The sequence below is a fragment of the Poecile atricapillus genome, chromosome 6, assembly GCF_030490865.1.
Source record: "Poecile atricapillus isolate bPoeAtr1 chromosome 6, bPoeAtr1.hap1, whole genome shotgun sequence".
Lineage (NCBI taxonomy): Eukaryota > Metazoa > Chordata > Aves > Passeriformes > Paridae > Poecile > Poecile atricapillus.
The window spans coordinates 21544294-21605241 of record NC_081254.1 but is presented as its reverse complement, the minus strand read 5'-3'; the positions used below and the strand labels follow the sequence as shown (position 1 = coordinate 21605241).

Below are 60948 nucleotides of genomic sequence, written 5' to 3'. Positions count from 1 at the left end.
TCATTCCCACTGCTGATGAGGAGTTGTCATAGAGATAATGCCAACCAGACTTGCAGAGGAAGTTCACTGCAATGTTGAGATCCCCAGTGTCTTGACCAGCAGTTTAACACCCTGACCATCTTGTTCAGAAATTTATCTTGCAGTGTTAAGCAGTTCAAATAAAGTCTGCTGCAATTATGTTAGCACTGTGTTTTGGCAAAGGAAATCTTCCAACATGAAGCACAGTTTAATACAGGTAAAATGAAAAATCCCCAAAATATTAAAGAACCATAAAAAAGAGATTTGGGGGGGGGTTCAATTAAAAATTCAACAATAAAGAAAGAGCTGCACTTTTTTTTTGTTCAAGGACAAGTTTTTATCACCCATGTGCATGGTGGGGAAAACCTAGCCCCTTTTTTCTTGTCCTGCTGTAGGCCACATGCCACAGGAAGGGGCTGTACTTGTGTTGGGGAAGATGTGCATACGTGGTGTGCAACTTCCTACCACGGTGTGCAGAAGGTGGGGAAAGATCAGTCTCTCCTAGCTCTCTTGTGCTGCTGTGTGGCACAGAGAAGCTCTAGAAAGGGAAAGGGAAGTATTTTCCAATTAATAATCTACCCTGAAGCTGCCATGTATGCTTGAACTTATCCTGAAGAGCAGCAGAGCAAACACCTCCCTGCCACCCTCCAAGGGCTCTGCTTGCACACTCCTGGCAGCTTTGCACTTGCTCTTCCTAGCGGCACTGAAAGGCAACAAGGGGAAAGACCACGACCAAGCAGCTCTTGTCTGGCAACAAGAAGGGTAAGAAAAGATCCCATTTTATCTTTGTTCTCATGGAAAGCGTCACAGGATGTTTAATGTCCTTTCTGAGCAAAGACCTGCTGTTTTCCAGATCTTGCCCAAAAACACATGCAGTATTCAGCAGGCCACTTAGTTTATCTTTCTTGGATAAACAGAAGGCTGCTGGAATTTGAAACTTGTTCCAAGAGTCTAGGGTCCAAATCTGTGTGAGCCCTTCCCTTGGTCTGGGGTTTTGAACTGAGTTTGAAAATTTAAAGACTACCAAACAGCAGCATGATTCGTAATGGGTGGGAAGGGCTGGTGTGCGTGTCAGAAGACCATCCTTACTCACAAGTTCTGGCGTTATTTCCACTCTTGAATGTTGCCTGACTTTGGAACCGCTTAAAATATCTTATGAAAAGTCTGAGAGCACTGATCCACAAATCCTAGTACTGACTTTGCCTCTTAGATGGGAAGAAAAAAAAAAAAAAATCCCTCTTAACGCGACGAAAGCTCCCGTGGCACTGCTGAGACGCACTTTTTCGTGTTGGTGAAGGTAGCACGAAGGAGGGACTCCGACTCTCTCCGATGGCAGTGTGACGGAGCCGGGCGAGGGGCAGCGCTCGGCCGAGCGCACCGGGCCCCGCCGCAGGGAGGTGTGACCCTTCGGCCAGGTGGGCGACCGGGGCGGCCGGGCAAACTGCGGCGGGGAGCGGGCTGAGCCCAAACCGAGCCGCTCCCCTGCCTGCGGTGCTGGGGGCCGCAGTCACGGCCCCGCCCCGGCCCCGGGCCCGCGGAGCCTCCGCCCCCGCGGGGAGCGCGCACGGGCGGCCGCGTTCCGTGACCCCGCAGGGCGTGAGGGACCGCGTTCCGTGACCCTGCAGGTAGGGTGTGAGGGGCCGCGTTCCGTGAGCCCGCAGGTAGGGTGTGAGGGGCCGCGTTCCGTGACCTTGCAGGTAGGGTGTGAGGGGCCGCGTTCCGTGACCCCGCAGGTAGGGTGTGAGGGGCCGCGTTCCGTGATCCCGCAGGTAGGGTGTGAGGGGCCGCGTTCCGTGACCCCGCAGGTAGGGTGTGAGGGGCCGCGTTCCGTGATCTCGCAGGGCGGTCACGCCGCGTTCCGTGACCCTGCAGGTAGGGTGTGAGGGGGCCCGGGGGCAGCGAGGAGGGAGCGAGCGGCGGCCCGCGGGCGCAGCGCGGCTCCCCGGAGGTGCGGCTGCAGCCCAGCCGCTTTCGTGCCCTGCCTGTGCCGTGGAGACTTAGAACTGCGGAAACACTGAAAAATATATAAAAATTATTTTAAACGCCGGTATTTAATGAAGGAACTGTATATATGTGCATACATATATATGTAAAAGCTGTTGGTCAGGTAAGATGCTAGTCAGGTAGACATCGTTTAAGGGTAAACAGCGTTTCAAGTTGCACGATGGTAAGAGGAAACTCAGGTATCTTTTATTTCTGTTGCATAAGCAGGACAAATGTACCTGTCCAGAGGCAGGTGTGAGAGGCAGTGCTGGATCCGCGGCTGTCACTGGGATGCCCGTGCACGGCTCTGGTTGTGTGTGTGTGTGTTTGTGTGTGTGTGTTTGTGTTTGTGTGTGTGTTTGTGTGTGTTTGTGTTTGTGTGTGTGTGTGTGTTTGTGTGTGTTTGTGTTTGTGTGTGTGTTTGTGTTTGTGTGTGTTTGTGTTTGTGTGTGTCAGCGGCTCCCCGAAGAGCTCTGAAACCCGAGGCTCAGGCTGCTCAATGACGGGCTGCAGAGCTGGCCTGTGGTCTTCTGCAGGGACAGTTTGCAAATCTCAGCGATCCATAGCCTGAACAGCCTTGGTATTTCTTCTGGGATATTAACGTAGTGAATTTCCAGGAGAATTCTCAGTCCCTTGCAGTGTGTGTAGTGCACACCAGGTGTGCAGTAATAGACGGGCTAAGTGGTCTTTTAGGGAATTGTCTGTTCACAGGCTGACTAAATTCAGGGAATCTATTCAATGAAAAAAAGAAGTCAAAAGATACAGTGAGAATTATCCTCATTTTGAACTTTCTGATAATTTGCCACTCATTTATCGACCTGTTCTGTTTAATATCTCTACAGGTAAGTTGTTAATTAGGTATTTGGGATGAATTTGTGTTTGTGTGGTAGCATTCTGACTGAATTGATTTCATTAAGTTAACAAGCTGGTTGGGACAGCTGAGCCTGTTTGTTGGTGTAAGTCCACTCCTACAGTGGCAATGAGGAAACGTTTCCGTTAGTGCTGGGAAATTGGGGGATAACATGAAAGTTAATGAAGTGAAACAGAATTGCATTTTCCTCAGAGTGATTCTATTATGCCTCATTTAGGGGCATGTTATTGCTCACCTCAAATCATCAGCTGTTAGTGTCTTTCTGTATTTTTTGTATTTCTTTTTTAGCGCTACATAGCTCATAATATGTTCTTGTTTTATATTTTTTTCAGTTGCATTGTATTTAGTGTTTACTTTTCTGTTTTTTGCAGCAGTGTAACAGAAGCTGTATTTTAATGGAAGGTTTCTCTGGACTTCCCTCAAGGGTTTCCACATTAATGCCTTTAAAATTCAATCATTAACTTTTGCCTTCACCTGAAGGTAGAAAGTGATGATGAAAAACAATATAGCACCATGTGTAATTTGGTTTTACAAAGCTTTATCAGAATTGATTCAGCTGATATGTAAACAGGGGAAAACTCACTTTCTTCTCGCCCCAGCTTGCACATTCACTTCAGCTTGAAGCTGTGCACGTTTACCTGACAGCTGCAGCACGGGCTCCCGACTGGTTGGATTTGCTGAGCTGGTTCTTGTCTGCAGCTGTGAGGAAGGGGACCAGGCCACCCCCAGGGATCCCTTCCGGATCCATATTCCCAGGCCAAGGTCCAACAGACTGGGCACAGAGGGGGAAGATTTTTCAGATGTTTTGGTGCAAACACAATTGCTTCCTGAGGGAGAGATTTGGCATGTGTTTCCTGAGAGAACCGTGCTTGCGTAAGCAGCCCCTGCCACCCTCTGTGCTGGACTAGCACAACCATTTGTGGGGCTCATGGGGAACTGCACTGGCTTCAAAAGCACCTTTTCCTCTTTTTTATTCATAACTTTTTACCCTGATCTATCTGACTGTGTGGCTGCTGTGTCTGGGCTGAGAAGGTGGCCTGAAAGGAGGGAACACGTGGCAGGGAGCAGGAGGTAAGGGCTGTTTCTGCCGGCATCACTGCTGCTGAAAGAGGTAATTGCTTATCAAACTGTGTTCGGAGGGGATGATGACATGTGGTTATGGCAGTTGCCTGAAAAACGGAGCTGAATGCTCAGATATCTTAATGCAGCTGTGTGCATGTGCAGTTAGTTAGCTGTATACATGAAGATATGATTCTCCGTTTCTCTTGTAACTCTGAGTTTTCACCCAGTGATTTTACTCATGATGTACAGCTACATGTACAACTGAAGGATACATTCCCTATACTATTGTCTCTTGGAGTATGTTCTCTCTTCTGGAAAATAGACCTAGGCATCACAAGAGTATGAGTTTTCTTAATCAGATTATATTTAGCTGGAATAGGTGAATGCCTAAAATTCTAAAAGGGAAGATTAAACCTAAGAAGGTGCCTCTAATCCTAGAGAGCATAATTGTTACATGCATGCGCTTTACTCTGCTTTACATTTACATAAAATGTTAAATATGCTTTTGAATGTAGTGTAGACCTGCTGTTAAATTATGAATAACAGAAGCAATTGGACAAATATCACTGTTTTAATTGATATGGTGAGACTAAGAAGTCAGTTTAATGTAAGACTTCTATAATCTGCTACCATTTATTTTGGTCTGGAAAGCACTGATGCTTTTGTGCATTGTTTTAGCACTTTTTCATTCCTACTTGACGTTTTCATTCCTACTTTAGACACTTTGTTTCTCTGTCATGATCCTATTGTAACCAGTAAGAAAACACAGCACATTGTCCATTTAGCAGGAGTGCATATTTAAAGGATGATGGTACATGTTCTTGCGCATAGAACTGGGAGGAGAAATTATGTGCTGTTAGTGTCTTTATTCAACAGAGAAAAATCACTTTTTCCCCTCCAACCGGAAACAAGAAACTTCATGACATTGGAGAACAATATCTTTACTGTCCTGTGGTGGGTCACAACAGCTGTAGTTTGGATTATCTTTGTAAAGTCTCACATGGATTTTAAAAACACATTAAAAGAAATAAAAATCTTAATTTGATCCATTTTTTTCCTAAGAGGGTTTTCTTTACAGCAGCCTTACTAGAGCAAAATACACATTTTATGAGCTATATTGTTGCCTGTGTTAATTGGCACACATTGATGTGACTGTGAGCAGTAGAACTGCAAGCTACAGCTTGCCTGCAGGAGGTGGGCTCCCAGCCTGCAGGATGGAGACATTTGGAAAGGTGCAGTTTTTAAAAACTGAAGCTGTCCAAGCTAATCACTCTGTTTTTCTTCACTGGAAATGAAGGTGCTTCCTAGGGAGCTTATTGAGCTGATACTTTTGTTTTCCTCTCCGGGAGAGTTGTGTTCTTGCTGTGAAGTGGAAGAGCTGTTGCCAGTAGGGTAATGAGTTGTCAGCTGCTCTGGGCGAAGACCCCCAGGTACAGACTCTCTTTTCCTGGATTGGCTCCTTGTCCCTCAGCAGCTTGTAGGATGCTCTCTGTAACTGCACGCAGGGAAAGCTGCGATCTTCTACATATGAAATCTTTGGTGTTCAGGTCCCTCATCCTCCTGGTTTTGGAAGAAGCATTTTTCAGCACTGGAGGGTGGGTGCTGCTCAGATTACACCTGCCTGGCACGGTCACAGACACGGTGGCAGGAGAGAGGAGCCCACGGAACTCAGGTATAGCCAGGTGGCACTTCTCTGTCCTTGCACTGTAAGATCAAAAACCATCACTTTTGTCTCTGCAACATTTTAAGCTGTGCAGGCCCCTGAGGCAGCAGATAATCTCTTCAGCAGCGAGATGAGCTATTCATTGGTAAGCTTAGCCAGCAATTTGTTGCAGATTTCTTCCCCAGAGCCTGCAGTGGCTGGGGATTGTAGAACTGGCTTGAGGGCATACAGCAATCTATTTTGTTAGTGAGTTGGGATGAATTTAGTCTTCATTAGTAAAACTCTGTCAATTACTTTGCATACAGTACAAATACTACTGAATAGTTGTTTCTCAGCTGCAGTTCAGTGTTCGACAAGTACAAGTTATCCAAGATAATATTGCTGCTTTTACTTGACTTAAAAAAAAAAAAAAGGAACATCATTTTTTGTTCTTGTTTGGTTTATGTGTCGTATTTACTAGTTTTTGCTTTTGATTGATGAGATAATGAAGTAAGAAAGCAGTAAATGAGGAATCTTTAGTGTTTACTTTTAAGCAACATTACCAATTTGCACTGAAAAACTGTTGGTCTTTTTCCCTTTTTTGTGTTTTATTGTAACATGATTTTCTGGGCTTTGGTGTGGATGCTGTCTCAGAGCATGATGTAAATAAGAGAAAAATGAAGCAACTGTACTTTTATAGTGTGTGTTTTATGTCTGGTCTATGTAAGGGATGTACACCCATGCATGTATGCACCAGGAATCAGGCTCACATTCTGCATCAACTTGCAACTTGGGTAATGCTATTTGAGTGGATAGGATTAAAAACTAATGTAAAAACAAGACATGGGAAATAATCTGGGCTCCTTTTTCTATTAAACATTATTTTCTTTAGCTGTTCTCATTGTCACTAGCATCTATTCATTTTCTGGGGAATACTGTCCTTGAATGCTTTTTGAATGGTAAATACATTACTTACTACTAAAGGGTTATCATAATTGTCCAGAAATAATGATCATGGGAAGCCCTGAGACCATATGTGTATATTTATTAATTTATTATGTACACATTTGTTCTTTTAACCTACTGGCAGGTAAATTATGGAGAGCCCCTTTACCACCCTTTTCTTTCCCGCTCCCCAAGTTTCTTGTGCAATCTGTGAGTGACTGGAATACCATCCAAATTATTGTCATATCTTGCCAAGAGATGTGACCAAACTTCAGGGATTCTTCAACTTTTGTCACAGACTACCAGTGTACTTGTCTACGCTCACCATTTATACTCCATTTCTTCTGGGGTAACAGTGTACCTAATGACTGAAAGCTTCTCTCAGGTCTATTTGAAGCGTTAGGTGAGAGTGCAGATGAAAATATGGTAAAGGAAATTTCAGTTCTCGAATTTAATGTCAGAAACAAAGCTCCTGATAGAAAACAAATAGAAGAAGAAGAATATATTTTCTTTGGATATTTAAAAAAGGAAAGCTGTTTCCAGCTATTGCAGAAGGTCCTGGAGGCAGGTTTTGAGCATCAAAACAAAGAAGATGTTTTAGCTAGCAACCACAAAATTCCTGCATCCTCCTTTCTGAATAGGACCTGGAAGTATTTTTGGAGCTGGGACTTCAGCTCCTCATCCTCAGTCCTCAGCAGGACAGTGCTGACATTTTTCTCTCCCTCTGTTCTATATGGAAACAGTCTCCCATCTTTCACTTTTTTCTTAAAAAAACCCAAAAAACAACAACTCGGAAGTTTTCTTCCTTCCTGCTGTTTCTGGATTTCTCTGAATGCTGATGCAATGATTCAGATTTCCCAGATGTGAACTGCAATTGTGGGAAGTGGGATCTTTCCCCTGCCTCTCTAGGGGTTTCTTGGAGTCTGTGGTGCTGCTGAGTTTCCTAGTTAACTTCTCTTGATTCAAATGGTTTTCCTCGTGTTTTGGGAGCTGTTTCAGTACCTAATAAGTCATGTGTTAGTGTTCATTGTAAACACATCTTAAACTAGCTTGGCTTTGAGAGCTTCTTGAAGACCTCACAAAAGTCCTTAATTTAGTCTGTAGACATAATCAGATACCTCCTCTTGTCTGTTTGAGGCCTTATCAAGTTGTCATGTTTGACAATATCAAGCTCTTGTGGCAGAGGAGTGCTTGGAGCTTGTTCAGGCAACCTGCTGGTGGGTGCACAGTTGAGAAGGGGGCACTGTAGGGCTGTGCTGCTTCTCTGTGGTCACTGCTCCAGCGCCTCTCTGCTCTGTCTTCTTTGGTGACACTGCAGGGGAGCATGGATTCCACGGCTGTGTTACTCCTATGCGTTCCCAAAAGTACCAGAGTATTTGGATTGGTAATTTGTTGACTTTGTGTTTATTCCTCTCTTCCAAAAGCCCCTGTAATCAGCCCTTCAAGCTCATAACCTTTATTTCCCATGAAAGTCATTATAAGAACAGGGAAAGGAAGAACTGAAATAAGGAGAGTCAAACCCAAAATGGTTCCACATTCAAGGCATGTGCCAGGTTGCTGAAATGTTGAATACAGTTTCTCAGCTATTGAGCTTGAAATTTCCTGCGCCAGGGGCATGATACTCAGCCTTGCCTATACCAGTGAGGATATATAAATATCCACAGCTGGTTTTAAAATTAGTTACTGCACTGAACTTGATGGGAATAAAGGTTTCCCTTTCCATCATATGGGCTACTGGTCTGAGTTGGCCATTGAAGAATTGATTTGATGTGCTATTGCCATTTGAATATGTTGATGTTATTACACTTCTCATAGTCAGCTACTATTCAGCTACTTTGCATTTTTTTTAAAGAAACTAACATTTCTGGTAGTTTGGTTTTGTTTGTTTGTTTTTAAACATTGCAGCCTTTCAGATGCAATCCTGTCAGTTTGGATAACAAACCACTGGCTATCTATATTGACCACGATTATGTCCTTGCTGCCACATGTTCCTGGAGAGTTCTGTCCCTGTTGACTATCTCTTGGCAACCCTGCTTTTATGCAAACATCTCCTTAAATTACACTTTCTTCCATAAAAGCTTGAAAGATACACTATCTGACATCCTTCATCTAACAAGCCAACAGTACTTGTTTTGACTAAAGACCATTTGGGAAGCTTCTCCATAAAGTGCCCTCTGCCTGTTGACTCCCTTTTGTTCTCTATCTAAACTTTTGTAATATTTTTTATTGATTTATTTAGTCTGAATGGTCCTTGGGGCAGCTATAGTGTGATAACATTAGTAGAAATCCAAAGTGCATTTTTAAAGGGACTGAAAAAAGAAAGAGAGAGAATATTGGAATGGAAATCAGCTGACCAAGAAAAGCCAGCTGAGAGGAGCAGCACGTTCCCTTTTGAAAGGACTGAGTTAATACAAAGTCCAGGTAGTTTCTCCACTTGACCAATATTGTGTTCCAATAACAGATGGAGTTTTTTGTATGAAAGCTGTTTTCAGTGTTGAGTGTAGAATTAACAATTTTCTTTGTTTCCTCATCTAAATCAGTTCAGACAATTCTCTGTACATCTGGTATTTTGCATTGAAAGTGGCCCAAATATTTAATTTGGGAAGTGCAGCTGCCATAAAATACAATTTGATGACAGCAGAAAAATTAGTATTGGATGAACAATGTGTTGAACGTGGCATCACAGCTGATCACAAAGGACCCTGAAACTCTCAGCAAAAATACGCAGTTTCTGTCATTATGTATTGAAGGACCTGGCTTCCACCCTAAATACGTGAAAATCTAAGCAGTCGAAAGGGGACGCAGTTGGAGAACAATTAAATTGGTCAAATTTAATTTTCATTTTTGCAGGTTGGCATGTGGCTGTGATGAAAATTGGCAAGGTAAAAACTATTTGTTAGCAGAGTCATCCCTGTGAATCCCAGCCAGAGCCAGCTTCCTGTAGAAGCAAACACTGTTATTTCTGTACCCTCTTTAGCTCTGTGGGACCCAGCACAGATCCAAAGCTTTGAACATTCCCCTTCTGGTTAGCTCAGGGATCCAGATGTAGAGTAGGCAGGGCAGTACAGCAAAGCAGTGCAAGTGAGAATGGGAAATCTAGGATGAACTGTGACTCATTCCCTGCCTGGTCTACCATCCTCTGCTCTTCATGAAGCCCGTGTTTCATCTCTTGTTTGTGGTCAGAGCTCTTTCTATCAGTGCCCATTTAATTTAGCCTGATGGAGTAGCAAGTTGGACAGAATAAATAGAATTATCCCACACAGCTGGTGTATTTTTAATCAAGTTAATGGTGTGGAGAGTAATCTCTGAGGGGTTGCAACCCTCAGATGATGTACCCTATGATGTAGTTCAGCATTTGGCTTGTGGTGCAAGCTACATAAAATCAGCCCACACGTGACTGATGGTAAAATGACACTTGTTAGTTTGCAAGCTTTGTCTGTCTGCCAGAAAGCGTGGGTTAACAAAGTATTTCAGATGAGAGGTCTTGCATGGGCCTCTTGGGCATATCAGCAGAGATACTTTGCAGAGTGTTCCTTTAGTAGGCAATTTTTACTTTTGCCCAAATGAGAAAGTAAATCTTAGGTGACAGTTGTGAAAACGTAGTACATGAAGCAACTTCTAGAAAATAAATCCCTTTGTTTTACTCCTTCTGGAGCATATAGCAAGCATGCAAATGCTGTTGTCAGTGTATTAATGCCTCCTGACAGGAAAGGTCCACGCAGTTGGCACCAATGCACCAAATAAAATCTGTGTGGGAGAAAAAAGAGGATGAGAAAATGGTGACAGGACAGTGTGTGAAACCAGTGGAGTGTGTTTTAGAGTGGCAGTGGAGGTGGAAATCTGCTGACACTTCTGGATTCATTAAAATTTGTTGAGATTCTGTTTTTACTTCAGGTGAATTTAGAACTTCGTAGCAATTTAAAATGTATTAAACGCAACCTGCCCTAATGTGAAATGCCCACTCAAGAAGAAAAATGATCTAACATTGAAGGATCTGAAGCGCAACAAAGCTTTTTTTAGGTAGGTTCATAGACAGGAGTTGCTGCCAACATCTTCCCAATGTTTTTCAGGGTACCAAGATATACCAGTGGTTCTTAACTGGAAATGGAAACTTAACTCAGTAAGAGATCTTGTTGCTAGAAAAAAAAGATAATTTAATTTGACCTTAGTTTTTGTTTATCAGTTTTAGTGTGAGATCAAGATTATCCTTTTTATTATTATGGTCCCAATTTATGGGTGAACCAACAATTCCCCATAACAACTCTTCTTTGGCGTGCTTCAAGTTACTCTTTCAGGTAATTCAGAAGATTCAATTTAAATAATACTATCTTTATAGTTATAGTTTATTCCCTGTAGGGGCTGAATTTCCATTGTAAATAGAAGATGTTCTTGAAAAAATCACTGGGACCTGTTCATTTCTCCAGAAAATAATTAATTTCACAGTGAGAAGATTTTAAGGAATATCACCCTCTGTGTATCAATATATGGACATTGGTTTTAGAAATTATTTTTGTTTTCTGGTAATTCTTGAGTTATTTTTGCTCCTTTTTTCATCCATGTAATAAGCTGTTTAAAGTGAAACCGATCCCACTAAAAGGATTATTGATAACGAGATCTGGTTAAGAGACAATTACAGGGTTGGCTGGAATAACAGGATAAGAGGATAACTGTTGGGTCATCCTTTTAAAACTTGCTCTTTTGTTCCCAAGCTGACATGTGGTGAGACTTTAAACAAATGATACTCATATGACTGTCCAGTCCAAACAGGTACCAAATGCATTTATTCACCATGGCTCCTTGACCAGTAATGTGAATAAGAAAACTGAGAGTGAAAAGCCAGGACTATTTTTTTTTTTTTTTAAACTTTCTTATAACTTGTATGGAGTACGTCCTGGAGCATGGTACCAAGGTGAAAGCCTATACTAAGTTCTACAATCTATTCTGGAATTTTTTAGCCAGGTCTTTGTTTTTATAAACTTTCCAATTCAATGGTTCAAGATGCTATGATAAATGGCGAGCAAGCTGGCCTGTAGGATCAGATGAAAAAGCAGAGGCTGCATAGTTTGATTCTGAAGTGTTTCCATTTGAGAGTTTGCCTAAAGGAGCCTTTGGGGGCTTTATGGGAGACTTGGCAGGCTGTGCTGGTTCTGAGGCTGTAAATATTCAGCTGCTGTAATTAGGACTTCGTTTAACAGGAAGAAGAAACAGAGAAATTTTACCAATGTTTTTATAACCAGTTCTTACATAAATTTCTAAGTTATTTTTCTTAGATAGCATCAGCCTTTTTCTTTCTTTCCTTTTTCAAGTAGTTTAAAATTTCACCTTTTATGGGCTCTTATCATTGCTGTCTAATGTATAACAAGATGACTCCCTAACATCTTGTCTTGCTCCTCCAGATGGGCTCTTTTCCTCCTTCTTTTATAGCTATCTTGCTTTACAGTGTAGATGTTGAAGAGAAAAGACGAATGTGATACAATCTGGGGAAAGTGGTTTCCTGTTTTTCTACATACTGTCTCATTTACTGCTAGAGTAACTCAAACTTCTCTTCTGTAAAATTTCTGCCTTCACTACGTGCAGGTTTGTTTTCCTGCCAGAGGCACCCTTGGGTCCCTTGGTGCAAAGCCCTTTGGTCTTATGCTTTTTATGGGTTAAGGTAATCCTGTGCTCCCTGTGGTCGGACATTTTTTCAAATATTCTTTCTAGTCACATCTCCATCACAGGCTTATTTGAACACTTACTGTAACATTATGCTTGCTGACAGTTCTGTGTGCCTGTGAAGCTGAGAGGATACAAGCTAAGGATATGTGGGAACATCAGAGAAAATGAAAATGGAGACTAACTTTTAAAGAAATTAAAATAGAAATCTGGAGAGCAATGGTAAAACTTAAGGTATAACTGGGTGATTTTTTTTTTTTTTCTGTGTTTCACTTATGAAAGCAAAAACATTCTATGAAGAGAACTGTTCTTTAACATAAAATTGAGAAACTGTATTTCTGGGCTGCAATGCTGACTAGCAGGAGTACACCCTTATGTATCATGGAAAGTTCCTGCTGATCATTTCTGAAAATGATGTAATCAAGCAGCTGCACCAATATTCACTCAGCAAAGGGAACCTGGGGCAGTTCTCTCAAAGCTTTTAAGTTTTCCTAAAAACTAAAATGCGGTATTAAGCAAAGATCTAGTTGGAACATGGATGGCTTGATGAGGCTGAATGGAAGACTGAGCATGAGGAATGTTCTGATCTGCCCAAGACACTTCAGTTGTTTGTTAACTTCCAGCATGTGATTTCACCAAAACAGTTACTTGTGAGTAGATGCATATTTTCACTTTGTGAGTGCTGTCAAATGCATTCTTCCTGATCAGGGATGTATTTTGTATGGCATGCTAAGAGTTTTTCCTCTTGACTTCTATCTGTTTCCTTGTCTTTCATTTTAGTATTTAATGTTTCCTTTCCAACTTAGTAGCTTCCCTTTTGTTACTTTCTGAAGGGTTTGTGCAGTGACACACGTGAGCCTACTTGTGCAGAGGTGTGTTCATTGGAATGTACCTATGGATCTATTATAATATATTATATTATGCTTTTTTTAATAAGGTAAATGAGATTTGTGCAATGGCTTCTCAGAAATACCTAACCCTGTAAAGCCACAATTATCAGTAGCTGCTTTTGGATGTCTGTTTCAGCAAATGGCAGACATCCTGGTTTTTTGTCTTGCACAGTTTTCTGTCCAGTGTTTAGAGATTTTTCTACCACTCCTGCCAGGGATTATCTTAATGCACAATTAGAATATACAATGATTATAAATTAAGATTATTTAAGTTAAAATAATTTGTGACTCTTACATGATAGTAGGGCTGTCTGACTTTTTTACAGAGTTTAAGATTTCAGCTGAAAACAACAGTCCTGGTGACAGTTTGCTATCACATGGTGCATATTGACCATTAGAAGAGCATGCGTGGCATCAAGTATCCTAATAGCCTTATTTCAGAACATAAGCTTGTGTGAACAAAAGGAAGTAACCTGCCCTGCCTTTCCATGCCTGATTAGCTTTGGCAAATATTGCACATTAAAGATGATGATGAATTGACGCTAACAGCAGCCCTAAACGATCAGATAAATAGAGGCAACCTTCTGGATAGCTTGTTCTGTAGGTGCAGAATTTGTTCTCTAAAACAGTCATCTCCTTTCCTTTTAAAAAGAACTTGTGTAAGATTCACATCTTGAAAATTAACTGTGAAAAGCATTTTTCTGTGTGAATTGTTAAAAGCCCAACAATGCCACTCGGGCTCTGAACTCTTCAAGACCATGGGGAAAATATGTCTTTGTTTAGGTGCATCTTACTAAAACCCAGCCAGGCATCAAGGACATTGTAAACCAGATTAGTTTTGAGCAGATTGAACAAGGTTTTTCCATAAACAGAAAGTCTGAATAGGTGATAACTGTGAAAGAACTCCAAGTACATGTACAAGTTCTCTAAGCATATCACTGAGACTTCTAGATGAGGGCATACAAGTGTCCCCTGGCCTTGCCTCCTGCTTTACTGGATCTCCTCTGCTGAGCAGGAATTTGGACTGGGTGTCACCTCTCCCAGGACACTACAGAAGGGTTGTCAGTGCTTCCTCAGGCTGGGACTCCCTGCCAAGGATGTTTGCTGTGACTGGTGTTCATCAGCACTCATTTCTTATCAGAGATGAGACACAAAAGCTGGCAGCGATCACAGCTTTTAGGTGGCCTTTGCACTTCAAGATATGTTCAGGGAGATGTGTCTCCATGTTGTCAGCCCCTCAGTTTTACCCAGGCGCAGTTGCACTGTTGGTGCCTGAGCACTCCTGGCATGCCTCAGGACACCCTAATTTTCTCTGGAGGGATCAGAACAGCATTTGCTTGTTATATGATTCACCAGGTCATCTCCAGCTAACCTAAGAGAAGTTAATTTTTGGATCCTTATCACCAAAGTAGACTCTGGGGTGCAGAATCAGTGAAGAAAGGGGAGAGTAGTGATTTCCACAGACTATGTGATGGTCTGAAAAAACCCATGCTATTCTCACGTTTCATTGTAGCTTTGCAGTGGTATTCTCTCTCAGGGCAAGATTGTCCTGAAGATGGAAAAATTTATATACCAGATGTGGGAAAAGTGTCGCTTGAAGACCACTTTGATTACAAAGCTTTTTCAGAATTTCCAAACAATTATGGTCAGATGTTAACATTTCTTTAAGGATATAAGAGGACACTAATAAGTGCCTGATCCAGAAGAGTGCACAGATCCTTGAACAGATAGGAATGACTCAGAAAAATTATTGTACTGTGACATATGTAAGCTTAACAGTAAGTGAGAAGTGTTTGAAGAAATGTTTAATCATCATTAATAATATTTTATAAAACTCAAAATTAACAGATAAATGTAATGTAATTATAAGTAAATAAAAAAGCCTTCCAAAAAACTACCAAAACCCTTGACTACCCACCACCTGTTTCTACATTAGGAAAATGTAGGAATATTGAAAAATTGAGAGCTATTAGAAAAATAGCAAACATCAGAGATTTCTGACTCATCTGTATGTTGACATCATAAGATGGAACATGTGTGACCACAGCCTTGCTATGGGTGTGCTCACTGGCAGGCTCAGCTCAGATTTCGGTAAGAGCCGTGTACTCAAGGAAAATTGTCTGGCTCTGTTCTTTTCATCACAGTGAGAAATGAAATGGTGACAACCGCGCCTGTTTAAAAATCCTTAAGAGTGTCAATCAAAAATGCACATTTTCAGGTGGAGTTAAGTTAAAGTCAAGCTTTCTCTGCTAATGTGTTTTCCTGCAAAAATACTTTTTTGTGTTTTTTACCCTCTGTAGTTAAACTGCATTATTTAAATACTAACCTAGCCAGAAGCTACATAAGAGAGTCAAAAGGATTCCATTATCATTTGCTCAACTTTTTTCTGTAGACCCCTTTCTGTCAGGCTGTTGGTTTTCTGTCAGCCCCACACAACAGTTTTAAGAGACAAGAGATGTTCACATTGCATTTCTCATTACCAGCAGTAACTACTCCTGCTGTGGCTCCAGCTGCACCATTTGGTTTAGCAATTTCTGGCAACTTTGACAAATCAAGGAGCCAGTGTGGCAAGGTGATCGCTGTGGGAGGCAAGCATGACCCTTCCTTTCCCAGTGACTGCTTGGTCCAGGAGCAGCTAATGAACATTGTGCTGCTCTACAGCCCTTCCTTTTGCCATCTTTGTCATGTTTCAGCTCTGAGTATTTTTATATTTGGGTAAAAAGTCTTCTAAACTCTTGCCCTTCTTTTGTGTCACGCCAGTCACCTATGCCTCTCTCTGGCACCTCCATTCTCTGCCAGCTGCTTATCCCTTTGCTTTCCAGATGCTTTTCCTGTTCAATCTGTCTCCAGCAACTGCCTCCCTCATATGTATTGACTGAAGCAAACAAAGAACATTTGCTGTTCAGCACAGTGATAGGAGCTAATGAGCTGGGCTGTTGCACACTTTATCTTCTCTATCTGGATACATTTTGGATGGAAGTTTTATCAGATGTTTGGATGATGCCCAGCCCTGTGATGCTGCTCTCTGATTAGAAGCCCCAAAGTACTACTGCAATACAAATAGATTATTAATGTTGCTTTTATGTGATATCATAGGGAAATCCCTCCTTAAACTTATAAAAGTGGTTGCACATTTTCAAAATAAAACATACAGATTTATTCTGGAATATTATGGATAAAAAACTGGGAAAAGTTTGAAGCACTTATTAGAATCTGTCTTAATGTGCTTCTTGTCATAGTGTTCTGGCAATTATTAAAATTCAGGTTGGATTTTGGTTTTATTTGGGGATTTTTTAGATATTTGTTAGTTTACTTTGATTCTGGTACAATTCCCTAAATGAAGCTTTGGGTAAGCAGTTCTTTTTTAAAACATTTGTAACAGTGCTGAAGAGATACTGGTTTTATGGAGTTCTGAGATGCTGAATGAGTGCCCTGCTTGTAAAGACATGCATAATCTGCAAGATTACTTGCTCACACAAGGACTATTTCCATGGATTCATCAGCCATTCCTTTCAGAAAAACATAAACTTTGTTTTTGTCTAGAGACTGGACACATATTTATCTAGACACATATTTAAACAGAAAAAAGGCTGACAATATAGAGTGACAGCCTTAAGATGCTCAATGGAGTACTTTTACTTGGGAACATAGGGTTGCAAAGAACCTCTTGGGTTGTTTTCAAACAAGTCAAAGTCATAATCATATAATTCTTGATAAATAGACTGCTGAAATCAAAACAAGCTGTTCTTTTTGAGTTAAATAGCTAACTCAGGGTGCAGAATGGGACAGCTGTTGACTGGAGAAAATAGATTAGATTAGAAATAGTGTTTGCCTCCCAAGAGCTGTACAGAATTGAAGTCTTTATTTTCCATGTATTTAAGAACAATTTAGGATTTAGCTGCCTGCCAGAATGCTGGCTGTAGTGTCTACCATGGTATGCAATTGCTAGTGTGGGAATATGGGAAAGCAAAAGAGGCTGAAAAAGTGTCTTGTTTTTTTCCTAACAGGGAAAAAAAAACCCAAAAAAGAGTACCTCCTTTTCTCTTAACTAGACCAGCCAATAGAGGGTTTGCAGCTGTCTGCATCTTCTGTGCTTGTATAAAATACCATGTCCCATTTAATGTGCTCTATTGTATAAGTTAAGGTAGCTAGCAAATTTCTGGGAAGACTCTGGTCAGTGGTCAGATGTGGTCATCCTTGATCCTTCAAGACATGCAAAAGAAATGAACTCTTTCAAAACCTTTAAAATATTTAATCTTATGCTCCACTGTCCCACAGAACATACGTATTTTTTTAGCTAGCTTTTTCCTTCTTCTCTGTTCCTCTTCTGTCTTTGATACTCATACCATGCCCTTTCTGTTTTTTCTTTTATTCGTAGTTCTTTCATGTTTATTTTTCATTTCATTAAAGATGCAGCAGTCAAAGGGAATAGAAAGCAAGAGAGTATTAAAACCAGAGGTCAACATGAATGTAGCAAGTGCCTAGAAATAACATTTGGTGCAATCTGAAGAACAAGAAAGATAGAAGATCTACCCTAGAGCTATGTGAATAGGGTAAATGCCAGAAGATGTTAAACTGCCCTAGAGCTAGGTGCACAGGTTAAATGTAGTAAATATATGCAATTCTGTTACCTTTCATGCATTAATGAATCTTCTCCAGCTAGCCTTAAACTGCTTTATACTTGTTCTTCATAAAATTCATCTGCACGAATGTTCTTAAGTGACTTTGAAAGCTGTGTGTGTTGTTGTTTACCAGAAAAGTACAGTTTAAATTAATTGGTGTGAATGAACCTGTTCTGGAAATGTGTCCTGGCATTCTGGGCACAAGTTTCTCAGGCCTCTCCCGCCCCATCTTCATGGTAAAGGCATCAAATGGCACATACAGTTTAACTATTTAGATGTATCTCACACTGTTCCAGAAAGAAAATTCTAGATAAGTCTCTTTCTCATGCTTCTGACATGTACATCTCTGCATTATGGAACAGGTAAAAGTAAGTGTTGGATTCTGTGCTTATTTATGCTGGTAATACATATTTGGGCCAGCTCCATTGGGATAAGCTGCACAGAATCCTTCCGTGCAGTTCTGAAAGAAATTGCAAAGGCATTTAAACACACAGAGACATTTTGATTTTGTGTAATCAGGGTAGGGTGAAGAATAAGAAAGTAGTGGAGTGGGACCCCCACTATAGCGTGGGATCTGTGTGTTCCTGCTGAAACCTCACCTTATTCCTTTTCCTCTGGCTGAAGCTGTATCCCTCTGCAGATGGAGCATTTTCAAAAAGCACCCAAACTGTCAGGCACTGGAGGTGGTACTTCTAGAGGTGAGGGAGTTGCCAGATACACCAACACTATAAATGAAGCAGGTGAACAAGGTAGGAAAAACACCATCCCTGGTCCCCTGGCTGGCCTGTGTGACTGTACCTGCTATTCCTCTGTCCTCTGTCATACAAATGCTTTGCATCTTCACACTGTTGTGATATCATTATTGAATTAATTTCTTTAAATAAGGAAACCTTTAGGGTGGGAGGAGAGGTGGGCAGGGGGAGCAGTGAGTTCTTTGCTGGCTGTAAGTTGTTTAAAAGGTCAGTGGCTCCTGTCGCTCTGCTGGCTGGTGGCTAAGCTGCCCTGGATTTTTGTGCTCCTGTTCCTGGCAAAAGGGACTTTGTGATGAGGTGCAAGGTTATGGCAATGCCTTTTTAGTAACTTCACCCACTCCTTTCTGCTTGCTGAGTGACTGAGCAAGGGAGATGCTCTCAGGAGCACAAGTTTTCTTTCTAGGCTTCTCAAAAACAGCTGCTGAAGTAACTGCTAGGTTATTTATCCTGTAAAATTAAACTTAATATTTTAAATTGGGGGAACAGAGTCACTGTTTAGTGAGCTGCCAGGGCACATTGGGTAACTAAGGCTTTCTAAGGGATTATCAGGATTTGTACCATTTTCACCCCAATTGCATTATCTTTGAACTCACAGCAAAGCACATTTACATACTTAGTGCTTGGGTGAAAATTATCTAGCAAAGTATAGAGCTGTTTCTTGAGATTGTATTTTAATGCTGCTTTCCTTTAGCTGTCTGAAGCAGCAGGAACTTTCATGTACATCTGAGATACGTTATAATAGTAGCCAATGCTGCCAGGCCTTACTGTGGGGCAGATATGTAAAGAGTCTTATCCTATACCAGAGGGGTTAAAAAAAAGATGCAATTTGGGAACAAACTGGCATTTGGGAAGGGAGAGGGCATGATTGTGCAGATAAAGTGTGCTTTCTTGCTGTTCAGCTTCATTTGCGGAGTCCACAATCTGTACTATCCACCATACAGATAATTAGAAAACAGCATCAGAGTGTAAGCAAATGAAGTTTCCTAACCTCCAAATGAAATTGTCAGTTGGCATAGTAAGTGCTTCTTGTGCAGCCACAAGAAAGGTAATTATTGAACTTGCCCATTAGTTAATGGCTGTGAAAGGCACAGCACTCCTTGAAGCAAGTGGGGACTCAAGGAGATGAGGTTTACACTAATCTGCTATAGGGAGGCTGGCTGGCCTTTTCCTGTTGGCCAGGCATTTTTTGTAATACGGTTGTTTTCAGTTGCTTGTAACCTCATTAAATGTTTGCTGGCAGGGTTCTGGGAAAATAACAGCAAGTAACCATGTAACCAAATAGCTAATCTATGTTTACTTAGCCTGATATGTCATCAAATTCTTCCCAAGTACGTTAATGTACAGCTAAAAATGTGAACTAGGGTCTCAACCCTGATCTGAAGCTTGACAGGGAAGTTGGACCAGAGATCTAGGCTGAGGCCATGGCACCCATCTACTACTGTTTGTGCATTAAAATTAGTTAAGGCTCTGTATTTCAGAGACTCCTCTAAAATTTTTTGTATGTATTTCTGCTTATTGAAGGGTCATTGTTATCCATTCTTGCATTACTGGAAGTTCCTCCTCCACTCCAAATAATTAGAACTTGGAAAAAAAACCAAAAAGCCAACTTTATTCCTGTAGAAAGGGCAATGAAAGATACTGCTCAAACCCAAAGTAAGAAGTCTCTCCTTGCCAAGACTCTGCAGAAGTGCTCCAGTGGTATGTGTGAATTTCTCAGGATCCTTCTGTGATGGATCATGTGCTTATGCAGACTCCACCTAACTATATTACGTGTGATTGCCAGGAAAATCTTGAGCTAAATAACTTGAACTTTATGAGTGCCCTGTTAATTCATGGATTCTTACGAGCTATTCAATCATCCAGGCATTTGAACATAACTTATTGAACTTGAAATAATGCAATAAATCTACCCCAAGGCTCTTAGTGTTCCATGCAAAATGTGGTGGCCACATGGTGCAAAGCACTGGTACTGGCTGTGCTTGTTCAAGTGAATTTGGCAGGATAATTTGATCGTAGACTTAATTGACAAATCAGGATGTAATTTATTTGTGCCACTTTGGCTTCATGATAGATTAGCTAGCAGCTTTTTATGTGGCTAGGTTAGATGTAGACCCTCACAAAAGTGTTGAATTTTGTTTTCCATCTAAGTAGACTGGGATGTGGTGGTGGTTTAAATCAAACTGTACCTGATGATCTGGTCCTAGATGAAGAATCATGTGACCACTGTCTTAGTCATCAGATAACTTGTTGATCCAATGTTTGCACATATTTCATAAGGCAGTTGCCTGAAGATATACAAAAAACTTCAATCAAAGCTACAATTGACCATATCAGTGAAAAATAAAGAATCAGTCATTAGTTTGTGTCTTCTTGAAATGTAACATAAACCCTGCAAAACTGTCTGCTGTCTGGATGGAATCATAAGAAATATGGTTTGCTCACAAATTAGCAGCATGTGCTGGAAGGCAAATACATAAGGTGTGTGCCAAGTGGTGAGTCCATGGGTGTGTCTTTTGTGTCGTGTGCCTGGTATCCTCTAACTTTTCACTGAAGGCACTTTCAGCCTCCCTTGGATTTCGGTTTGTAAGCCATACTTGCTTACAAACATGCTTTCTACTTTTACTGCATTAACGAATCTGTTGTCTCTTTTTTCCTCAATTTGTTTGTCTTTGTGTCAGAAGTTTGAGTATAGTGGCGAGGCTTGTGAAGAGGCCAGTGATGTCCTGCTGGTCATGTGGGCACCTGCAAAAGCTTTTCAGAAAGCTTTGTCAGCTGCACTTGCATTTTTTGCTGTGTATTAAAAAATTGTGTCAGAAGAGGAAAACTGTCCTGGTCTCCATTCTGGAGATTTTACTGATTTTTTTTATGTATGTAAGTTGTAGTAATTGAGTACCTTGAAGATGAGGTTTGAAACCCTAAACTCATTTGAGTTTAATTTGTTTTGTAGTATTTTTCTAATCAGCTGTAGGAACGAATTTGCAAAGGCTGCATCCAGCTGAGACTCTTTAAACTCACTTCTATTCATGAGATGCCAGTTTTTTGCTTGCTTTTTTGCTCTTGTAACCCTGGCCATGAATTCTTGTTTGATCTTTGTGAGCAAATGTGGCCATTGATAGGTAATCCAAACTGTAGCCATGTCATGTGTCCCATCTGAGATGTGGCCTGTTCTTCATGCAAAGAGGGAATGGTTTCCATAACCAGGCAGAACAGAGTGTCTCTCCAAAGAGCCGGAGAAGTGAGAAGCAAAGCAGGTCATAAGAGTTTTTATAATACCTAAGCTCTCTTCTAGTTCATTAATGTGGGTTATATTGCAATAGTACTTTGTGATGAGTGAAAACCACCATTGTGCTAGAGTCCTTAAAAACACTAAGAATAACCTTGCAAAGGCCTTATAATACAATTTAACTTATGATGAAACAGATGTTTGTGACAATGGGGGAGAAGACAATAAAACAGCATTAGTACGTGTTCTAATGGTTGTAGTGGGAATTTCTTTTGGCTCTGAATTATTAGAAAGATTTTTGCAAATATTTAATTATAAATAAATATTAGCAAAGTCTATTGCATGAAGAGAGAAAATAGGAAAGTAGTTTTTATTTCCAAATATAATACAGGAGTTTTGGTCTAAAGTAAAGTGTGTGATACACACTGATTAGTGCAGAGGGAAAAATATGTGGTCCTTGAGGAATACCAGGAAAGACCTGGAACAGTTATTTAATGTTAGCTGTTTTAGCTGGTATAACTGGATGGCAGTATAATATAGTTTTGGCATCTTTTGTGGATATTTTTATTCACTAATATTTTTCAAGGATATTGTTTTAAACGTGGCCAGCACAAGTCACTGTTCAAAAACAACAAGCACACGTTTTGTTGCAAGGTTATGAATGGTGCTCTTTGCTGTTCTCTTCCCATGGCAGTTAGGATGCCCCATGTGAAAGCACAGCCCCTGACTTTTGCACTTTGGTTCTGCTGGATGTGAAGGAAGGCTTCTAGCAGCTTCTCACAGAAGCCACCCTGTAGTCCTCCTGCTACCAAAAACCAGGCCATGCAAACCCAGTACACCCCTATCTGTGAAAGCTGCACTAGGGATTTTCTGTTTTCAACATTAATGGAGTGAGTTCTGTTAGAACATAGGACTTGATGATACCCTGAATGATCAGCTGCAATTCTTTGGTATTGAAGGCCAATCAGATCAATTAGGATTACATTTCTTATTCTTTTTGAGTCAGAACACTACCAAAGATTATATTTTCGAAAAGAATCTCTTGATACTCTTGTACAGTGTTGTTGCAGGATATTATTTACAGCCTAGTCAACTAAGCTTTCAGCATGTTGTGTTTTCTCCTATTTTGCTCACCTTTAAATTTGGTAGCGTGTATATGTTTTCTTAAAATAATTCTGGTTTTGGTTTTGAGCTGCAACTCCATATATCTCAAGGAGGTCACTGATGAACACTTCTCAAAGGTTCAGATGTGATGATGTTTAGGGCTGGTTTTAGAGTGTCTTGCTCTTTGGGTCAGGGAGCTCTGGACTTTGCAGAGTCAAGCCTTGAGCATCACCTGTCTAAGCAACTTCAAGGACCAAGGATGCACACTATTAGCCATGTAGCTGCTTTCTTGAATTGCCATTTTAAGTGGCTCTGTAGCCCTCTGACCTGTCCTCACAGGTAACACTTCCTGGGAAGCCTATGGTTCTTGTCAGTGGGAATCTTGCATACTTAGCATCTGTTGTAGCTAGGTGAGATAGAAGCTATTTGAGCTTTCTTTTCAAGCAAAACTGAAAGACATTCCAGATATTCTGCTTATGTCTTATAAATCTTTGATCCATCCAGAGGCTAAGAGCTTGTTGGTGATGTCAGAAACATGGACTGAAATCCAGCACTGACAGCCAGCACTCTGTTGCATGTTCCTGCACTGAAAAAATTGGGGCACTTCAGGTCCCTGGGTTGAGCCCTGCCATACAGTCACTGATGCAGAAAGGACTAAGGACTGTTGGTCCCATTAGCAAAGCACATGACTCTGTTGCTCACATAGGGTCCAGTGGGTGTCACTTGGTCTCTTGCAGTGTCCTGCAGCAGCCAGTGTGTGTTTAGGGATCATTTTATGGCCTGGATGCAGACATGGTTTTGATTTAAGTGGTTAGGAGAAGGGGACAGGCTAGCTCTAACCTTCTGTGAACTGTCCATGCTCATAAAATTAAGTTGCTGTGTCCTGCTGATTACAGCTTTCATCTGGGGTTTTAACTTGTGAGAATAAAGAGGTCATTTTATCGTCAGATCTGCTCTGGTTGTGGAGTAAATATTCCCTCCTTGTACAAAGGTGAAAACTGTACTCTCTCAAACAAAACTTTTGCACTAAATTGTGTACAAGGAAGAATAGCTAGTTTGAGTAGAGATTGCAGTTGAAAACACAGTTCAGGCCAGGGAACCACCTGCTGGAGGTGAATGAGTGACTGGCAGCAGTAAAGTGACTTGCACACGCACACAGTGACACGTAGGGGGAAAGGGTATTGTGTGCTAGGATGCAAGTGCTGGGCAAATTACCCAAATCATCACGAAAAGCATGACACCAGGCACTGGCTCAAATTCTGACGGCCCTCTCAGTTCCAAATTTTCATCAACAGCATGTGAAAGAAAATGCTCGCTTTTCTGCAGCGGGCAGAGCTGAGGCAGGCTGCGGTGCCCAGGTTACAGCATGATCCGTGTGTCCTGACTGCCGCCCTGCCTGTTTCTCTCCCCAGATGCCGCACACCCATGTGCCGAGCGGCCCCCGCCCGCGCCGGGCATGAGGGCCGGAGCCAGCCGCTGGCACTGAGGCGAGCAGCGCTGGGATCGCCATGGCCTCGTCCCGCCGGGCCCGGCTCCGCGGCCCTCCCGACGGAGGCTGGGGATGGATGATCGTTGCTGGCTGCTTCCTTGTCACTATCTGCACCAGGGCCGTGACAAGGTAAAGGCACTCTGCTTGTCTTGCTGGCCTCTTTGTGACGTTAGCTTTTTTGGTTTTGGTTTTTTTTTTCCTCGCCTTAGGAAGAGGGTTTGGGATCTCCCCTGATGTTCTACAGTCGACAGGGTTATTCTGGTTAGGTGCAGACTTTCTCCTGCTACTTTTTCCAAGGCTTCCTGAAACCCCTAAGGCTGCGGGGACAACCAGGGGATTATGAGCCCTGTGGCTTTAGTCTCGCCTCTGACAGCTGCTCTAGCTTTCAGCACCCGCTCCCTGATCTCTTACAGAATCAAGGCCTGGGGCAGGTAGCGCTATTTCAGGCTGTGGTGCTTTGGCTGGGGAGGGAGCAATAATGTAGGGTCTCTTTGGGTTCGTTCACTGTGTCCCTCTGACCCCACAGCCGTGCTCATTTTTGCCAGTCCCACTGAATTTGTGTGACTCCTGAGTCAATGTGAAAAGCATGTAAATACCCCCTTCTCCTACTGTGAGCATTTCAGGTACTGTCCTGCCTGAGAAGGACTGAGCCCTGGAGAAGAAACCGCTCTCTACACCCTTCTGGTATCCAAAATATGCAGAAAATATTCTCTCGAAAATAGAAAGAACAGGAATAGACTGCTGCCTTGCATAAACATGACACAATCTGGGATGAGATTGCTTTCACAGTGACTTTGATATCAACTGGAGACAGAGGAGCCTGGTGTGTGTGAACATGGACAATTTAGCTATATTAAGCAAGGAGATAAGCACCCTGGCAAGTGAGGAAAACTGAATGAATGTCTTGTTGGATAGTCAGTATAATGCAGGTATAGTGTTTCCTACCTAAAGTTCTTATTTCTTTTAAAATAAAGCTGCCAGGTTTAGGGATCTGAAGTCTTTAGGGATCTAGAGTCTTGAAGTCAACAGCACAGAAGGGGATAGAAGCACTTATACAGTGTTAGTTAATGTATACAAATGTACCAATTCTATAATAACAGTAGAGAATTCCTAGTGGATTTAATTGCTTTTTCATCTGTGAAGAGTGTTACATCCATGAAATCATCTCATGGCTGGCACATGTTAGACTACATAGAAAAATGGAGTATGTGCAAGGAAAAAAGTAGAAGAAAGTGATTGTTCAATGATTCAGGAAAAAGATGGGGGAAAAGGCATCTCTTGTTGATCCAGAAAAGAGAATGAAACTATGCAGACTTTTAGTCTGTTCCTCTGCAGGGACATGTTGAACAGTAACACTTGTTAAGCTGAGCAAAATAGCCTCTCCTGGAAGCATTTTATTAAACTGCTGGAAGGTCCACAGGCTCCTGCTGTGTTTTGATTCTCTGTTTGAGAGGAGTTAACTTTGCTCTTGTCCATCAATGAGCACATAGCTGCAGGTGGTGTTTGCTCTGTAGGTATTGTATTGACCCACCCTCAGGGTTTGTGCGGGTGTGGAATAGCGAGCAACAAGGTCAGTGAAGAACTGTGAAGCCAGGGCTTTGTGTGCCAGGGAAGCAACATCATCATATGGGCTACAAGTTGCTGGTGAGAATCAGCATTTCAATTTTCTTTTAGTTCAAAATACTATGAGTAATAAAAACTCTAGCAGCAGACACCCCAGAAAACATGTAAAAGAAACATGTGATATTACAATGTTCATGACTACAATTTTGATTTTCCTGGGAGCTGGAGAGGACCTTCAAGTGGGTACTTTTTATACCTGAAGAGTGAGACCAGTGTTTTCTGTGAGGCAAATATTCCATGTTTAACAGATCAGTGTTCATATTTTCTGTCCTAGGTGCATTTCCATTTTCTTTGTGGAGTTCCAGGCATACTTTGGGCAGGATTATGCCAGAACTGCTTGGATCCACTCCATTGTCGACTGTGCTACAATGCTTTGTGGTGTGTATTACTCATTTACAAGTAATGTGGCTGCTTTTGCATTGTGTCCATCTGGTTTTAGCATGCTCACAAGTTGGTGCAGTCACCTGGGAAAGAGTGATACTGTGGGATCTTTGGGGTATGGTATATCCAAGCTGCTTCCCCCAACACAGTTGTGAAGGGGAGTGTCTTCATACTAAAGAAAAGAAGCAGAACTTTGCTTTGTGAAATGATATAATTTTTCAGAGATGTACTTTTGTTGAGGTCTGCAGGGACACCCCATGTTTGAGAGCTATTAACTGAGCCATTGTTTCTTCTGCCTTTTGATTAGAGTCGTATTTGGGATGTAGCACAGGATGTACATCTTGCCTCCAGATTAAGTCACAGCCATCCTCCTTTTATCAGAAGTGTGTTCACAAATAGTCTTCTCTCTTAAAAGAAAATGTGATATTATTAAAAATCATGTGCATCAACGCAGTGGTTGTATGAATTTCTCATGGGTTTGCTTTAAAGTGGTACAGCTTGGTGAAAATCCATGCCTTAGTCCTGTAGAAGAGGTTAATCTGTAAGAATTAGACAGAGGGACACAGCTAGAATGCGATGCAACAACTCACCTGTGACAGCCAGGTTATATCTTGGGGAAAAGGGAGACGTAAAAGTAACCTTGCACTGGAATTGCAGGTAACAGAGGGGGAGAGTGCTGCTGATGACATCCCATGGTAGAAGCAGCGAGATCTGGGAGGAATCAGTGTTGGAGAAGTGCTGGAGAAGTGCAGGAGAAGGGTAGCAGCCCTGGAGGTTGTCCAAAGGATGTGAGACCTCTCCTGTTTGTGTCTAACACAGAGCCCACAAGGCCAGGGAGTTGTGAGGAAGGACACCTAAAGTTACTGAGGTTTGAAGTGCAAATTCCAGGTGAGAAAAAGTCTGAGTGTTGTAAGCAGAGTAATGAACAGTGTGGGCTGTTGCTGTGGCCTGTATTGAGCCCTTGACATTGCAGATTAGCTGTGTTCCATAATGACTTTGATCTACAGAAATGGCTGCTAAGAAAGCTGCTGTAAGTTTCAGGTTTATCCTGACTTTCAGGAAAACTACTTTTAGAATTTTCTTTTCTTTATATTTGGCGCTTATGCCATTGTGACAGGGGTGTGTTGGAAGATCACTCTGTAGCTGCAATTACCATTTTCTCCTGCTTCCTGCTGCTTCCTTTTAATTTCTAACTGTTGCAGTGAACTGTGTGTGAGGACCTGCTATTAACTACCAGCTTTATTTGTTTCTTTGAAGCCCCGCTTGGGAGTTTAATCAGTAATCATGTATCCTGCCAAGCTGGTATCATGCTAGGAGGGCTGCTTGCATCGACTGGACTAATTTTGAGCTCATTCGCCGCCAGTCTGGAACATCTCTACTTATCATTAGGAGTCCTCACAGGTAGGATGTATTCAGCCCCTTTGTTGCTGCCAGAACACAAGACAGGAATGCTAAAAATGATGGGTGATCTCTTCTCCATGTCATATTTGCACTGCCCTGGTCAAACAGAGATACTCAGACCTGTTCCCATCACTGTAAAAGAGAGGCTACCCCAGCGAGAGCTTCAGCACTGACTGATCTCATATAATGCAAATGCAGCACCCTGCAAAACCAGCTCTTACCTTCTATTAGAAAGAGGATTGTCGATAAAGTTCTGAAATTATGGGAGGTCAGGAAGGACTGCTGTTGCAGCTGTTATACATGAAAAGGTTTCCCTGTTTTGTCTGGGACTTGGGAGAAGTTTGTTATAGCAGAAGTTTGAGACTGCCCTAATATATTTGCATATTATAAAAAAGTTTAAATCAAAACATAAGTGTAAGTAAGAGGTAGAGGAGCTCTTGGTGAATACCAGGCACCTCAGCTGTATGCCTTACTTTTGTCTGCCTTACATTCCAGTTGAAAAGCAAAAAAAAATTGCTGGTTGGTAGTCTTGCCGTAGCAGCTCTTCCATTTTTGCTCAGGTGTGGTGAAAACAAATCTTTGCTCTGTCCTATCTGCCTGTGTTTGTTGTGCACAGAGGAACTTGAGAGGGGCCCGTGGTCACACTGACATTCCTTCCTCATTAATACTGACCTGGTAGCCACGGTGATATAAGACCTTGTACTTGGTCCCCTGGAGTTTAGTAACAAGTTGGTGGAATTACTGCAGTTCACATGCTGCCAACAGCTTATTTATTTAAAAAAAAAAAAAAAAAAATCCTTATTTTAGTGCATGTTGCTCCTGTATTACAATGTTAATCTTTGACAAATGTGTTCATAACAAATAAAAAGGCTTCTTGTAACTCGAGGGACTGTGCTACATACTGTGCTAATACCTCTGAGGCTTCCTTAGTGGGAGCTGCTGTGAATACCGAGGTGGAAAGGCAGTTACAATTTGTACATGGAGTAGTAAAGAGCCAAGTTCACTACAAACAGTGAACTTTTAGTCTGTGGGGACCAGTTAACAAAGAGGTGAACTGTTGGTAAAGGCTAGATGTGGTGCCTCCAACGCAGAGAGCAGAAGGGACCACAAGTGAATGTCTAAATCCATAAAAGCAGCAGGACTTGAAACCAGAGGGATGCAGAGGTGAGGCTGGGGAGGGTCAGTAAGCAGCAGAGTTCCTTCTAAGGCGTATGAAAATTTTTTCAGCCGTAAATTTTCCACTTTTCACAGGGCATTTGTTGGCTTTTTTCAGACCTATTTCTGCCTGCCAACTCACTAGAAATTAAATGGTGTGTATGCCTAACAGAGTATGATTTTCATAACTCTCAAATGATGATGTCTAGCTTAGGGCTGCTCCTCTGGCTCTGCTGCCTATACGGGTCCAGCCTCAGCTCTGTGCCCTGCTTCTCCCCTCGCCTTCTGAGGGGTGCCAGACTGGGCACCTGCCGCCCAGAGTCCCTCTAATCCTCTTATTCCATCCTGGCAGGTTTAGAGCCTGCCCCACACAGTGTGGCCTTTGAGGAGGATATGGCAAGCCGGTTACGGCACTGGGGACTGTTTTACCCTCAATGTAGGACATGCTCCAAAGCCCTAGTCAGGAACTCATTTCTATTACTGATTCAGAAATAACATATTTTAGTGTTAGGGCAATGACTTGATGATTAAAACCTGCTCTCTGATTCTGCAGCAGAGACCACAATCTTTTTCTCCATCCAAGAGATGAATCTTATTTGTTTACTCTACTGGATCTGGCTTTCTGAGGCTTTCCTCCCCCCTTTACTTGTAGGCAGAGATTTAAAATGGTCAGGACTCCAAACAGCTGTTGCAAGGAGTTTGTTTTAGTGGACCGAGAGAGGTTATTTTAGAATATTAGTAACAGAGACAAGCTCTTTGTACTGTGTTTCAGAGACCTGAAAATTAATGTTCAGGGTTGCAACAGGCCAAAACACAAACTGGTGCCTCATCAGGACAGCATGTCCAGTGCTAGCATTGGTGCAGACCCTGGGGAAGACCTCATTTTGCATGCAGGAGGTGCTGGCACACCACTTCTCTCATGTTTAGTGATCATCCTTGTTCTTGTTATGAAGTGAACCCCATCACTTCTGTCTGGGTCTTATTATTGTGAATTAATGATGATCAGTTAGGTTTGTCAAGTCAGTGACTCTGCCAGTGGAAGAAAGACATCATCCTAGTTTCTCATCATATTCAGACTGGGCTGCGTGATACAGAATAAGAAAAAGCTTTCTATTCATTTGTACTAATGAAAATACATTATGTGATTTGATTTAATATGTTCCGTATGTCATGCTTAGTATTAAGCCATCTGCACTTTGCTTTCTCTTCTAGGACTTGGGTTTGCACTTTGTTATTCTCCAGCCATTGCGATGGTGGGCAAATACTTCAACAAAAGGAAAGCACTGGCGTATGGAATAGCCATGTCAGGAAGTGGAATTGGTACCTTCATCCTGGCCCCTGTGGTCCAGCTCTTAATTGAGCAGTTTTCCTGGCGAGGAGCTTTGCTCATCTTGGGAGGTTTTGTTTTAAACCTCTGTGTCTGTGGTGCCTTGATGCGGCCTATTTCTCTTAAGGAGGATTGTAGAACTGCTCCTGAGTTTCTTGAACAGAATTATGTCCCTGAAACAGAGAAACAAGACTTAAAGCGAATGTCCATATGTCCACCTTTAATCAAATTATGGCCTCATGAATGTTTATGCTACTGTTCCTGGAAGGAATATGACTTTTTGCTGATGCCAGGCTTCATGGTGCTGGCAGTGTCAATTTTATTTATGGCATATGGCTGCAGCCCTCTTTTTGTCTACCTAGTGCCTTATGCTTTGAGTGTTGGAGTGAGTCATCACCAGGCTGCCTTCCTCATGTCCATACTTGGTGTCATAGACATCATTGGTAATATCACCTTTGGATGGCTCACAGACAGAAGGTAAGGGCTTCTGGCTGATCAAGTGTAAGCTTTAGCTGGTGGGAGGCTAGATGCAAGCGAGGTATAATACATATAAAAGTTAACATTGTGGATTCTTTCTGTAACTTAAAAAGACCCCAACAACAGAGTCTAACTTTCAGAAATGCTTGCTATTTAATTTTTTTGTCTCTTCTGAGTTTGTTCAATTCTGCTTGTTTAATATATTTTTTTCCTGAAAAAATGATGTGTTTGTATGTTGGTTAATGGAAATGTAACCCCCTGCCTGAGGTAGGTTGAGCATGATTCTCTGTATCTGTTTCCTGGGGGATTTCACTCTGCTTCCTCTGCCTTTCCATCTCTTTTGTGCTGCTGGGGAGGCACAGGAGTTATGGAAGAGGGTCCAAGGTCTGGCCTAATACTGTTAGGCACAGACTAGGAAGGACTGTCTGAAAATTGTTATGCATTTTCCAGTATATAAGAACTCACCATGCTTTGTGAACTCAGCTCACTGTAAACATCAGTGTGCAGCATCTGTAACACCAGTAGATACTGGCCAAATTAACTAGGATTTTGATTCTAAAGGATGCATTCTTTGCACTTACTTAGGTTGTGGGGAAAATCAATTACCGTTTTTGTGGAGCAGGAAGGAAGGGAATTGCCATCTCACTTAACTCTAACTTGCATTTAAGGGCTGTCTGGAAAGATGACAGCTAAGAGAGGTATACTGCAATATTTTATGCATAATTCTGGGAGCACCTTGCGGAGCTGGGATGTAAAGCCCAATGAAATACTGCTTGGAACATTGAAACTTCAGGGGACTGAAAATTCCTGGCAGCAGAGTTCTGTCACTAGGAACATCCTGAAGAGCACTGCAGGCAGCATGGCTGCTGCTGGCCAGATGTTTCTGCAGCTGTAGGTAGGCAGCTTTCCGTACCTGGGCCTGTGTGCTGAATGAAGACTTGTCTAAGGAAATGAACTTAAATTTGAACTATAGAAAAGAGAAAGAGACTGAAGCACTGCTTGGCAAAGCATAGAAGTGCAGATGCTGGTTTCAGTGATAATATTTTTCTTTTGTTTTGAAATTTGCAGGTGTCTGAAGAAGCATCGGTACTTTTGCTACCTCTTTGCTGTGGGAATGGATGGCCTATGTTGTCTTTTCCTGCCAGTTCTCCAAAGCTTCCCCTTGCTTGTGCCTTTCTCATTTACCTTTGGCTACTTTGACGGAGCCTATGTAACGCTGATCCCTGTCATGACAGCAGATGTGGTGGGAACTTCTTTGTTATCATCAGCACTGGGTGTTGTGTATTTTCTTCATGCCATACCATATCTAGTGAGCCCACCTGTGGCAGGTCAGTTTTGCCAAATGACTTCCCTATAATTTTACCAGTACTTCAGATTTATGTGTTGCTGTGATGTTAAAGGGGAGGAAGGACAGCAAATGCACAGTGAATGTGAAGGTAGCCTCTGGGTAGAGGAATAACACACCTGGACATTCATAAGTTTTTAGATCTCCCATCCTGGTCTTGGTGGGATGATTTCTACATATAGAGTGAGATGAAATGTAAAAAACAAACCAGTATGGAATGGGCTTCTAAGAGCTGTTACATCACCACTTCATGTAGTTTAGAAACTGTGCATATAGAAGGAGTAAAATACTTCACTGTGAAATTACATGATTTTGTAAAATCTAAATTTCTCTAAGAGAGTTTAATTCCAAGTTGTTTGTTTGTGTGTGTGTACGAGACTTGATCTTTTAGTCTCTACGTTGCTTTGAACAGGTGGGTGAGTTATCTGCTCTCCTGTTTGGTCACTAGATCATCCCTGTAATATCTAACCATCATTTTTCCCATCCGTACCATTACAGTGAAGTAAGGATGAGTCCTCTACCCTTATTATCCCTTAGAAAGCACTTGACACACTTTTTAATATTGTAGAAGGTCTGAGATATTTTTCAAACAATCAAGTATATTTATCTTGAATATTTTGTCTGATGTTTACACTTTGTTTGATGTTTCAACTCCAAATTAATCACTGCTCCTGAAGCTTTTAATTTAATTTTCCATAGCAAAAATTATCGCAAAATAGAATTAAGCGAAGCATGAGCCTGGGCATAGATTAATAAATATTTCTGCATGAAGATCTTAGAGCTCTCTAGGCCTTCTAAAGACTGCCAGTTAAATCCATGCAGTTGGAAGATGTTTATTTAGTAGTGTGGCTCTGCCTTTTCTTCTGGATTTGAGCTCTAAACAAAAGGCCATAAAGATATTATTTGCCTGCTGAGAATAAATCCCTCTCTGCCCCAGGATGTAAAAGTATAGTGATGGTGATGTAAACCTGTATTGTTTGATTGCATTTATATGTGATAACTCCAGAAGTTTATAACTGGGTCACAGGATCTGTAAATTATCTGCCAGAATACTGGTGAACCTCTAAAAAAAATTTTTTTTTTTTTCTTACAGGTTGGCTTGTGGACACAACTGGCAGCTATACTGCATCATTTCTCCTGTGTGGATTTTCTATGATATTTAGTTCAGCACTATTGTGCTTTGCAAGACTAGCAAAGAAAATCAAAAGAACACATTTGCGGCCCCTCACGGGTAACATGGCCTTGAAGCAGCACATCTGGACAAATGGAGCAATAGCTTATTCTGTCACAGCAGAATTAGACCAAAGGGATGGTGAATTTTTGGCTGTGGATACAAACAGCTTCAGCAACAGGTGACAAGTGCTGTTGAGATTCAGTATGGCACAGCCTGAGGCAGAGGTGGCTCTGTGGTGGTTACAATGTTGAAGATACTTCTCCTGTGAAGCAAGACATCTCTCAGTTAGATTTTTCTGTCCTGTTTTAGTTGGCTTAAATCTACATACAGCAACAGTAATACCAAGTTAATGCAGTAACAGAAAAAAGCTACACTGAAAATAGAGTTTGTAGATACAAGCGTTAAAGATTTATTTGAAATGCAATGTTGGTTCCACAGGTATCAGTCACCAAAACTGACCAATAACATTTACATTTAAAAATATCATTAATGACACAAGATTTTTCATTTTGTGGTCTAGTATGTTTCAGTGGACTAATCACACCACCATGAAAAAATCTCCACATTTATCAATCTGCATGAAACTCTTTGCAAATGAATTTTTCAAATGCCAAAGTCATCTGTTCATTTTGCTTTTGTTTTTTTGTTTTTTTTTAAAGAAAATCTGGCAGGAAACTGATTTATGCTGAAAGTATCTCTGGAACAGCTTTAATTTTTACAATGTGCCTGAACTTTGTACATACATTGAAATTTAATTTCAAATATTTGAAGCGTGCTTTCCCACGTGCTCTCTAGCAAATTTTACTTTTTTTCTTTTTTCTTTTGGATACCTTTAAAATTTGAATTTCTAAACACTGACATTCTGGGTATGATCTTTCAGCTGATCCTTTTCTAAGAGAGTGGAAAATGTGCTGTGGTGGCTCTGCTATCTGAAGAGGAGTGAATTTGTGCCATGGGACCTGGCATGCTGATAGATAAATGTGCTTTAAGTGCATTAGTTGGAAGAAGCCCAAAGGCAACCCAAGAGACCAGAGAGGCTTCTGTGTTTTCAAACACAGAGCCTCTTCCTCTTGTAAAATCAGCATCTATTAGAGAACTTTAGAATCCGTGCAACCAGATGGCTGAGAGATTGCCCACCCCACAGGCTGACAGTGGAGAGGATGTTGGCAGAATTGTTTCTGTGTATTGCAGTGGCAAATCTGTCTCTTTTCAGACCCAGAAGCTGCATCTTCATGTGGTGCCAATTGCTCATTTGTACCATCTGAAGAGCTCTCAGGTCACATTTCCTTGGTGGCCAGAACACAAGAGCTGACAGTTTGCTGCTGCTTGTGTGAGGAAAATACTCCAGTTGGCTGCTTCACAGGAGCTAGGGAGTGAATGTAGCTCCTGGAGTAACTTACTGATGTGATGGTCTAATAAATACTGGGATTCTCTACATTTCCAGAGTGAAAACATCAGCAGCAATGGAAAACTTGACCTTCCACAATACAAATAGTTTCAGTGTTTTGATGCCACATCAAGCTGTATTCTGTTCATTAACAAATTCATCTGAGTCCAAATAATGTTCATTTACACTGAACTAGTAGTTTTGTTAGTCTGCAGTGTGTTGAATGGCTGCTCATTTTGTGTGTCTTTTCCACTCTGTGCCTTGTACGTGAAAGCAACCAACATAGACTGATGTTCACCAATTTGATTTAGACCAAGAGTACAGCCATAGGAGTATAATGTATTTATATATATACACACACACACCTATATATATGAATAACATGTATATCAAGTAGTTTTATTATCCAAGTGTATAATATAACATTTTTATTTGATACAATATATTCAAATATAACATATTAAAATTGTTTGTGTTTAAATGAAGCATTTCTCACTGTCCTGCTTCAGGAATGTAGTCAGAGCCAGTAGCATGATCTATGTGCACAGACCATAGAATAAATGCGAGCAGTGCAAAATCTACTTAAAGCCAATGACATAACTTTTCTTCAGCTCAGCATAAAAATTGAGTCTTGGGCCCCAGTTTAGTTTATAACATATATTCATAAAAAAAGACAAAAATTATCCATGGGTGTTTCTTAATGAGTTAGAAAAAATATGCACATTTGGGAAAAAAATGAATTGGTTTTATTAGCTAGTACTGATGAAGATAATTTTTTAGATCTTTATACAATATTGTAACATTAAAAAAAGTAGGGAATAGTGTGGTCAACAAAAAACATAATTTATTTTTAACATGTTATAAATTACCACTGTAAATAAATTTACAAAAAATTAGTTACTTTGTTTATCACATCACAACATGTCACCTGTTCATGTCGGAGCTGCATATTGCAAAAGCCTGTTGGAATAATGCTATGTGCATTTTTATCATAGTAAATTATAGTGTGTAATACATTATTAGCATTTTTTATTATTTAAAGATTTATTTTTTTTCTCATAGGCTTTTCCCTTTTTGTTTTTTAAGCAGTACTTCTTGTTTTAAATATCTTATTTAGCAGCAAACATTCAACTGGTTTTATTCACAGACCTTTTGTAGAAAATGGTAAAATTCTTTCAGGGCTTTCCAACACTGTTTCTGCTCCGACTTAAATAAATGGAAAAAATGCTCATATACTGGAATAAAGACTTTTGTGCTTAAAACACACTATGAAATATCAGCCCTGTCATGAATGCCCCCACTAAGAAACAGAATGAAGGAAGTGTAGCAGGAAATGACCTGCAAGTGGAAGAAATGGCAATACAATCCAGGCTGGTGAAGCCTCTTGCCAAACTTCTACCTCCTGCTCTGCACAACCCAGGCTCAACAGGTCATCTTCATCCAGCCATGTGAAATATTCCCAGCAATGCATTATAGAATCTCTAGATTACAATAGTTTTAAAGAATGATTTACTGTATTGGCAATATTTTTTTATATTTTTCATAATATTCAGGCTGTCCTCCATAGAGGACATTTCCTGGCATGGCTAAGTATGGGAACAAGCCAAGATAGCTGTGAACAATTTTCCAGATGAACACTGCATGTTTGAGGATTTAGGGGTCTTTTCCACACTTAATGATCTTGTAATTCTATGTTCCCACCAGCCCTGATGGGCACATGCATTGATGGGTATGAGCTCAGCTGGAGCACTGCACTGCTGAGCCTGTCTGGCTTCCCAGTGTGGTGGGACTTGACTTGGGGTAACATCTGTCCGACACAGATTCTACCTCAGATGGATCCTACCTGCAATTATGCTCTGTTCTGTGCAGTGGATGGAAATACAGTGTAACCAAGTGAAACTGCTTGCAGCTGCTGAAGTTATCCCATCTGTCTCCATTCCATGAGGTTTGAAATGGGAAAATAATAATTATTTTGAAATAATTTATATCCTAATGATAATCTGGATACATTTAATAAATTGTACCTTGTAAAGTTGTGTGAAAACAACGTTGGAAAATCAAGTACCTTCTGTTGAAAAATTACTGTTTTTTCAGAAAAAGCATTCCTGAAACATTCCTGTCAGCTTGGATAATAATTTACCTCCTGAAAGACAAAGGCTGTGTTACTATATGGTGAGTGTATTTTATATTGTCACAGCAATGCCTTGTTTGCTTTCTAAAGTGTTACAAATTTATGTGAGAAGGAAGGAGCTTGTTAAACTGTAACACTGCTTCATGGTCAGCGTAGCAAAATCCTTAGTGGGGAATAAACAAAAAATGAATATAAATAAATAAATAATACATTCTTCTTAGTGATTATTCTGGGGTATTTCAGTAAAATTTTCTGTATACTTTAGAAGGTGCTTTTGAGTAATGAATTGGTACTTCCTGAACGGTTATCTTCACTCATTTTCCCCTCTATTCTGCTAGCATCAGCTTCAGTGATGTATTCATACTTGGGTGTGAATTGAGAGGTGTGTTCAGCCTCTGTGCAGTTCTAGTTTTGCCCAATGGATATGGACTCTCCAAAATGCGTGTTTCATTTAGTCTACCTCCAAAGCTCGAGCTCAACCTGCTCCCCATGTCGGCACGCCAAGGCAATGCAGCAGCACCACCCTGTGGGAAGTAACGTTTTTCCTCATTTACAACACGCAAAATCCAGAAGGCTGTGTTTGCACAGAGCATCCCCAGGTAGTACTGTGGTCCAGAGCAGTCCTCCAGAGTACAAAGGAGGTGAGGCACAACAAATACACTTTTTGCATTACTGTGTCTTGCAGTCAGTTTCTTCACTGTGCAGATCGAGCTGCTATGACTCTTCTTAAAAATTCAGGCTCACTTTTCCCCCCCCCCCCCCCCCCAAATAATTTATAGCTTATCCTTATTTCTTGAAGGTTATTTTTTCAGATGTCCTGGTGGCAGTGTAGAGGGGAGATGGATGTACCACTGCTTTGTGAATCTGCACCAACTCTTCCTCAAATTCTTCCCTGTTGCCCTCCCCCATCAATGCCCTCAGTAGAGTTTAGATAGCAATGATGCTGAGCTTAAAAGGCCTCAAGATTCACAAAGGCAGTGAGGTGGTCTAACAGACCCTTTTTCCCCCATAGCTGGGCACACCAATGTTGTGTCACCAGTTCCTGACTTTGCCCCCACTGCTGTTCCAGCATTCAGGTCTGTCAGAACTGTTCCCAGTCCTTCCTGTTCTCCCCCCTCATCTCTCCTTCCCTAGGTAGGGTTGCCTTTGTTTGTACCAGAGAAACTGACAGGTGGCTGGGAAACAAGGGTGAATTTTGCTCCATCTCTTTTTTAGGAAGAGGGTGTTTTTAATTATGTACAGTTGATTACTTTTGCTTGTGTTACGAAAGATTCTCTGAAGGAGAGCTGAGAGGGAAGAGGTTTATTGATATTTTGTGGTCTGGCATTGGTGTTTTGCTCTCCTTCATGGCTTGTCATCCTGTCTGTAGAGGGGTGCTGTTGCAGGTGCAGGAGTGCTCCAGGATGGCTAGAAACTAAAGGGCACATCCTTCCTGATGGGCTCTGTCACCAGTTTCCTTCATGCTGCACTAGTGGCTAAGGCTCAGAAGTGTTTTGGAAGTAGAGCATTAGTTTTCCCTGAGTACTATGGTCTATCAAACAAAGGTACACTACTGGGCAATTAGGCCAGGATGTTCCAAAGAATATTGAATTTTAGTTGGTTATATGAAGACAATCACCTTGCCAACCCATTCTGTCATTTCAGTCCTTTCTTCCATTCATGTAGACCCTATGGGCACCCACCCCTTTTCCCACACACCCCTCATGTTCCCCTGCCCTGCTCTGTGGTGCTCACCCAACTCTCTTCTGGCTGTGCTCTGCCCTCCATGTCCAGTTCAGGTCATTTCTTGTGCGTGTTTGCTATCCCTTGCTTGTTTAATAAGCAGGGCCACAGCCACCTCTTTGGCATCTCAAAGTCTGCCTCTCCTTCCCCTCCAGATGTTGTGGAGGCCCAAGGGCCTATGACCAAAAGCTCCATCCCTCAGCCATGGAAAGGACACCATGAATAATGCCTCCCAAGGTTGGGGTGGGAGACACCTCACTCCCATAGACCTCTGCAGCCATATTTTAATGTTTATTCCCTCATTGCTTTACCAAGTTGGTGTCACCCAGTTCAGCCCCCCTTTTACCTTATATGTATGCTCCCTAGGATGTTCTTCCACCCCTGTTTCCCCATTGGCCCTCGTTTAGTGCAGTGGCCCTGCTATCCTATCGATTCCCTTGTTTTATTACCCCACCTCTGCACCATTTCCCCCTGTTCCTATTGGACCCGGACCCTTTGATCTGCCCCCCCTTTCCTATATATAATCCTGGACCCGCCCTTGTCACTTGTCTTTGTGCCTGGACGCTTTTGATGTGTGGCTGTAATAAACCCTGTTGGAACTCCATACAAAGACCCTTCCTGCTCTCTTTGCTGACAAGCTGTCCGTGTCCTGTGTGTGTGGATTGTGTGTTTGTTGTGTGCCTGCCCGAACGCCTTCACCTGGAGACGCTTTTGGGAAGGCAGCAGCATTTACCATCCGCCTGCGCTGCTACAAGACGTTTGCTGTAGTGGTTCCTGATAGGGTGTTTTGGGTAAACAAGACAGATGCTGTTTTGTGCACAGTTTAATTCTTTGATGCAATTTCCCTGGAGCCAGCTTTGCTGAGAGCTCAGGGAAAATAAATGGGGCTGTCTCCTCAGCCTTTTGTATCCTACCAAAACTCTATCCTTCTTACTTTTTTGATGGCTGTTTGTCTTAACCTACTAACATGAAGGCTGGTCATCAGAGAGATACCCAGAAGCAGCAGTTGATGGATTCAACAGACTTTAGTAATTCACAGCAATAATATGCATTTTGTTAGCTTTCCAGTGGACTAACAAAATGGTGTTTTTATTTCATAATTAAACAGCATACAAGGTAGTAAACTGAACAAGCCTTCAACAAAAGTTTCTTCTACAAAACATATTTTTGAAATGCTTAAAAAAGCTTCAGAATTTCTATTTGTGTGTAAGCATGCCCTTCAAGTGTACAGACAAAATACTACGATTCCCTTATCTTTTTCTCAGTAAAAGGTAATATCTGATTTCAGTGTTGTAGTTCTGTGTTCTACAGACCATCACTTAAATGTAACATTTATACCCATGTTAGCACTGAAGACTAAGTTAGACTAGCTATAAATATATATTATGTAGTTATCCAAGCATGCTCTCTGTTAGCGAATGAACAAATGAACAATCGTCTGCAGTTTCTACATTATGACCAGAAACGGATGCCACACGAGTTCCATCTGGTCATAATGTCTACCTTCAAATGAAAAACAAACAACAAAACCAAGTTTTGAGAGCGTTGAAAGGTCCTTGGTTTGGGGGATATTTTGGTACATAGGATTTTTGTGAGCTTTAGCTTGAGATGGAAAGTTGTAGCTCAGCTAATGCATTCAGATATTCTTCATTGTTTGGCTCCAAAGCAATGGCTTTCTGATAGCATTGAATTGCTTCTTGTTTCTTACCATTTAGGTTATGAACAAATCCAAGTGTACCAATATCTGTGGCTCTTAAACCTCTCCTAATTTTCTCTTTCAACAATATCTCCACAGCTTTACTGCACTTTTTTCTTCCATAGGAATCTTTTTCCATTTTCAGACCTTCTATGTAATACTTAATGGCTTTAGATTCTGACTTCATGTGAAAATGCTGAAAATTGCCATAATTGAAGTAGATAACTTGTTTGTCATCACAGGGTATATCATTTCTCTGAAGCACTCCCTGAAATACCTCTTCTGCTTCTTCATACCTCTTGGCTAGTGCATATGTGTTTGCAAGGTCACAATGGGCACAAAAAAATACTGGCTTCTTGTCTATGACTATTTTAAAATGAAAAATGGCAAGCTGGAAGAGATTCTCCACTTCCTCTTGAGGTGTGTATCTTGTATTTTTCAATTGAAGTGCCTTGGTTCTGTAGCAGAGTCCTAGTTGGTGATGCAGAACGACAGCGTTTGGTGTCAGTACTAGGGCCTTCTGCAAGATCTCCACTGCCTTGTCCACTTTTCCTTTCTTTCTGTAAAAATTAGCAGCATATCGCAGGAAAACAGGAAAGTCAGGGGTTTTCTGCAGTCCTTCTTCAATGTACCTCTCTCCTTCATTCACTCGTTTTAATCGCTGAAGTTCTAATGCAAGTAGCCCCATAATGGTAGTGTCGTTTGGATTCAGTTGCACTGCTCGCTGCAGGGCCTCAAGGCATGGCCTCACCTCTTCACCATACTTCTCAGCGCAGTCCTCCAAGCGATACATTGCTAATGCATAGCCAGCATTAACATCTGGGTTATCAGGCTCGCTCTTCAGAGCATTTTCAAAGCAATTCTTTGCCCTCTCAAAGTAATTCCTCCCAAAACGTAATAATGCCCATCCTTGCTCAGCATAGATCTCTGGAAGCTGAATCTTTCCATGAGAAGTACTTGAAAGCTCTTTGCAGCTGTTTTCCACTTTGCTTACGTAAGTTTGAGCTTCTTCATATCTCTGCATGTGGTAATAGATCCAGGCATAGTTCCCCCAGGTAACAAGACTTTTCCTGGCAATTTCATCTGGATGACATTTTTGAATAACTTCTTCAGCTTTTTTGAGATGTCTTAGGGCTTCCTCATCTGAATTCTTTAGGTGGCATACATAGGATAGTGTATTATAATCTCTTATTTTGTATTCTGTGACAAACTTGATATGATCAAGTATTGTTTCCTCTAGGGCCTCAAGACTTACATGCTTCTCCAGCAAAGTCCATGTAAAATGGCATTCTAACTGCAGCAGGGAAGCCTTCAAGGAATCCTTGGAAATGGTACTAGAAGAAATCAAAGAAAAAGTTGTTTATACACCATTTTCTTTTTGCTATTCTTATTTTTAAACCAGGCATGATGTACTTTAAAGACAGGCAATACCTCAGTTGGAACCCTTAGTCCACAATACTTCTTAATCGCCAAAGGTGTAGGGAGCCCCCTAGGTCTAAAGTGCTGAATAGTGATTTTAGTAATTCTTGCCTGTGTATGAGGGCACCTCTTACATAGGAACAGATGTTTCTGTGGATGTTAAAGTGTAGGACTGGTCTCTGCAGTAAAGCTGGCACACCCTTGGGCCTCAGGAACATATTTCCTGTGCTGGGAACAATTGCTGAAGCCTACCCAGAAGACGTAATCACTTGAGATTCCCTTAAACTATAAAGAATGTGATTTAGTCCATTTCCTAAACCTGTGTACATGTTATGGTTTGTATTATAAATTTAATTTTGAACTTCCGGTGTTTTTGGATACTTGTATGTTAGATCATAGCACCATTCTTAGGTAGTGGTTATACTGATTATACGGTTAATGTGTGCAGGAGTTGGGTCCCAGATCTCAGCAGCCTCTCCAGTTGCTGGCAGTTGGATGTACAGCCCACGAGTGTGCGACCCCATTCTGCTTACTGGTACAAACCACACACTCACTATCCCTGTGACAGCTCCTCAGATGCTGGCTCTGGACATCCAGTGGCTGGTTAGGGAGCTTCTCTCTCTCCCCAGGTGCCTCACTCCTAAACACACACATTCACACAGCCTTATTAACCAGACCCTGGCGACACAAAACCGGTCCTTAATACCCCTTTATCCCTGGTGTGGTTTAAGCCTAGCTGGCAGCTAAGCATGATGCTGCTGCTCACTCGTCTCCCCATCCCCCACTGGTGAAACAAGGAGAAGAATCCAAAGTAAAAATTGTAGGTTAAGATCGCAATTTAATATTTTTTAATAGCTGAAACAAAATAAACTATAATAATAGTAAATATTAATAATGATGATAAAAAGAAAAAAAAATAAGACTCAAAGGAGAACAAGTGGTGCACGGTAAAAATGCTCACTACCTGCTGCCTGATGCCAGACTCTGTCCCTGCACCCCAATCAGCCCCTTTCCAGGTAACTTCCTCTGTTTATACACTGGGCATGATGTTCTCTGGTGCGGAATATCCCTTTGGCCAGTTCAGGTCACCTGTCCCAGCTATGCTTTCTCCAGCTTTTTTGTGCACGTCCTCACCAGCAGAGCATGAGACACAAAAAAGTGTCTAGGTATCTAAGTGACTAGGTGTCCTAGTTTAGGAAAGGAGAAAAAGGAAAAAAGTCCACGGAACTCCTCTGCCTCAGCTAGCTAAAACTAACTAACCATAAAAGAAGCTCTGTCCTGCTGTCTGTCTGTGCTGCAGACACCACAGTCCAGGAGCAGGACACGAGGGAGTGATGCCTTTCTTCAACACAAACTGCGCGCTGCTTCTTCCCCTTCCCTCTCAGAGCCAGTCTTAAAGGTGGAGAACTTAATATATAACATAAACCAGGCGACTGGGGATACCAGTATCATAAAGTCACCCCAGGACATTAGGATAAACACAACTACAAACAAAATGTGAGTGTGTTATCCATGTAATTGGCATAATGAATCCAAAACACTGTACCAGCTCCTAAGAAGAAATTAACTCTATACCAGTTGAAATCGGAACAATCCCTCTCCATCTTTCAACAGCTTTTTCTTCCCAAATGGGGCCTGGGAGCCACCAGGGCAGGGTGTTATCTGGGTTTCCCCTGCTGCCATTTCCCACCTGTGTCCCTCTGTGGGACCACAGACTGGCCTTTGTCACAAAATCAAGGGGACACTTTTACAACACTGAGATGACATTTTAGTCCACATTATGCTTTCCCTTAATTAAAGAAGGAATGAAACACAATTCTATTACTGAGACTTCTCAGTCATACCCTCCCTTCTTAAAAAGACTTCCTTGCTGTCCCTCCTATAACACCCCACAGGTCTAACATGTGAGGCACAGCATGTGCTGCTGCTCAACTGCACAATCAAGCCTTACGGGTAAAAAAAGGACTGAGTGGAAAATTTGCAAAATTATGAGGAGGCAAATCAAGGAGGAATATCATAAAAACAAATTTGAGAGACAGATTACACCCCTTTGGCTGGGCACCAGCTGCACCTGCTGCAGCCTGCACTTCATCCTCACACTACATGCACAAAATTTTTCTGACTTTCTGTCCTACTCACAAAGACTGAACCTCATTGGAGAAGCAATAACATGACAATATTCAAGAGCAACTTTATTTTATTTTGATTTGTCTCTAAATATTCTGTAAATTATTTTCTGTTGTTTGGATGCTCAAAGTCCTTCACTATTTACATTTATGTAGATAATAAACATTATTTTCCCATAACATAGAGAAAAAAGCATCTTTCAGAGGCTGGACTGCTTTCTTACCTCATGGTTTTCCTTCTCTGCTTGCTTGTCTTCAGCCTCAAAGCCAAAGGAATGCTGCCCACTGTTGTTATGCCTTCCATTTTATTTGGTCCAGCCCTCACATGGTCTGTGATGAAATTACTGGAAAACAGAAACTGAAACATAGCTTTTCTCTGGGCTTGCCTTAGCAGAATAGTCAGTCTGCAGCTGAAGAATTGAAACTGTTGAGTCACTCAGCTGCTCTTTTTCAGCCTGGCTCTGTGCCATGTATTACTTTGTGTTGTGGAGAATGTGGGAACAGCTCCTAATGCTCCCAGCGTTTACTATGTTCAAAGGCAGAGACATCCATGATAACAAGAATATTTCAGGCTCCTGTGGGCTGACCTGGTTATCATGTATTGGCTAGGGAAGGGTCATTTGCCCCTCGTGCCTCTGCTGATGCATCTGTGCACAATTCTGCTCCATGCTGTAGGCTCCTGTTTTATGGGTGTTGTGTCACCCACATAACACACACACACAAACTCTTATCTCCCCTCTCTGCACTCTTTCATCCTGTGTCTCCACACCACGAGGTCTCTGCTGCTGTACCAGCCCTGTGCTTTTCTGCACTATGCCATTGTCTAAGAGTACTAAATATCCCATCTACAGGAAATGTTTCATGCTGCTCTGCAGATATTAAATGCAAAAAGAAGAGAACAGAAACTAAGCCACAGGCTTCTCATTCTAAACTGAGAAAACATGAGAAAGAATCCAAACAGTCCTTGGTAAAGGACAACAATTTTTTGCAAGTAATGTTTAAGAAAACAGTCAAAAGATGATGTTACACTTAACCACTGATAGTAAATGTGTTGCTTTAATCACCAATGAGAGTTTTACCTCTCAGACCTTCTCGAACATGTCTATAAAAAAGATCAAGAATAATAAACTTTGCTCTCCTGTTCAACACACAAAAGAGTCTGTGTCTTCCTTCTTGCCGTTCCCAAATAAAGCGACACTGCTCTCCACATTAACCCACGACTATCCTTTCGCAAATCAAAGATAGAGAGGCAGTCACTTTGAGAAACTGCTGTCACAGTTGTGCTAACCAAAACAAAGCTGCAGGCAGGTCAGGACAAGGTCAAACTGAGCAGACCTGGCAAGCCTTGGTCCCGAGGCCATGCAAAGCCAGTGCAAAGCTTACAGCCCGATGCTGGCAAGAGCAATGCCTGCTACACGCTGCACACACGGCAACAGAGATGGGAATGGCCTGGGGATTGGAGCATCTACCAAGAACTCATCGATGCTTCGTTTAGAAAAATAAAAAATGCAGACCATTGTCTGTAAAATTGGCTTTGGGGGTGACAGAGAACCAAGAAATATGTTGCAACATACATAAATGGCCCTATATATAGTAAATTCAGATGTAACCTGAAGCTGTAGACCAGGGAAGAAAAAAAAGAGGTGTAAAGGTGTGTCAGCAAACATAAAAAATTACTCAGACTGGGTCTGGTGAGAGGAAGAAGAAACCACAACCATCTGCATGATGGCAAAGATGTTAGTACCTGGTAACTGTTCTTTTCCCTTTTTTTCTTCCCTTATTTTCCCTCCTTTCCTTCTTCCACTGTTTCCTTCCTTTAAAAAACCCCAACACAACCCAAGTCTTACATATTAGAACTTCCAGTTTCTACAAGAATTTGGAGAGCCTAAGTAGCACACAGACACACACCCACACCCATTGTGTCTCATTTAAGTGTCTGCTTGTTTGCTTGTGTGTCTGTGTGTGAGTGTGCAGGGATTGCTGGAGCTGATGTATCAGAGCTCAGGATAAAGGTTAGTACAGCTACTACTCTGAGGAGTAGTCAAGATTCTAGCAACCAGGTATTTGATAGGTGATGAAAAGAGGCAGTGGACTGAGAAGGGAAAAGATCCGGGTATCTACACAAATCCATGTATTTTATGGAAAAGAAAGATTGTAGGTAGTTACAGTAGAAGTGTTTGAAAGGTTACTGCAATGACTAAACCAAATGTAGACACTAATGATTTACTATGTTAGAAAGTATCTACGAGTTCCTTGTCTCTGCTTCTGCCCCAGGCATCTGTTTTCCTTGCCACACTGCTTGGTACATATGGGAAAATGCAGGCATCTTCCTTCTGAAATGCAGAACTTTGCCCTAGCTTCCTTATTTTTTACTAATTTAGTTGCATCTATATGCTATGGTTTGACACAAATGCCTACTAAATAAAGTAAATGCAGGAAAGTGCTTAAATTAGAATAAGCAAGAGAACAGTTATGCAATGCCTTTCTGCAGCCATCTCTGCTTTCACTTTCAGAGCAGGGCTGACTGCGCTCAGGAAGAGCTGCACTGCAGAGCAGCAAATGCAGAGGCTTCTTGAAAAACACGTCAGGGAACAGACTGGGAACAACAAATGCATTCATATTTACTAAAAGGTCTTTTTTTACTTGAATGATCTGTACATACAGAAGAACAGGCAATGTCTTCAGACATATCTACACATTTTATGAGAGAAAATTCATATCTGGACATTTCCTTGGAGCTGGAATTGTTACATGCTGACAAAGAATCCCCCCAAGAAGCATTAGGTCAGCCAAACAATTGCCTGAAATGCAGTTTTCTTTTTTAAAAATAATGTAAATGAACTATACCATAGTAAATTACAGGGTCCCCTTACATATCCTATTTTATACTGGTTTCCTAGCCTAGCTTAGCATATGATTACTATGTTTGACAGCAGCAATTGTGGCATTTTATAATGTGGGTTTTCCCTTAGCAGGGAGGAGTAACCTGTAATTAATTTGACAAAAAACTCAAGTGAATCACTGAGCAATAATTTTCCCACCCAAATTCTTTAAAATTAAACAGTTTTAAGAAATAGCATCCAGGAATGCAAAGGGTCATATAGTATCTCTGTATCTAGTGACATATCCACATATCAAAACATGGGAATGCTATGAAAACTTCAGTGGGTTTTTTTTGTTTGTTTGTTTTTTTTTTTTTTTTTAATCTTAATGCTTTCTAAATAAACAGAAACGTTTCTGTTCTTGACATCTTCTTGCTCTAGCACTGCATACTGCATACATAGTATTAGTTTTCTGTATTATTCAGTGGATATTACTATGGGCCTGGGCAGAGTAACAGCAATATTTACTTTGAAGGATTGAATTTGGGCCAAGTTTTTGCAAGCCCGGTCACACATGCCCTGTCCACAGGGGACACGCTTCTCTGGGAATTATGGCTGCGCAACGCAGTGCCCGCAAATCAGTTGCCGCAGAGCACGAAGATGAAGCAGCTTTGCAGGAAGCTGCGGTGGTAACCCTGCACGCAACTTAGGCCCATTTGTATGAGGTTTGATTTGTTCAGCCAATGCTCGGCGATGCTCAGTGTAAGAGCAGCAGCGGCTGCTGTGGGCGCTCCGGCAGGACGGGCGGTGTCCGAGCCGCAGGTGTCCGGCACGCCGGGGGTGTTCGCTGGGCCCGGGCGGGCGCCGCCTCCTCGCTGCCGCCGCTTTCTGCGCGGAGCCCGCTGCGGAACCACCGCGGAGCCTCGCAGGGCGGCACCGTGCGGGCTCTTGAGGCCCCGGAGGCGGAGCAGATGCAGAAGACGAGGAGGGAAGGGAAGCAAATCCACGAGGGCCGTTCTGGAGGCTGCAGGGCCTGTGGAAATGGAGCCGGGGGAATTCACACGGCAGTGCCGCGGAAGCGCCGCCTCACGCGGGGCCGGGCGGGGCCGGGCGGCGGCAGCGATAGGGCCGCGCCGTGTGGGGCGAACCCGGCCCGGCCGCGCCGTCCCCGCCTCCTCACACCCGGCCCGGCCCCCAACCCTATCACCGAGGGCCGGCACAAAAGCCTCGGCCGGGCCCGCTGGCAGCCGTCCTAGCGCCGGGTTCTGCTTCGCCGCGCTGTCCCGGCTCCTTCTCGCAGGACGAGGATGCGGGGCCTGGTGGTCGCTGCTTTCCTGCTGCAGAGCATCGCCGGCTCGGGCGCGTTCGCCGCGGGGCGGAGGAATGTGGACCCCGAAACGAACATGAACATCGTGAGTGGCGGGGCCGCGGGGAGGAGAGCCCGAGCCCGCTCTGCTGGAGGGGGGCAAGGGGAGGCTGGGCGAGCTGGGCTGGCAGCCGCGGTGACAGCCCCGGCGCCTTCTGCCACCTGCCAGCCCGCTCACACCCGAGGCTTGCGCGTCCTCTTTCTCTACTCCTCCTTCCAGGAATTCCTTGCCTATGTTTGATCTTTCTCTCACACTTTTTTCTGACCCAAACCCATGGATTTTTGCTAGGACAGTCTTTCGGAGCCTCTGTAAAAGCGGATGTTCGTGAAGCACGGCGAAGCTCCGAGCACCATGCTCCTGTGTTCTTACCCACCACTGCTTTTCTCCCCACTTGGCATTTACCCTCTTAACTTTGTTCTCCTGCTGCTGTAGTAGCTAACTCCTGAAATATTTCCTGTTGGTAGCCGGTATTAGTTGCTCTTTCCTCTGCCCTATCTAAACTGTGCCAGTTTTTCACATGAGAAGATGCGTCAAGATAGAAATGCTTAGGGTGTATAAGAATAGAAGTGCTTGGATCATGTAAATACAGTTTAAAGGACTGAAAATAGTGATTTAGTCTAAGGCTAATAGCATTGGAATAGCACGTAGCCTTAAAATAATTTTTGGATATTAAAGTCACTGTGAATAATTAAAGACGTATTTTAAAAAAGCAGTATGCTTAATTAAATTCTTCTCCTCTTCCTTGCCCCACAGTCTAAGAGAAGAATTCTGATTATGTAATGCATTTCTTAGATTTTCTCAAGGCATGGTTGGTATCATAAAACCAATGACATAGCAAGTTCACTGCCCTAGTGCAGCTGCATCAAAATAAAATAATATGAAGCCCAAGAGATAAGAGATTAAACCTAATAATGAAATCATACCATAAAACAGGTGTGGGGATTTTTATTATTATTTTCCTGTTTGCTTTGACAGCAAAGTCACTTTAAAGCTCTGCACTGGGCATGAGGTTTGAGGAGGAAGGTAAGAAATGGCACATCCTTCTCTCTTTCTATATGCTTCAGTGGTGCCAGTGACTTTCTTCTGTCCTCACTTGTTTGTTACATGTTTTCTTGAGAGGAGACAGTTTAAATATTTGACAAATCTGGGTCTTGGTGTTTTGCCCTGTTACCACAGTCTCCTTTTCAACACTTCTTTCTCGCTGTAAGCACCATGTGGCTGGGACATTCTAGGGAGTCCTTGCAGATTCCTAGGATTCAGTCTGGCTAGTTCCTGAGTCTGTACTGGGATGTCTTATTAAGAAAATCTGCTTATTAGGCAGCTGGCACATTACTACCGCACCCTTTCCTTCCACATTCCAGTCTTTTAGAAGAAACCCAAAGGGTACTTTGCATGTGTTCCTGGACTGGTTCCAACATGTTTTTTTTCCTCTCCTCAGAGTGAAATTATTACTTTCAGAGGATACCCTAGTGAGGAATATGAAGTGACAACAGAAGATGGATATATTCTTTCCATTAACAGAATACCTTATGGAAGAAAAGGCCGTGAAGGTAAGATTTATGTCTGTTTGGAAAAAGAAAGAATGGAAATGAAAAAGCTGTCTTTGATTTATGAAACTTTTGTTCCTCTAATAATCCAAAAGAAGATGAAGGACTACCATGGTTTAAGACCATGGAGGAGATGCAGGGTGTCTACAGGTGAGGAGCTGGGGGACAGAGAGAAGAGTGGTAATGTAAGCTCAAACTTACAAGGGGACAATATGAGCAAAGGCTTTTGTGAGGACTGAATGATAGGATGCTTTAAAAATGAGACAGATGTGGAAGAAGAGATACATGTAACTTTTGACTTGCTATCCTTGTACACTGCATATTAACAGAATTAACAGTGTCTGTGCAGTGGCTGAATTTGTTATCAGTCTTGCCACCATCCCTTATAAAAGTGCCTACAGATATTCATATAACAGCAGCCCATTTGCATAGAATTAGGTATTCTAAGGATTGCCTCAGAATACTTTGGACTAAAAAAATCCTAGGATTACAGATAAAAACATGAAGCTCACAGAAGAAATCTGTGATTGTCCTATAGCCTTGGGTATGAACGAGACCTGTGGAAAAACCCTCTCCCCTGTCAAAGGCCAAGCAACAGCCTTCCTGAGCTTATCAGTTGGTTTTGTATGAGTTAGGATGTTTGCACTGTCTGTTTTCTTTCACAAGGAGTGTGTAAAGATCAGTGCATGGATGAGCCCTATCAAAGCTGGCAGGTGTCTTTGTATTTAATTCCTGAGAAGCCCGCAGGAAAAAGGCTGCCTTTGTACTTACTGATTTTGTTGAATCCTTCACTAATGACATAAGTAAACAGAAGTTTCCTGACTTCTGGGAATTCTCCACATACCCCTTGCCACACCCTCGACCCCAAGTTCATGTTTTGCAGAGTGCTTTAATTTGAAAAAACAAGGATTACTGACCACATTTGTGGAAGTATGAGCTCCTGGGAGAATGAAGATTTCAAAGTTCATGTTGATCTTAAGTTTTTATAGGCTTGGTATCTTTTCTCAGAAAGATACCAATGATGTGTTACTGCTGACTTAGCATATATATGCCGTATTTTTCTTTTGCAATACCTGTGTGATGTGAATAGGATTCCTTGGAATTATGTATCACATGATGTTTTGGAACAAAACCCACAATTCTTCAGAAAAAAAAAGGGAGGGGGGGGGAAATTTATGGAGAGCCTAAAAGCAAAACATCAAGGATTTTTTGTTTTACTACTAAAAAAACCCTAAAACAACTGCATAGCATGGTGAAAAGGGCGTGGAAGTAAATCTGTCTTCGGCTTCTTGGGTCTGTAGCGAAGAGAACAAAATGTTCTATACAGAAAGGGTAGTTTAAGGACCCACCTTTTTTTATTCCCCCTCTGGGTTTTTTAGGATTATAGGTGATAGAAAGTCATTATTATTATTCAAGTCAGTTTGTCACATGATTATGCAATTCACGTGGAGATCTGGTGACTGCTTGGTAAAGTGAAAAAGGAACTGCCAAAAGTTGGAGGTTAATAAGAGAACAGAACTAAAGCATTAAGGCAGTTGAACAGTTTTCCCCTTCCAATGTTACAAAACAAGCAATAGCATCTTGAGGAGAACCTGTTCTTCAAAAATTCTTGAAGTTGGTTCATCTGAGTTTAGTAAAAGGGAAGAAGCTATCGATGGTAAGTGGAACATTACTGGAAACAAATTTAGTGTGAGGCTTGACAATCCTGTTTATAAGACAATAAAGTGTTAGTGCAGCAGAGTAAAGACTTCTGTTGAACTGTACTGTCCCCAGTGCCAGGTGGGCACTGCTGGACATTTGCTCTGCTTGCCTGGACAGTATGCCATGTGGGTTTTTAACAAAGTGGGAAAAGCAGGCACTCAAAAGGTTCCTTGCCACATATATAAAGATTTCCAGAAAAGAGGAGTATTGCTTGGAATTTGAGACTTGCAGCAAACATTTATGGACATGATTTGTGATGGACGATATAGGTGACTGAAAGTTGTGATTTATCTGTTTCTGCTGAAAGATCCAAGTCTAAATTATCAATGGAGGAAGTACTGTGTGAGTCTGTATCATAGCAGAGTGATGTGTCACTGGAGGAGGTAAATCCCTGAGTAATCTCTGGCATTGAGCTAGTTACCATGTTTCCTGTTTCCAGTTTTCAGAGCAGAAGTAATAGCCAAAACACCTGTGCTACTGTGAGAACCAGAGACAGGTCTTTGTAGTTTCTGAAGGCCTTATTTCTCCTGAAGGACTAGATGATAATTGATTTTCTTTGTGTAGAAGCAGGAACCTTCAATTTTTAAATCTGCGTTTCACATAAAGGTGCAATTTCCCTTTTCATGACAAGTCAAGACAGTCTTCTTAAATTCTACCTGGGTCTTAACTGTGATTCTTACAACTACCCAATTTAAGGGGAGAAAGTCCTTTGAAACAGATTTCTTTGTTGGCTACTGAACTGCTCTTCAGATTCTGCCAGAGCTTTGGTGATGGAAGGATGTTGCACAGAGATACTATCAGTACCAGTTGCAGAGATTTCCACAGCACAGCACAGTAGTTTGGCATTGCTTTGACTAGAAAACAAAGTTCTCAGAAGCACATGTGTGGAGATGCCTTCCTCAGGTTTGGGGGCAGGGCAAAGTTCATAAGTATTAAAACTGCTTCTGTGTTTGGGCCACTTTTCTGCATCTGTGAGCTTGAAACAGCTGTAAGGGCTACCTATATTGTTCTTGTAGCTCCTGCTTTTCTCATTTTTATTTATTGCACACTTGTCTGTTTTGAGCTTCAAGTTATGAAACTAAGAAGTTTCTAGTTTAAAATTCTTAATGATAAAAAGTGGCTTTTGGTGAAAAAGCATGTGATTTCACAGCACTATGACCATTATAAAAATTGCTAGTCTTAGTAGGTAAATCAAGTAGATTAAATACTCAAGTGCAAATCTAAAGCAGATTTTCAATAGCTCACTAGAATTATTCTTAGGTGTGCAATGCCAGATGAACAGGAATTTATAATAAACACATTCTTTTTCAGGTCCAAGGCCTGCTGTGTTCCTGCAGCATGGTTTGCTTGCAGATGCCAGCAACTGGATCACAAACTTGGATTACAACAGCCTTGGCTTTATGCTGGCAGATGCTGGCTATGATGTGTGGCTGGGAAACAGCAGAGGGAACACCTGGTCCAGGAAACACACACACTTCACAGTGAAGCAGGAAGAATTCTGGATTTTCAGGTATCCTTGTTTTGCTATCCAGTCACATTGTGAAGTGGCAGGATATTTTTATCTGGTTACATGTGTTGCACACGTGTAGGGACAGTAAAGGGGAGTTTTGAGGTTGGTATAGTGTGCTGAAACTCATAGGTCATCAGTAGAAAACTGAAAACTCAATCATCAGAGTTCTGTTTTATCCAAAAGAAGCTTTTCTTTATGTCCACACTGATTGGTGCAGGAAAGCTCTGTGTGGCTGTTCCTCACTGATTTCTTAAACAACTGACTTTCTGTCTTTGCTTTGTAGCTTTGATGAAATGGCTAAGTATGACATTCCAGCCTCAGTGGACTTTATTTTGAAGAAAACTGGCCAGGAACAAGTATTTTACGTTGGTCATTCACAGGGCACCACAATGGGTATGTGGAGAGATACATTTATTAGAATATATTGTGTTTGAAATGGTATCAAGTTCCACATATTTGATTTAGTGATTAAAAATTAGGGCTCTTAAAAACTACTGCTTTTGGTTTTTAATGGCTTTCTGGAATGTTTGTCAGCATTAAAATGGAAAGACTTAATCTTTCTGTGTTTATTTAAAGGTGGAAAGCTGTTGGAATGATAAAGTGAAGTCACAGGTAGCTGGCAGTACAGCTCCTATTAAAAAAAAATTGATGAATTATACATAATAAAATTAGACACATCAGACAGAGAATAAAGATTTTCATTTCCAGAATATTTTGCTGCATGTAAGGCCTGGCTCATGTGCTTTAGACCTTCTAGTAGAAATAGATAGGCATGTTAGGTTAGTAAGCATTAAATTGCTTTCTGGAGGAAAGCAAGTCTTTTGAATTACTGTATTTAATTTGGGATTTGTAGTAACTAGGTTAATTTACATTATTTAACCTAATCCTAGGTACTGCAGTCAAACTATCAATCTAAAAATACTTTTGCACACTTTCTCATAGATTTTTGTAGAATTTCTGCCAGGTAAAATTCTTATCTAACTTGTGTCAGTGATTTTTGTTAATTGTTCTTATATTATTTACAGCTTTTGTTGCTTTTTCAACTTTGCCACAGCTGGCTAAGAAAATCAAAATGTTCTTTGCCTTGGCACCAGTAGCTACAGTCAAGTTTGCCACTAGCCCTCTGGTAAAATTGGGATTGTTTCCTGACATGCTGCTCAAGGTTTGTATTTGAGTGTAAATGTTTCAAGCCAATTGAGGTATGCCCCTTTCTATCTGAAAATAGCATAGCAAAGAATGTTAATAGCTGTGGATTAGAGAGTAACATATGACAAGGATTCTGGGTCAGTTTTACCATAATGATGCTACTGAAGTCAGCAGTGTCTTCTGTAGCTTTATTACTGTCTAGTGAGACAATTTGCATATCTTTAAAGAAGTATTTTACAATTACAGCTTACTAGATGGAATGAAGTTGGTTTCCCATTTACATATTTCTAGAATTTAAAATAGGGAAGTCATATGATTGACTTAGTCACTGTGTTTTAGAAGAGTTGTATAATATCTTTATACAGAATACAGTTCATGAATTGTCATGAACTTTAACCGATTTGTTTCACAACCAGCCATTTAGTATTGGAAGAGGATCCTTCAGAAGGTGATTAAGAGCAACAGCTTTATGTAGATGCTGTGAATCATCCTCTGGAGGAGTTTACCTCTTCCATATTAACATCAAGGGGAATGAGGCAGGGCTGCAGTAAGTGCCTGAAGTCAAACATTGTGAAACACCCTGCTGTGTGTCATTTTTAACCATCACTTTCTTTCTATCACTCATGAAGATTCCCACACAGAGCTGTTTGCTCTGTGACATAAACCTCCTTCTGATCTAACTTAAAATTGATTTAAAGTCTGTCTGTAGTACTAGTTCCTTGCTCTAAAGGCAGTTAACATGAAAGCAATGCTAATCTTTGTGATCTCCTATTCCTTGCATAATGAACTTTGTCTAATGAGACTAGCAGCTGATCAGTGCCTTGTGCAGATGTTCATGTTGTGCTGAGGAGCTTGATTCTCATAGTGACTTGCAAAAAACTGGAGTGAAGGGAGAACCTGACCGTGACAAACCCGTGGGTCAGTCATGTCTTTAAAGAGCTGTGTCACTTTTAAGGAAGTTTTCAGTGGGACATTTTAAAATCCTTGAACATTTTAAAAATACCCATCAAGAGGAAGTGGTCACTACATCGCATGCAACTTGTTTTTCTCTCATGGTTTGAAGAGAGGAAGTTGCAAGTACAAAGCCATTTAAAATTAGCAGGCATACCTTTAACATACTTTAGCTGTAAACAATCTGATGACAAAAAGCTCTACAGTATAACTGTAAATTTTTGAATTTAAAGTTAATTTGAATTTGAGATTAGGTTTGAAATTCTTGGAAGATTTTCCCAGTTCCCATGTACTTTTTGTGGGGTTAATGGACTGCACCATTTGTATTAGAAGCACTAACCATGCCAACGCTGATAAGGAGATCAGTGATTTTCATATGACACACCTGTCACCAGTGCAAATGCAAATAATTACCTCAAGAGTGCTGTAGTATAAACACTGAAAATAGGTCATTCTGTGCAATTACATGTTTCTTCTGTGTGTTTGTTATTTTCTAGGACATGTTTGGAAAGAAACAATTCCTCCCTCAGAATTCCTTGCTGAAGTGGCTTGCTACCCATGTTTGTACCCACAGAATACTTGATGACCTTTGTGGCAACTTATTCTTTCTTCTATGTGGTTTTAATGAGAGAAACTTGAATATGGTGTGTTCTAGTGACTTTCTTTAATAGCTAAGTTATTGTGAACTCTAACACAGTATAGACTAAACATATAAAAAATGCTTAAGGGATACCATTATTAGGTTTAAAATTAAGCTTGGGAGTTCTGTTGTTCAATGCAATTAATCCCCCAAATGTTTTAACTTCTTATCTCATCTGTATGTATGGCTCCAGTTAATTTCTGTTTATAACAGTTTTAAGTGGAATGGAATAGTTTGTTAGTTGTTCAGGAAGCAACAATGGGTAGAACTGATGCACTATGAGGAGGAATAAACCATGTTAATGATCTTGTTGCAGAGCCGAGTGGATGTGTATTCAACACACTGCCCTGCGGGAACGTCTGTACAAAACATGATCCACTGGAGCCAGGTAAGGTTTCCAGAATCTAAGGTGCCCACGACTCCAGTTGTTTATAGAATATTGATGTGTCTGATACTTACATGAAATAAAATGCCAAAATATATGTGCAGCCTGGTCCAAGTGGAATTTGGTACTGCCAAAAGTTAGAATGGCAGTGGTTCACTGAAGCTGCTTTCATGATAAGAATTTATGGTGGTTCACCTGTCTTCGGTATTTCTTTGAAAATATAACTGGAAGTTATATAACAGGAAGTACCTCAACCGAAAAAAAAAGTACAGCAGAATAATTTACCTCAGAGAGATGCTGTAATGAGTATTTGTTTCCCTTTCAGCAAACCCTGGTTTGATTACAAGTTACATTTTTAGCCAGTGAAAAGCAGCAGATATTCTGTTCTATTCTGTTTTGCTTCATTTTATATTTTATTAGTATATTTTGGTGTTCATCTCAATGCACAATTTCATGCCTGTGATGCTGTTGTGCCTGCAACTTGGTCAGCAGCCTGACAAATGAGACATTTGCCATGGAATCAATGATCAGTGCTACTTGTGATTTCATAGTTGGAGTTGGTCACCTAATCAGAGGCAATGTGTTCTACTGTACACAGCTGTTCAAGGGTTGGCTCAGAAAGAAACTTGTGAAGGTTTTTTTTTTCCCAGATCCCTGTTATATAAACTTCTGTTTCTGAAAAAGTAGTAGATGGTAAATTTTGCAGAGTAGGCTTGCTAAGAAAGCTCCCTGCATTATTCATACACCTTTAAACTTCAGGGTAAATATTTCAGAAGTAAACATGGAGCTGCCACATCCTGGCTTTGGATACACTAAGCTGTTTTCCTTAATCTTTTCTACCAATGCTAAGAGGGAGTCTGAATTCTTAAGGGACAAAGTCTAACAGTATTGAATGTTAATGTTTTCTATTCCTGTGACACTGGGCAAAGCAGTGATACTTGTTAATATTTGGCATTCCACAGTTTCTTGTGTAGGTTGCCATTGCCAGTTCTCCAGATGCCTACACTTTTTAGTTGTTGTGGTAGTAGTGTTGCAGTTCTTTGTATGTGTATTTTTTTATTTCTAGGCTGTGAGGACTGGGGAACTCAAAGCTTACGACTGGGGAAGCAAAGCTGCAAATATGGCTCACTATAACCAGGTAAACATCTTTTACATCTATAATTCTGGAGTGTCACAGAAAATAATCCTTGGGCACTTCTCAGGGTGCTGCATTTATGCTGCATGCCAATGAGCTGTTAGTCTTATCCAATAACCAGACTGGAGATCTGCTTTTTCCAAAATAACAAAAAAAGAAACCAGCTGGGATATAGAGCTCAGAGGTAGTCCTAAGTCAGTGCGGGGCTCACATTTGGATATGGAGCTGTGGTGGCACATGTTTTCTTGAGGGGAAGTCCTGCCAGCATAGATCATGAGATCCCCCTTTACTTCTCATCATAAGGCACAGACTTGTCAGATCATGTGTATTGTTTATCTTTACTCTATTTAGTCTCCATGCATTTTTGTTTCTAAATTGCTGCCTACAATGCCAAAAATACTTTGCCCCTTGTCCCTTAGTGACTGCAAAATACTTCAGTATCATATTTTCAGAGAAGCAGTCACTTTTAGCTTTAGATTAGAGCTGAAATACCTTGAATGAGATGAATTTTCTGAGATCCTGCTACCCTGTGGTCTTTGTAAACTCCTCAAACCACATCTTTACTGCTTCACATACTAAAATAATGTAGGACTCTTGCAGTTACATTTTTGGTTTAGCCAGGACTCCATCTCTAGCTGCCCAAGAGAGAAAATGAGTATCTGACACATTCTTGCAGCTGCTAGTATGTTCCACTGGCAGTGTAGGATCATAACTTAATTTTTTTTTTTTCCCTAATGCTTTGTTTTCACTTTGTCTCCTCAGTCTACTCCCCCTTTCTACAAAATAAAAGAGATGACTGTACCAACTGCAGTGTGGACTGGTGGACAGGACTGGCTGGCAGACCCAAAGGATGTTGCTATGTTGCTTACTCAGATCACCAATTTGGTTTACCACAAAAACATTCCAGAGTGGGAACATTTGGATTTCATCTGGGGCCTGGATGCACCTTACCGCATGTATAATGAAATAATTAACATGATTAGGAAGTTATCTCTAAACTGACATGGTATTTCAGAGTATTGGTTCACCAGGAATTTGTCAGTTTTGGAAATTATGCTTTTCTGGCAATATGCTACATTGCTTAGGATGATGCATTTTTAAAATGCCAGCAATGACTACTGAGTTGGATTCATATTTGGTTGTTTTTTCTCAGTATTATTTCTCTCTCTTCACAGTATTTTGCTGATTTTGCACACAGTGGCATGGTACTCAAAACACAGTAGGACTTGGCACAAAAGGAGTATGTCATGTGCACATAAATTTAGTCACCTGTCTGAAAGACAAATTAGACAAGTTAGTCCATTCAGCACCTCAGGTGCTTGACACTTAAAACAAGTATTTCACTGTGCATAAAACACAGCCATTTCTCAGTATGTGGCCGCTTCTAAGTACCTTTGAGAAGTACTTCTTTTACTGCAGTGACCTATTTGGTGCTGGCACTTTACAAAGCACTTAGTAACTTTTTGCTGTGGTATTATTTTAGCCATCAGACAAAATAAGATTACTTCCCTTTTCAATATTGCCCAGAAGAACTGTAGTGAAGCCAAAGAAACCACTGTCAGTTAAAATCTTCGATTTTGGGACTGATTCATTGCTGCATTTTCTTGCTTTGATGGTGTCCTTGAAGCCTTTAGTGTTTCATGTACCATCTGTGGATAGAGGTCGCAATTCTGCCAATGTTCAAACAAAACCACTTTCAGTTAACTCTGTCAATAGGTTGTGGCTTTCAAGGAGAGTGATGTAACATATTTGTGTTTTGCACTGACCACTAACACTAGAAAACAAGCTCCCCCAGTCTACTGCTGGTGAGAGAAGAGCCAAAGCATTAATTCTACAGCTTGAGTGACTTCATTTCTGTGGACTTTTCCCCTTAATCATCTGCAGCATTGAAGATCTGTTTACTTCTTAACCACTTATAGAGTGCTCCCCACCACTGTGTTCAGGAACTGAATAACAGCCTGGAGAAGCCTGACAATATTACTGCATCTGGATTTATCTCAGTTTCTACTTCAAACTGGGGCTAAGACCCCATTTAATGGGGAAGAGGATTCACATCTGCCTCACGGGTCTGACTTTGGAGCTTTTTCCATTGACTGTGCGGAGGACTTCGGTTTCTCTGAGACGCATAAAAGTTCTGTGCCAAATGAACAATCCCCAGAGTCAGTTGCCTCAGTCCAGAGGATAATTTCTGTGCCATAGTTGGATTCAACCCAGATTTCTTCAGTAAACCTAACAGGATAAAGAACCTTTCTACATGTCATAGGAAATAATGCATTTTTAATTGAGGCAAACTTGTTTTGTAAAAAAATTAAAAGAAATAAAAAAATTGCAGAAATAGATACAGGTTGTAAATTAGGACTTGTTCTTTGGGTGTTTTTGTTTGTCTGTTTGGTTTTTTTTTTTTATTCCTAATTCAAACTCAGGGAATTCTCAGGTGTTGTTTAGGGACAAAGTGGTTCACTGGTTCATGAGACTTTGGTAGTGATTCCTATCAGGACCTTTAAGTCTGCTTTAGATTTGTGTCAACCAGATGTGCTTTGCTTTGCTGTGCTGAAAGGAAGCCTCTGTAGGAACCCAAGGTGGCTAATTCAACAGTTGTTAGGGTATGTGGTATGGCAAGAGCCATGTGTATTATGTTTATTAAGCTTGAGCTATTTCAATAAACATGAGACCTGCTTGGAGTTTGGAATGGTGTGGTGTTTCACTTCCTGTTTCATGAATGCATGGGAATTTTTGGGACAGAATTCAGAAAGCCAAGTCTGTTTTTCACAACTATTAATCCATAGAACAAATACAGAAAAAAAGTAAAATAGCTAAGTAAACTTCCATTTTACTTTTTCCTGAAAGAAGCTTTTCCCAAGCTTAAAAAGCCATTCTTATTTAGGTGGACTTCTCTTACCTTTAAGTACCTCTCGTACCTTTTAAGTAAGGTACAAATTGCAAATAATTACTCACAAGACAGATCCATTTTCTAAGCCTTCAGGTGAGTCTTTTAAACCACTGACGTGGTTGAAAGCTTCTTGTATCATATTCTTAAATCTTGGGTAATTGGATTGCTTAACAGACTGTCTGGTAATCTCATAAATGGCATTTAATCATGTAGTAAGGCAGGGAGCTAATCTTTGCCACAGTACACGAGGCAGCTTTTGACCTTTGTCGCCTTCAATAATGAATGTGCTCAGGCTATACCTTTCTTACATCCTTAATACTGTAGTTGTGCAGTCGAGCCAGTAGAGTGTATTAAATCCTATATGTTGCCACCTTTGTCAGCTGATGAATACCCTGTGTGTCTGAAAATAAAGCCAGAATACTGGAAGCTTTACACAAAAGCCATGATAGAACTTCACTGGAGTAGGGCTAGGTATGAAAATTGAAAAATATATGGATATTGAAAAAGTATGAAAAAGCTGTTTTAGTTCTCCTTGAATCACTAAAGTTGCAGGCTCTGTGTGACATTAGCTTGGAGAGGTGTCAGTGGAAAGAATGATGAATTAAGTGTTGAATTAAGAGTTCAGTGATGAACAGTACATTTTTCTAAGCAGATCATAAATACCAAGTGCCTGTTCTACGAATCTCTGTGTTACAGGCGAGCATGCATGTGCTGTTGAAGGCTGGCTGAACATCAGCTTTGGACAGTGTAAAAGTGCACTGGCTTAACAGAGGGCATGGGATGCTTTCTGCTGGCTTGGTCTCAGCATTTAGTGACTGCTAGAAAGCCAGAAGAAAGTGGTCCCTGTTCAGCTGATGGATCGTCAGACTCACAGAGCTGAAGAGAATGCACGGTCCAGGGCTTAGACTGAGAGATACACAACAATCCGACATACGACGGGTAACACAGACATAAAGACATGGTTTTGTCCTCATGTTGTGCTTGGAATTTGACAAGGATTTTTTTGTAGTCATCTGCAAGTATATTTCATGTTCATTTCATGCAGAAGGCCCAAGGCTAGTGGAGTGTGTGTTTGTTAGTGAATGATGCACTAGCTCCACGCAGAGTGTTTTTACCCTGGTTAGTGATTCCATGGCTAGTGATAAAGGTTTATACATCAACTCAAGCAGTATAGAAGTGCCTCAGCATAGGAAGGGCATTTCTACTTGGGCCCTGTAAGAGAAACAGTTTTGTC

The 60948-nt window shown here is 41.3% G+C and overlaps 3 protein-coding genes across 13 annotated transcripts; 2 read left to right on the top strand and 1 right to left on the bottom strand.

Annotated features, from left to right (window-relative positions):
• The first annotated feature begins 399 nt into the window (after window positions 1-399).
• Window positions 400-36858, top strand: SLC16A12 (solute carrier family 16 member 12). Of its 11 annotated transcripts, none has more exons than XM_058841772.1 (8): window positions 1457-1643; window positions 1716-1751; window positions 24180-24385; window positions 26154-26257; window positions 27518-27661; window positions 30029-30620; window positions 31689-31948; window positions 33059-36856. In XM_058841772.1, the coding sequence occupies exons 3-8, from the start codon at window positions 24276-24278 to the stop codon at window positions 33319-33321; spliced, it is 1473 nt and encodes a 490-aa protein (XP_058697755.1). In that variant the 5' UTR covers window positions 1457-1643; window positions 1716-1751; window positions 24180-24275; the 3' UTR covers window positions 33322-36856. The 11 variants fall into 11 exon arrangements, with proteins under 11 accessions (XP_058697753.1, XP_058697754.1, XP_058697755.1 ...); XM_058841773.1 differs by lacking the exons at window positions 1457-1643; window positions 1716-1751 and adding exons at window positions 3219-5364; window positions 5482-5606; XM_058841770.1 differs by lacking the exons at window positions 1457-1643; window positions 1716-1751 and adding an exon at window positions 400-780.
• A 501-nt stretch (window positions 36859-37359) lies between these two features.
• Window positions 37360-44758, bottom strand: LOC131580492 (interferon-induced protein with tetratricopeptide repeats 5-like). The gene is made up of 2 exons (XM_058841769.1): window positions 43845-44758; window positions 37360-41409 (listed from the first exon to the last, which is right to left on the bottom strand). The coding sequence occupies exons 1-2, from the start codon at window positions 43985-43987 to the stop codon at window positions 39978-39980; spliced, it is 1575 nt and encodes a 524-aa protein (XP_058697752.1). The 5' UTR covers window positions 43988-44758; the 3' UTR covers window positions 37360-39977.
• Window positions 44759-47618: 2860 nt separating this feature from the next.
• Window positions 47619-59505, top strand: LIPA (lipase A, lysosomal acid type). Its single transcript, XM_058841595.1, has 9 exons — window positions 47619-47854; window positions 49248-49363; window positions 52364-52567; window positions 52851-52960; window positions 53593-53729; window positions 55162-55308; window positions 55621-55692; window positions 56756-56827; window positions 57587-59505. Exons 1-9 carry the CDS (start codon window positions 47750-47752, stop codon window positions 57824-57826), a joined length of 1203 nt encoding a protein of 400 aa, XP_058697578.1. The 5' UTR covers window positions 47619-47749; the 3' UTR covers window positions 57827-59505.
• The last annotated feature ends 1443 nt before the right edge of the window (window positions 59506-60948 follow it).

What these genes read in the sequence shown, in the direction of transcription:
- LIPA (XM_058841595.1), top strand. Translation starts at nt 47,750, where the DNA reads ATGCGGGGCCTGGTGGTCGCTGCTTTCCTGCTGCAGAGCATCGCCGGC. An exon ending in GAAGAATTCTGGATTTTCAG is followed by an intron (nt 52,568 to 52,850) that starts GTATCCTTGTTT and finishes TTTGCTTTGTAG; the next exon opens with CTTTGATGAAATGGCTAAGT. An exon ending in ATGAGAGAAACTTGAATATG is followed by an intron (nt 55,309 to 55,620) that starts GTGTGTTCTAGT and finishes ATCTTGTTGCAG; the next exon opens with AGCCGAGTGGATGTGTATTC.
- LOC131580492 (XM_058841769.1), bottom strand. Translation starts at nt 43,987, where the DNA reads ATGTTTCAGTTTCTGTTTTCCAGTAATTTCATCACAGACCATGTGAGG. An exon ending in CAGAGAAGGAAAACCATGAG is followed by an intron (nt 41,410 to 43,844) that starts GTAAGAAAGCAG and finishes GATTTCTTCTAG; the next exon opens with TACCATTTCCAAGGATTCCT.
- SLC16A12 (XM_058841770.1), top strand. Translation starts at nt 24,276, where the DNA reads ATGGCCTCGTCCCGCCGGGCCCGGCTCCGCGGCCCTCCCGACGGAGGC. An exon ending in CTGTGCTACAATGCTTTGTG is followed by an intron (nt 26,258 to 27,517) that starts GTGTGTATTACT and finishes GTTTCTTTGAAG; the next exon opens with CCCCGCTTGGGAGTTTAATC. An exon ending in GGATGGCTCACAGACAGAAG is followed by an intron (nt 30,621 to 31,688) that starts GTAAGGGCTTCT and finishes TGAAATTTGCAG; the next exon opens with GTGTCTGAAGAAGCATCGGT.